The sequence below is a fragment of the Magnolia sinica genome, chromosome 14 (assembly GCF_029962835.1).
Source record: "Magnolia sinica isolate HGM2019 chromosome 14, MsV1, whole genome shotgun sequence".
Lineage (NCBI taxonomy): Eukaryota > Viridiplantae > Streptophyta > Magnoliopsida > Magnoliales > Magnoliaceae > Magnolia > Magnolia sinica.
Genome location: NC_080586.1, coordinates 68,691,904 through 68,763,992, shown reverse-complemented (window position 1 = coordinate 68,763,992; position 72,089 = coordinate 68,691,904). Strand labels below are relative to the sequence as shown.

General features: G+C 39.6%; 2 protein-coding genes across 5 annotated transcripts; one reads left to right on the top strand and one right to left on the bottom strand.

Moving 5' to 3' along the window:
* Positions 1 to 16,606: 16,606 nt before the first annotated feature.
* LOC131226079 (increased DNA methylation 2-like) lies at positions 16,607 to 34,780 on the top strand. Of its 4 annotated transcripts, XM_058221758.1 has the most exons (4): positions 16,624 to 16,758; positions 20,419 to 20,577; positions 31,535 to 32,574; positions 34,329 to 34,780. In XM_058221758.1, exons 3-4 carry the CDS (start codon positions 31,560 to 31,562, stop codon positions 34,577 to 34,579), a joined length of 1,266 nt encoding a protein of 421 aa, XP_058077741.1. In that variant the 5' UTR covers positions 16,624 to 16,758; positions 20,419 to 20,577; positions 31,535 to 31,559; the 3' UTR covers positions 34,580 to 34,780. The 4 variants fall into 4 exon arrangements, with proteins under 4 accessions (XP_058077739.1, XP_058077741.1, XP_058077740.1 ...); XM_058221756.1 differs by lacking the exon at positions 20,419 to 20,577 and having other exon boundaries at positions 16,607 to 16,758; XM_058221757.1 differs by lacking the exons at positions 16,624 to 16,758; positions 20,419 to 20,577 and adding an exon at positions 25,032 to 25,155.
* A 5,065-nt stretch (positions 34,781 to 39,845) lies between these two features.
* LOC131226078 (uncharacterized) lies at positions 39,846 to 66,773 on the bottom strand. The gene is made up of 4 exons (XM_058221755.1): positions 66,322 to 66,773; positions 48,922 to 49,067; positions 40,482 to 40,600; positions 39,846 to 40,376 (listed from the first exon to the last, which is right to left on the bottom strand). Exons 1-4 carry the CDS (start codon positions 66,534 to 66,536, stop codon positions 40,275 to 40,277), a joined length of 582 nt encoding a protein of 193 aa, XP_058077738.1. The 5' UTR covers positions 66,537 to 66,773; the 3' UTR covers positions 39,846 to 40,274.
* Positions 66,774 to 72,089: the final 5,316 nt, after the last annotated feature.

The window sequence follows — 72,089 nt, the reverse complement described above, 5'->3', positions numbered from 1 at the left end:
AGGCAAATCCAAAGCTCAAGTAGACCACAATATAGGAAACAGTGGGAATCGAATGCTTACCGCTAAAAACTTCCTAGGATCCTAAAAGTTTTGGATCAAGCTAATATTTTTGTTTTCCCCTTATCCGTATTGTCACCTTATAAACTAGTTAGATGATGAATAAACCTCAATGTGAGCCCGGCGAAAGAAACAACTTTCAATGGTGGACAAATTAAGACTATTATTTCCTTTCGTGTGGGCCATTTGAGTATTGGATTGGCCTCATTTTTTGACTCATGCCTTAAAATATTCTAATAAAACAATTGGACGACACGGATATATCATATACATTAAGTTGGGGTCCAAAGATTTAAATCAACACTTTGAGACCAATTTTGGAGGTGGAATTACTCACTCCTTTTCAAATTAGATGAAAAAGTAATAATTACTTGTTTACTAGAGATTTAAATGCATCATGAAAAATCAAATAAGTGTTAGATAGGATTTTGGTCCAATGTGGACCTGGCATTTGTTTTGGCCGGCGTTTATGCCCACATAACAAGTGTTAGATGGGATTTTGGTCGGCAGACTCCAACGTTGGTTTTACATGGTTTAAAAATGATAAGGAATCATCCACCTGGTGCAATGATTCACATGTGTCCATCCTATAAACTGTGGGCTCCAACATATATTTTTAAAATCAAATGGATCAAACAATCTTAACCAACTAATTAATAAATATTAAACCAATGAGTAAAATAGTAAGTAGCCCAAATTCAAACGGATAAAATTAATAGTTAATATTTATCATCTTAATATGTTCTTATTAGTTATCTTCCCATCACAATTGAGTTGTGAATTTAGACATTAGGTTATATTCAATGTGAGCGGTCAAATAATTTTAACCATTTTTTAAGTTAATCAAATCTTCATAATTTGTCCAGCCCATTTAAAGTAATTTATAAAAATGATAAAAACTTTAATACTCTTATAGAGTGCAATAAATGATACATGGACACTCAAAAATTTACATTCTTGAAATATATTTAGTTAAAAGATGGTCCACATGCATCACCTACACACATACATATGATAAATGGATGAGATCAAGTGGGACATTAAATGGAAAACGATTCCCATTAATTAAATTATTTTCAGATAAAAAAATTCAAATGCATGTTGCATGCTATCATGATTTGCTCTATATGGAGTTTTAAGAGAAAGGGCTGTGGTGGACCAGGTGTGGGTTAGCCCGAGTCTGACAGGATTATCAATCGGACCTTAGGCTGATTCCAGCACGTTTGTAAATTGGGCCTTTGATTTTAGGCCCAATCCTAGCCATCAATATCATAAACGGGTCTCTCATGGGCCTGATCCTAGTAATGGAAGCCATGGATAGAGTTGGGCATCAGTCCAGATCGGATCGAATTGGGTCCAACTCGACCTGATCCGAAGCCTTAATGGCCTGAACCGAACTCGATCCGATCTGGGACCGAGTCCCGGTCACCTGACTCGGACCGATCCGATACATGGTTGGCCTGACCCGAAACGAGTTCGACTAAGTCAGGGAATCGAGTCGGATCGGGTTCGATAGCATTCAAATCCTATGAATTTAATCCAACCGTTTCATGTGGTGTGGTCGACTTCAGCCTTTAATATACCACCTTTTTGTGCTCAAGGCTTAAAATGATATGTCAAAATGGATTAACGGCTTAGATAAAACATATACATCAAAGTGGGCCCCACATGGCTTTGAAAGAACTCTCCGTTACGGTGTATATGCTTTTACCGGACATGTATTAACATGCACCACACAAAAGTACAGTGAGTGCTTTAAACGCAAGTGACTTGTTGTAACGACATTAGCAAGTTCTGTGGGTCTGATCATGGTGTATGTGTTATATCCAAACCGTCCATCCATTTGCGAGCTCGTCACAAGGGTTGAGAGGAAAAATAAGACAGATCTAACTATCAAGTGGACCACACAACATGTTTAACGGTGAAAATCATTCTCTGCTGCTATTTGTGGTGTGGTCCAAATGATCTTTGGATATTATTCATTTTTTGGATAATGCTCTACAATGATCTCTAAAAATATATGAACGGTGTAGATATAATAAATACATCACTGTTGGGCCCATATAACTTTGATCTCCTTTGAACCGTTCGTACAACTCGGAGCTCAAGGAGCGTCAGTCTCGTCTTCGCACGCCACCTTCCAGCTAACTGGCCTAGGCCCTAGGCTACGGAAGCGGATTGCGTACTGAGTAAACTCTGTGGAGTCTACCGTGATTTGCATATTTTATCTACTCCATCCATCCATTTTAACAGATAATTTTATGATTTCATCCCAAAAATGAGATATATCCAAATCTCAAGTGGACCTCACCACGAGAAATAGTGTGAATTGAAATTCTACCGTTGAAAATTTCTTAGGGCCCACAGAAGTTTTGGATCAAGCTGATATTTGTTTTTTTACCTTCATCCATGTCTGCATAATCTTATGAACAAGTTGGATGACAAATAAAAATCACTGTGGGCCCTAGCAAGGTTTCAACGGTGGAAGTCATTATTCGCATTGTTTCTTATAGTGTGGTCCACTTGAGCTTTGGGAATACTTCTATTTTAGACTCAACCACTAAATGATCTCGAAAAATGGATAGACGGTGTGGATAACCCACATACATTCATGGTAGGCCCAATTGAATTTACTCAGTACATAAAAGCATACTAAATAACTCAATACGCAATCCTATTTCCTAGGGGAGGCTACAACAGTAGCTGGTGTGTGGTACTGACGCACGAAAACGAATTAGCTACTCCTGTGTTCGGTGATGTGTGGGCCCCACCATGATGTATGTATTTCATCGATGCCGTTCATCCATTTTTACAGATCATTTTAAGGCTTGATACAAAATAATCTCAGGTGGACCACACCACAGGAAAACAATAATGATTGGATATCCTCCATTAAAATCCTCCTAAGGCTCCGGATCGGGTCGGATCTGATCGGATCGGATCCATTCGGATCACCAATCCAAGCCGTCCGTTCGATTAGGATCGGGTTGGATCGGGTCGGATCCACCGGATCGGACCTATTTTGCCCAGCTCTAACCATGGAGTAGGCACACGAGTACTACGTGACTCAAACGAGCGGGGATTGTGTCCTACCCCAGCCGGTCTCTAGGCCCGAATGGGCAATTCTGTGGGTGGGGCCCACCGTGATGTATCTGTTTATCCTCACCATCCATCCCTTCTCTGAGATCATTTTAAGATACATGCACAAAAATAAGGAAGATCTAATGCTCAAGTTGACCACACCAAATAATAAGCTTAGGCTGCATTAAATGCACAAAGTTTTAAATGCAAGAGTCATCTTTGGTATGATCCACTTGAACATTGGATCTACCTCATTTTTGTGATCATACCTTAAAATGATCTGATAGAAGGGATGGACGATGTAGATGAATAGATACATCACGGTGGGCCCACCCACAGAATTGCTTGTTCATGGCTAGATGGGTGGGGTAGGATGCAATTGGGGGTGTACACTGCGTTGGCTAGGCCACTAGCTGACCCTAGCTTGAACTCGGCTCGGCTCGGTCCTTGAGCCTAACAGGCTCGGCTCGATTCGGTCAGCAGCTCGGGCTAGTTCGAGCCGAGTTCAAGCCAAAAACGAGCCTATGCAATATTTTCACAAACACATGCAGTGCATTTTCAATTTCTCACTGTATGTAAAACAGTAGTAGATGTTTACAAGTATTTCATCAAACACCCTATAGGCAACATCAAAATAAAATAAAATTGGTATTTATTTCATGTACATACCTTCCTTGCCACTAGCCGACACTTCCTTGAGTCATTTCATCAAATACTTGGTGAGCAACATCAATATCAAAGTAATCAAATCACCAAATTAGTTCGATCTGAGTTCGATTTGAGTTGGGGTTCAATTCGAAAATTTTTGAAGCGCAAAAAATCAGCCCCATTCGGCTTGAACTCAGCTTCAAACCGAGTCGAATCGCGTTTTTCAAGTCGAGTCGAGTTGAGCGAACTAACCGAGCTAACTCAGTTCGTGTACACCCCTGGACGCAATCGGCGTTCGACTCAAACTAGGAAAGCTTGCTGGACCACCAGAGTAGGGAGGTGAATTGAATCCAGCTCAGGTGTGGCCCCAAAAATGAGGCAGATCCAAGACTCAGGTCAGCCATAGCTTCAGAAACAGTGGAATTGAACGCCCACCATTGAAATTTTGTTAGGCCCCACCGTAATGTCTATATTCCATCTAACCCGTTCATAACGTGATTCTCATCAGGATGAAGGGAAAACATACATATCATGTTGATCCAAGGCCTTACGACCCCGATTCTTTAATAACCGTCGTTTCTCATGGTGCGACCCACCTAATTTTTAGATCTGCCTGATTTTTGGAATTATCTTTGAGCCGGCGAAACTGATGTACGGAGTGGATGTTAGACGTACACGTAGGTAGGCCTCACAAAGTTCTGTGATGGACGGGCTGCATTCAGTAGGTCACTGGACGGAATTGGTGTCCGTAGAATGGGCTAATTTCTCCGATTTTGACGGTCGAGAAAGGTTAATATGCATGGGCCTACATAAAAGTTTGTACGGAATTCCTTCCTTACTGTACACGTGGCAAACAGTTATCCACTGACCGTGATTGTTTATACGTTGGATAAAGGGTGGATAGGTGATAGGCCGAAAATCATATGATTGGACGATTTTGATCGTTCCGTTTGCTGGCCGTTTATCAAATCATTACAACAGTCCAACCAATATTTCATTTTGAAACATCGACAATCCGTGTGGTGGCCCACTAGAAGAGCAGTTCTGTTCACTAGATCTGTTTGACACGTGTTCGGGGGAGGAAAATTCATAGAACTTTTATGGGGCGACCTGCACGCTAGCTTTCCTCTTCGGGTAATTTTTTACTGTAGACACCACCTTTTATCCACTTTACCTTTTTTCAACCGACCCTAAACTTTCGTAGCCAAACTAGACATCTACTGTACGGAAAAACCCATTTCGAACGAAAATAACACTAACTTTTTCACCTGCTTCCACCTTAACAGGAGGGGTATTTTCACCTATTTGTACCCTAAAAATTTAGTTTGGTGTTCAAACCTTGCGGCCGTCGAAATTTAAAAAAAAAACCTTAAAAGCTAAGTGTCTACGGTGCTAATTTTTTGTTCCTCTTTCGCTGAAGAGAAATTACCAAATGTAAACCCCTTTCCAAATGCTAGGATACTTTACTTTTCAAAACTAAACCATTTTACATTGACACACTATTTTTAAATGAAAATACCCTTACAGTCATCGTTCCGTAGACATATGGCTACGGATTGTTACCATAATTATTAATAGCATAGCCAGCTATTAGCTCTATGGCTATGGATCCAAACTGTAACCATTAGTTCTGTAGCGAAAACCGTATGCGACTATGGATAATTGAGCGAGCCTATCGTGAAATTGAACGAGCTTAACATGAAATTCAACGAGCCTAACATGCTTAACATGAAATTCAACAATCCTAACATGAAATTAAGCGAGCCTAATAAGAAATTCAACGAGCCAAACATGCCTAACATAAAATTCAATGAGCCTTAAAGAAAATTGAGTGAGGCAAACTCGAAATTGAGCGAGACAAACATGTAATTCAACAAGGCTCAAAGGAAATTAAGCGAAGCAAACATGTAATTCAATGAGGCAAATAGGAAACTGAGCGAGGCAAACTCGAAATTAAGGTAAACTGGAAATTGAGCGAGCAAACATAAAATTGATCGGGCTAACATGAAATTGAGTAAGGCAAAGAGGAAATTGAGCGAGATAAACTGAAAATTGAGCGAGACAAACATGAAATTGAGCAAGGCAAACTAGAAATTGTGTGAGGCAAACTAGAAATTGAACGAGGCAAACATGAAATTAAGCGACGCATACTGAAAATTGAGCGAGATAAACTAAAAATTGAGCGAGGCAAACATGAAATTCAATGTGACTCAAAGAAAATTGATCGAGGCAAACACAAAATTTAACGAGGCTCAAAGAAAATTGAGCGAAACAAACATGAAATTCAACGAGGCGAATAGGAAATTGAACGAGTGTAACATCCTGGATTTTCACTATTTTGGATTTCCAAAAATCCGTGAAATTATTATTATTATTAATTAACTTATAATATTACTTAATGACCATTGCACTTAATATTAGTTTATACAGTAGTGGTACCAGTAAAGAACCGCACAAGTCCGATTAATCAGCCGTAGGAAACCAACGAATTCGCCCGATCACTTGAACATCAGGTGTATCCCCATGATTTACTCGCATAAGACCCAAATATAACCGACCCATCGCTAACTAATCAAGACAAGCATAACTAAATTAAAGATCTAACCAAAGCCGAGTCAGATAAGGTCCGGATCTTAGCTAATTGACCAAATTAACCCCGTTGCTCTTTTAGCCTAAAACCGACGGTTTAGAGTAATCATGACCAAATCTCCACTTTCACTAGTTAGAAATAGGCCACATTATGAATATAGCTAATCCAAAACCTAATCATTACCCACGAGAAATCTCACTACCAAATTCATTCCAGAAATGCCCTGATTTTTCGAACAAGCTCTATACCGCTCGTTGGTGGGCCACTAGTTTCAAAACTATAAAGAAATGTCCGTCTTACTGGGCTCGACGTCCATCGCGGAAGTTGGACCTAAGTGCTATCTAGAACCGCTCAACTTGAGCTAAAGGACGAGTGCATGAGAAGTGCAAATACCCTAAAAGAATTAATTGAAACCTAAGTGAATTCGGTCGTTCACTCTTATGCAAAGTTGAGGATTTTGGACCGTCGATTTACGACCAAACTTTACCGATGGAGTAAGGATATTTTCCTGCTCATATCCGTATAGCCGCGGCCTCGATTGACTATCGGTGACCGTTGAATAGACTTCTAATCATATCTATCGATCGACACATCCAAATGGTGGGGCAATCATATACATACGTAAATCATCATTAGAGCCAACTATCCAACGGTGGGTGTCGACTCCTATGCCCCATAGTGGGCCCTAGAGGCTAGAAAAATCCTCCCATAGGGTTAGTATAGTAAAAACCTAACACTTGGGGCCATTGACACCAAATCTGGCATTATAAAAGGGCCTCATTTGGGGTACCCCTCTTCCCACAAGATTTTTCATTTTCAAAGGGGAGAAAGAGAGAAGGAAGGAGAGAGTAAAGAGAAAAGAGAGAGAGCAAGGAGCGAAAGAGAGAGTGAAGGTGAGCAAGGTGGACCCTAGATCGAGGTGGGGCCCAAGGAAATCAAACCCTACAACTCCCCACCTCTTCTCCAAGAAGAAACCCTCCTCCGCGACCGCCCATTCATTCCGTTGATCATTTAGGTAAGATCCATCACCCTTTTTTCCTGAAACCTTTGAGATGAGAGGAATTTACATGGGATTCTAACATACAAATGTGTGCTCTAGGGATTCTGGCCGTTCGACCCCAAAAATCCACGCTTCTAAGTCATTTTTCAAGTCTTCAACGATCCGAAGGTGCGGACTATTATCCTTAGGTGGCCTAGCACCAATTCTATTACGAGTCTAATGATTTTGATTACTTAGATACTATATTTGGAGAATCTAGAGGAACCCAAAGATTTGGATGTTTGCTTGAGGATTATATGGGATTATTTGTTTGTTTAGTTCTCATGTGATATTGTTCGTGCTTCTCACATGATTCGGCTACCATGGATGATTACATGTTTTTGTCTTGCTTGATCTCTCATATGATGTGTCCCATAGCATGTAAGATTCTTTGATTCTTGTGCATTTTGGTTCTAAGGGATGTAAGAAGTGCTTAACTTCCTCACCAACCCACACAACACACACACACTTTGTTCATGATATTGCTAGCTTTGTTTGCAAGGAGAATCTGAATTTTATGTTGAGAAGTATGAGAACATGATGTTGTGTATGTTAGATGATTCATTGATAGTTGGCAGGTTATGAGTTACCACCCCACCCTTGGGTTGGTCAGGAATACGAGGAGAGCGAAGGCGGCCCTTTTGGTAGGACTGTCTCGAGGCTAAACCCATGGATTTGGGCGAGTGCGTGTAAGCGACAGTAGTTAGGCTACATGGGTCGCTTGCACCCGATGCCGTTCCGCCACGTACTTGCCTGGACTTGTGCGGTCTAGTCTACTAGCTGACCAACCTTGTTTGTTAACCTTGTTTGCTTACATATGTATGGAACCCGGAACACCCTACAACCATTATAGCCCACCGATAACTAAATTGAAATCGATCCACCATCTCGTGAGCCAAGCATGGTGGAATGGGACACTGTACCCGAGCTGTCGGCCTGCGCTAGGGTGACGTGTCTTCCCGTAGTGACCGCGAGCGATCCCTTTCTCTCGGCACTCCCCATGTGTTTGAAGTTGGGGATGGGGAACCCGACGGTATCAAAGATCGCGAGGTCTCGGCCTCACACATTGGGGGGCCTTGGCCTCGCAACCAGTTCAGGGTATTGATACATGGGGTGTATCAGTTTTCCTAACCTACTGGATGAATGGAATTAATTAAGAACTTGGCTAACATTATCATCGCATCGCACTAGCTAGGTTGACGACTCGGCAGTCGAGGTCGCTCTGAGGAAGTGTTGGGAGTCGCTCGAGGGAGTGTTATGGCGAGGGAATGCATCATATCATCTATCATGCATATGCATTAACAAGATTAGTTAGGTGTTCCTGAATGATTATCTTTCATTAAATTTATAATATAATTAATATTTGTTACGACTTAAGACTAATAACACCCACTGAGTTGATCATTCACTCCCACTCTAGGACGGTATTTTAAAACACTAATCAGACTCTCCTGTAATTGCAGGTGATGAGGAGTATGAGGAGCCTAGCAGCACGAGCTTAGACGAGGAGGAGGAGCTGTCTAACTTCTAGTTGATGGGTGGTTCTCCATCAGCTTGATAGGCAAGATTTGGATCGCTGAGCAGTGGCCTCAGCTTTATTCTTTTGAACGTATTATTCTTTTGCAGTTTTTGGTTGGGCAATACCTTGTGCGACCCATTTATGTTTTGGACCTGTATATATATACTAGACCTCTTCATTTTCAGTAGACTTGTGTAGTTGTGCTTCATGTTCCAGAAAATTGCAGGCTGCGCATTTAAACTTGATTTAAGCGCATATTAACAAAACCGGTTATAAGTGACCCCGGGAACTCGGGAGTCGAGTGTATGCACGACCCCCAATTTTCAGGGTGTTACAACGAGGCAAACATAAAATTTAACGAGACTCAAAGGAATTTGAGCGAGGCAAATATGAAATTCAACGAGGCAAACAGGAAATTAAGCGAGACAAACATGAAATTCAACGAGGCTCAAAGGAAATTGAGCGTGGCAAACATGAAATTCAACGAGACTCAAAGGAAATTGAGCGAGGCACATGAAATTCAATGAGACTTAAAGGAAGTTGAGCGGGGCAAACATGAAATTCAACGAGGCAAACAGGAAATTAAGCGAGGTAATCATGAATTGAGCGAGGCAAACATGAAATTGAGGCTTGTTAAATTTCATGTTTGCCTAACATAATTTCATGTTTTCCTCGCTCAATTTCACGTTAGCCTCACTCGATTTCATGTTAGCCTTGCTTAATTTCACGTTAGCATCGCTCAATTTTCAGTTTGCGTTGCTCAATTTTCAGTTTTCCTGGCTCAATTTTATGTTTGCCTTGCTCAATTTCCTGTTTGCCTAGCTGAATTTCTAGTTTGCCTCGCTGAATTTCTAGTTTGCCTCGCTCAATTTTCAGTTTGCATTGCTCAATTTCATGTTTGCCTTGCTCAATTTCCAGTTTTCCAATCTCAATTTCATGTTCGCCTCGTTTAATTTCTAGTTTGCCTTACTTAATTTCATGTTCGCCTTGCTCAATTTCTAGTTTGTCTCGCTCAATTTCCTATTTGTCTCGCTCAATTTCATGTTTACCTCACTCAATTTTCAGTTTGCCTCGTGTTGAGATGTAGAGCCACATCTGGACAGTGCTGCTTGACCAGTCGAGGGTTCTCTCGACTCAAAGTCCAGCGAGCAAAAGTTATTTTTGGTCCAAAGTGCTCGACCGATTGAGGCTCATGTTCGACCAGTTGAGTAGCCTGCTCGACCAGTCGAGGACCTTTCTCGACTAGTCGAGGTTATGCAGATTTTGCGCGGATTTGGTGCGGACTGCGTAAATTTGAGGCGATTTTACAAGAGTGCGGAAGGGAAGTTGCCTAAACTATAAATAAAGGTCTCTGGGGCTTTTCTAAGGTATTTTAAGGTGTATGAAAATGGTTTTTTCTATACATCCAAGGGGAAGAGGTTAGTATATTACTTGTAATCTCGTTTTTCTTCATAGTGGAAGTTTGCACTCGTGGTTTTTTACCCTTGTTGGGGTTTTTTCACGTATATTCTATCTTGTGGTTTGTTGGAATACTTTGATTTTATTTCTAGATTATATTTCTTCTTGTTTATCGTTTATGGGTGAGACCGGAGATTGGATCTCGATTCATTAGAGTTGTTGGCTTGCTGCGCAACACCTCGCTTAATTTCATGTTTGCTTCACTAAATTTCACGTTTGTCCCACTGAATTTCTAGTTTACCTCGTTGAATTTCATGTTAGCCTCGCTCAATTTCATGTTTGCCTCGCTAAATTTCACGTTTGTCTCGCTGAATTTCTAGTTTACCTCGCTGAATTTCATGTTAGCCTCGCTCAATTTCATGTTTGCCTTGCTAAATTTCCAGTTTGCCTCGCTCAATTTCATGTTTGCCTTGTTGAATATCCAGTTTACCTCGCTCAATTTCATGTTTGCCTCGCTAAATTTTCAGTTTACCTTGCTGAATTTTTAGCTTCGTGAATTCAAAATAGTTATCCCATTGAGGAAGACGGGTTTAGGGAATGAGGGAATCGAGTTTGAAATGAAGAGTTTTGATAAATAGAGCGCTTATAGATGAAGAGGATTTAGGGAAATGGGGTTTGGTGGGGAGGATTGGATATAGGGAATGGGCTTCGAGGGAGGTTTTTAGGTTTCGAGAGAGAGTGATTAGGAAAATTTCGAAATAGGGGTGTTTGGGAAAAAAAAAAGAGGCTAAAAAGGCTAAAAGGGGCCCCACACATGTGTAGAGGGCCACACAGATCAGCGAGATTGTGCCAAACTGGCATTGGCCTCGCCTGACTCTATTTGGATTAATGGGGTCATGCCGAATTGGCGGTGGCCCTGCCGTCCCCAATAGCTATGTTACTAATGGCTATGGTTATAATCAGTAGCCATAGGTCTACGGAATGGATGATACTGTACAAAATGGTTTAATTTTGGAAAGTAAAGTTTGAGAGGGGCTGAAAAGGACAGCGGCTAAAAGGTGGGTTCACGGTCGTAATTTTCTCTCGATTGATTTGAAGTTTTTTTTTCTCTTCTTTTTAATTTCTGGAGGAATTATCGTACTCCCGGTAGTACGGTAGATTATACACATACGCACTCCTTCTACCATGTGAAAAACTTTTATATGAATCCAGACCGTCCGAGCATGGTCTAAAGTGTAATGTGACCAAAACTCAGCATCAAACCTAGTGGACCCTTAAACACAATCCAGATTATACTTTTCCACGACGTGCATACTTTTATACCGTTCATTTCTTGATCACATATCAGATGCTAAGCACTCTCTGACGAGCTATACTTTTGGATTACACTGCACTCGATATGGACCCTTGATTTGAGATGGTCATCTGAACTGATGTACATGTATGCCTACCTTTGATATGTAAGCGAGTATTGTCTCTGGATTCCATCAGAGTATCTTAAGTATCCTTTTGTTTTCTTTTTTTAGCAAAATCAAACCGTCCGTGTGGTCTCTGGTCAGCTGCTTTAAATCCAAGGACTTTTCATGCAAAGTCCCGTACACCTTATCTTCCACATTACGTGTAGGGGGCCATGACAGATCTGGACCACCCATCTAATGGTCTCTATTATGGATGGCTCAGATCCGGAGGACCAGTCCCAACCCAACCCAACTAGGCAACTACAGTGGTTCGAACGTTAGGCCATCATAGATGGACCACTAGATGAACGGTGCCAAACCAATATAGCCTTGCCACGTACAGAGAGCACTTGCGAGGGTGTACAGAGGTTCAGTACAGAAGAATCTACCGAATCATTTTCCGCTCTCTTCCAAGCTCCAAGTGAAATGAACCGAATCATCCTATCCTCAGCATACATCTGTATGAACTTAATACAGAACAGACAAACGGGCGTATCCGGCGTGGGGAGTTATTCGATGCTCTGGCCTAGTAGGACGCTTGATACACTGGCACTCGTAGATTGTACACGTGGATACTCAAATTACGCCACTATTCTAAGCGACATTCACAAATCGAATTTTTTGAACACTCCTATTGTCTGATTCTTGGACACTTTTTAGTTGAAATAGGACCAATGAATTTTTTTCATTCCTAACCGTCCAATACATGTCCGTCAATCTGATTGTCAGATGTTTCAAGTAAGCTTATTTTCTGTTTCATTATGCATCTAAACGGGGTCGCAAAAATTTGGACAGTTTATTTTGAATTATTTACATACAACGTATGTAATTCATAAGTACATGTGCAAATGCCTGCGCATCATCTTTAATACTCTTGCAGAGTATAAAAACTTTTCAAAATCGGAGCTGCTTCCTTACCGTCTGTTACACGTTTTCAATAGAGCAGGCTACGTGGCCACACTTTGTGGTGGCACGCATGCCCGGCAATCTTCAGAATCGTGTGCCTGATGGAGCCCAAAGAGAATGCAATCTGGCAATCCTGACCGTCCACGATCGCAATCCAATGGTGACTTTGGGACAAAAAAATAAAAATAAAACAAAAGGCCTGCCATTTTGTCAGATTTCCAATTGGTACAACTGAGCTAATGAATCAGCCACACCAACCGTTGATATGATGGAGCCCAGCTGGGACTCCTCATAAATTAAAAGAACTTCAACATTGGAAAACGTTGGCTCATGGATTATTGGTGGATGGTCCATCAACAGCTGTCTCATGGTAACATCATTTTGGATCATTAAACGTAGTATGTACTGCGCGGAAGCAACTAAAGTTAAAATCAAATAGTATGGAATCAAATAAATTAAATACATAGAAGATACAAGGTTGTACGTATTAAAAAAAATAAAAAATAAAATTTCGTGGAAAAAAATCATGTCACAAGGCAACAACGAATTCACCGTGAAAATTAATGTTATACCATATGTAAGAGCCTACCATCCCAAAATACACCTCCGATGCCATGAAACCCTAACTTTGAACTTTTTTTTGCTCACCAAAATTCATAAGCATGGTTTCTACGCCCTAGTCCCTTATTACAAACACTTGAAAATGATTAACTGAATTAAGAAACAAAATCTGTAATTTCATAAAGCTGTGCAAGTTAATTGACTGGAGCTTCGAAAATATCGAGTGTCATTGACGACCAATTGATGGAATCGAAGCCACATTCGATCAGATCAATTCGGACCCGAAAACTATATAGTAAGCAAATGCAAGAATACAGGATTTTCTTGATGGGATCGACAACTGCTCGATGGGATTGACAATTCCTTAATGGGATCAAATGGTTTGTTAATATTATCAACATACCTAATTGCAAACAAATTAAAAACATCTAACAATATGCACTTAGACAAATCAGAATCTGACAAAATCATAAATCTTCTTTAGGAAGCAATGCGATCATCCACACATGAGGAAAGAGTCACTACACGTGGTAAATGTGCATGATATGCCCCAATTCAAACTAATAAAAACAATGGGGCCCACCATAGATAAGCCACCGTCCAAAGATCATGTTATATTAACCACTCTATCATATTAGTGGCAACAAGTGGATGGCGGCCACAAGAAGTTCCCATGGTCTGAAGTTACATGGAGCCCACCGACATGTCTTTGAGAAATCACCATGTCCATCAATTTCTACCGCTCATGAATCTCAAAAGCGAGGCAGGTTAAAAACTCAAGTGAACCATGCATGAAACGATGGGGGTAGAAAATGCCCACAAGTCAAACCATCCCAAGGCCCACCGTGATGTTTATATGGCATCCAAACCATTCATAAAGTCATTCTAACTAAAACGACTAAAAACCCCCAAAATTAGCCTGATCCCATAAGGTTTTGATGGTGGGTATTCCATATACATTGTTTCCTTTTAGTGTGTTCCACTTAAGTTTTGGATCTGTCTCAGTTTTAAGGTCATGTTCTAGGAAATTCATGGACAGGCTATGTTTCTCATGGACATCTTACGCCCACATAGCTTCTGATTATGTGGGCGCGACACAAGTAGGGTTATACATGGAGCTAAGTCGAGTCAAGGTTGGCCAACTTTGGTTGACTCGTTCCCTGAGCTCTCTCACCCTCGAGTTTACCATTGGAGTTTTTCTTATTTGTCAAACCTTTCAAAGTGAGCTAGTAGATCAAGTCGAGACGAGCTTACCTCAAGTTAGTCAAGGCGAGCTTGCTTTGACCCAACTGACCTAACCCAACTCAACCCAACCTTAACTCGATCCACACCCGATCTAACCCAACTCAACCGGCACCCAACTGACCCACATTGGACCCAACCCTAGCCCTAACTTGAACCACACTCGACCCAACTGACTCAACCCTAGCCCTAACTTGAACCACGCTCGACCCAACTGCCCAACCCAACCACACCCGACCCAACTCAGCCCTAACTCGACTCAAACCCACCCCAACCTGACCTTTAAGCCTTTCAAACTCCAAATCTCAATTTTGGAATTTGAAAATTTCTTATTTTTAAATAATTATAGAAATAAAAAATTAAAAATTAAATTTAGATGTACCTTGTTGTTGAGAGAGAGAGAGGAGCTCTGATGAGTGCAACAAATTAGGTTTGTAATGGGAAAAAAATGATGAATAGATTAGGACTTTTAATGTTTTTTTTTAAATTTTTCTGGTTTTACATACATACATATATATATATATATATATATATATATATATATGAGAAATGGTACTATGCGCTCGACCTCACAAGTCCGTCCCATGAGGTCGAGCTGTGTGGGCCCCATCGTGATGCGTTTCAAAAATCTACCCCATCAGTCAGATGCACTATTCCATCGTGGGCCTAGGTCTCAAAATTCAAGTTAATTCGTGACTTGTGTGGGCCACACCACATACAGAAGTGGGGAGGGGCCATGCACCATTAAAACATTCATAATTAGTTTTTTGGGCCCACCGAGATGTGGTTTGCAAATCCAGCCCATCCATTATGGGTGTCCCACTTGGATGAGGGTTCAGACTAAGTTTCAGCAGCATTAAAAACTCAGGTAGGCCCCACCAAGTGCTTTTATATGTTTTAATGGTGTCTTCACATGATTTTAGATGGTATGGCCCACCTGAGTTCCGTATACGGCTAATTTTTGAGATATCTCATAACTTAGAGGGGACCCATCAAATGCATGGTGTTGATGGTCGACACGCATTACGATGGGGCCCACACAGCTCTACCTCACGGGAGCTAATAGTGAGGTAGAGCATATAGTACCTTTTCCCTATATATATATATATATATATATATATATATATGGGAAAAGGCACTATGCGCTCGAGGTGATGGGACCATCCCATGAGGTCGAGCTGTGTGGGCCCCACTGTGATGCGTTTCGAACATCTACCCCATCAGTCAGATGCATCATTCCATCGTCGCCCTAGGTCTCAAAAATCAAGTCAATCCATGACTTGTGTGGGCCACACCACATATAGAAGTAGGGAGGGGTTGTGCACCATTAAAACATTCATAATCATTTTTTGCGCCCACCGAGATGTGGTTTGCAAATCCAGCCCATCCATTATGTATGTCCCACTTGGATGAGGGTTCAGACCAAGTTTCAGCAGCATTCAAAACTCAGGTGGGCCCCACCAAGTGCTTCTATATGTTTTTAGCATGTCTTCACATGATTTAGATGGTATGGCCCACCTGAGTTCCGCATACGGCTGATTTTTGGGATATCCCATAATTTAGAGGGGACCCATCAAATGCATGGTGTTGATGGTTGACACGCATCACGGTGGGGCCCACACAGCTCGACCTCATGGGAGCTTATGGTGAGGTCGAGCGCATAGTACCTTTTCTATATATATATATATATATATATATATATATATATATATATATATATATATATATATATATATATATATATATATATATATATATATATATATTGAGCTTAGTTATATAGAACTTGACACACCTAAGTCTCCGTTTAAATCGAGTCAAACCGTGCCAGATCGAGAGAAGCCAACATAGCTTTTCAAGCGAGCTAAGATCCAGGCGCAGGCAAGTCCCATGCGAACCAAAATCACCATACAGAATGCCGATTGAAGAGAACATCAGCCGTCCACAAAGTGGCCCACGAATTGGACGGTTCGGATCGTGGTAAACACCTGCTACGTGTACCGCGGCAGCGTACCAGAGCACGAATGGTCATACACTTTCCTTACAAACTAGACGGTCCTGATTCGCTGCATGTGCCACGTGTTTCTCATATAACTAATCTACCCATTCCCAACTTTAAGAAAAGATTATAACCGGCGTTAGCTGTCAGGATTTCTTCGGAAGCGTCGAAAACTCCTCTCCCTCTCTCCCTCTCTCTCTGACTCAGAGACTCTCAGAAGAAAACAAAGCCACTCTCTCTGTCTATCCCAATCCTCTGACTGTAAGCTTCCTATTTCAGTAGTGATTGTAATACTTATAGAATTTAATCCTTGTATGAATCTCTTGCATGCATAGATCACCTTCTTCTATGTTCCAAAGATTTCAGATATTTGCTTTGGTTGGAGATTGGTTTTTTCTATTTCTTTCTTTTCTATTTTTTTTTTTTTTTTTCTAACCAATGATGTTTCTTATGTTATTATGAGGATTTTGATTCCTGGATGGAATCTGGAAAAGAATATGAAAGACCCATTTCTTTATTTTCCCTTTTTCTTTTATTATTTTTTGGTTTGGATTGTTATTTGGGAACTCAGTGAGTTGACTCAGGAATCTTCCGAGTCGAATCGGGTTAGTCCAAGACCAGATTGTTTCGTGGCGTGGTTCAGTCCATACAATAATGGCCTGAGTTTCAGATTGATTTGGTGGATTTATCGAGTCGCGAGACTCGGGTGGCTTTCTATTTTTGCTTAATGTTTGGGAAAATGAATCCGCCGAGGTGAGTCTTTGCCAAAGGGAGAAGGTTGAATTTTGGGTCATCGATGAATTACCTTGTAATATATAGATGATTAAAATGGTATGCAAGGAATTGATTTAGATATGAAAACAAACATGCTACCCATGTTGAGTCTGATCGCCATCGCTTGCATGCAGCATGATTTGAATATTGATTTAGTGACTGGCCTCAGATGGGCCACACTTCAGAATTTGTGAGGGGCAAAATGATCCCAACCAACCATCCGGTGGGTGTTCCTTTTTCCAATTGAATTTGGGTCATTGCTTATAGATCTCTAGCCCGCTAATCAGATGACTAAGGTAATGTGGTTGGTTGTTGAATTAGCTGTGGGAAACTCCAAATTATCATACCCATGTTCTGGTTGAATGGCAGAGATGAGAATATGTCTCATCAAACTCCATAAAAGAACCCAACTTACATTAATCTAGCATGTTTCTCTTTTGTTTTTTATTTTTAAATAAAATCTGTGATATCCTTCAAAAAGTAATCTAACATTTTTGTTAATTTAAGAAAGAGTCCTTAAATCATTATCTACTTGTGATGAGGCGGCATTGTATCCCATATATACTGATAAGTCATCACCAAAGTGTTCTGTATCTATCGAATACACCCAAAAAGGCCGATATGTATAGGTAACGGCTATGACCGTTACATGATACGGGGGTGAAATGGGGCAGTTGGTTTTTTGGGACCATATTGGCCGTTACATGGCATAACGACCGTTACCTTGCAACGGATGAAAAACAACAACTTTTTTACTTTTATCTAAATCTTTTTACTTCTATTTAAATCAAAATTTCTCTCTCCCTTTTTTTTTTTTTTTCCACTTTTCTCATACCAAAAAGTCAAAAACTCTCCTAGATCATTTTATAATAAATTTCGACCACTCTTATTATAGTTTTTAAAATTAAAATCGTAAATTGAAGTGATTCGAGTGAATAGAAGCTTCGATGACCTTTTTAAAAAAAATAAAAATAAAATGAAAAAGTAGTATTTATGGCTCTTTTTTTTCTTTTTTTAAAAAATGATTTCTAGTTCTAATGCTTGATTGTGATGTGTAGACATATAATCATGTTTATAAATTCACTAGACAACTCGATACAACACTCTCACCAAAGAGTGGACTGTTACGCTACCATAAAAATATCCAAAACAAAAAATGAATATATATTTGAAATATTTACATTATTCTGTATTTTCTAGATATTTTTAAAGAGCTTTTCGGCCAAAAGAAAATTTTCAACCGTTATGGGGGTCATAACAGTCGTTACGCCTCCGTATTGGCTGTTACTGCCGATACCTGTATTAGTAATGGTGGTGACCGTTATGGCCACCATTTTTGATACGGAATACCTTGGTCATCACTAATCTTTGTTAATCTCCATTTTTTTAAAAAATAAAAATTTAATGGCTTTTAAGATCTTTTAGTTTTTATGATACACATATTTACTTTTTGAGGCTGAGTTCCTGTTCCTGATGAACAGGGTCAGTACATGTGGGGCCCTTGTCTGATGGCCCCTGTAACGGGTGAACTTTTCCATCGTTGGCATATAATTATCTGGTTATGAAGAAATGCACCAACAGTCCACATTCAATGGAGAAAAGACAAGATTCGATGGTTATGATCTTCCAATTTGGGAGATTTTTTCAGCATTGTCCATCCATGATTGGGGGCCATTTGATTAATGTTTTAGATAAACCAACTATGGCTCTCTCATGTACTAACTCCGCAGACAACAGGGGAGTTCCCTGTTCGACACAAGCAGGAAACTCGATCTCTTACTCTTTTTTTTTCCTAGCATGTCATATATTTTATACTTTTATATCAGATTTGGGCATACTGTGAAAATTTAAGAAACTCGCCCTATTCAACATATCAACTCACCCAATTCAAATCTTTTGTCTGACCAAGCCAAATTCCACTTGAGTTTTCTAACAATGGATGGGACAAACCAGTAAAAGTTGATGGTTGTGTCATTGTTTGGAAATTTCTACTTTACAGTCATCCCAAGTTGGGTTTCTATCAATGTTATCAAGACATACCATGTTGGGTTTGGCTAGAGCAGGACACCTAAGCAGTCCAGCTTCATGCAAAACTGCTGATGACTACGAACCCATCTAAACTGGTCGTGCTAGCTGGTTAATCTGGTTTTCTAATCGCACGTCCCAGTGACGAATGGTTATTTTTATGTCATTATTTTCTCCTTCAACTATAAAAGCTTTTACTATCCATTGATTTCTATTTATTTTTTATATTTATTGTACCTACTCTTTAGTTATTATTTTTCTCTTGATTTTTCTTTGTTCCTCCCTTTCTGTACACTATTTTACACTATTTTATTTACTTTGTATTTAAATAATAACCATCATCTAGTTTGACCAACCCAGACTGGCTCTTTGACTACATAAGCCAGACTGACAGCTTTTCTTGTTTATGCCATTATGAATGAACAATCTCTCTCGACCTGGCCATCTCAATCCTTAGAAAGATTATGGGCCTGTTTGGGAGCCACTTAAAAAAATGAGTTAATTTCATTTTAGTTAATAATAATTATGTATTAAAGATTATAATTTATTTACATTGTTGGTTATTGGGTTTATTTCTAATACCCATCCCCTGCAAGAAAAAAAGAAGATATCTAGTAAATAATTTCTATTGACTAAAACGAGGTGAATTCATTTATAAGTAGCACCCAAACAGGCCCTATGATTTCAATGATAAAGAAAAAAGAAAAAAACTTACCAAGTGATCCTTTAGCTGTTGAACTACCGCCACAATATCATCCGCTTACACTACAAGAGCTGTAACTGCTTATCCCATTAACGGTTGGGTCTGCTCAACGCTAATTTCAACATTCATCATCGTTCCATGGAAGCTGTGGAACCAAGCTCTTGGAGACTGCTTGAGGCACTCTTTTGCAGACTGCTTTGAGTTTGGAATCTCAGACTATATACATATAAATCACTTCATGGAGGCCCCCATGGAGAGAACCTTCTTCAAATCAAGCTTATGTAGGAAACTGGAACGGTTAGTGACTAGTTGACATAAAACTACACCTGAAAATAAAACTACAGGTTCAGTTTTTAGTCTGAGATTGATATAGATGGTTACCTTTGAATCACATATTCGAATCTGGAAGTAATCTGCAGATTGCAGTGACTGTCTTAGCACATCGGATCTCCAACATTACATATGCAGTAAGAACAGTGGAGAAACAGCAAAGAAGAGAAGAAATATGGACATCGATGCTACTTGTGGAGTCCCACCATAGAAAATCTAGAAGAATCATACTTCTGGGATCTTTTCAAGTAGAAGAAAGAAAAAACATCGATTTTGGTTCATATTCCTATCTCTATTTCAGTATTCTTCATATATATAGATATACATAGCTGTCTATCAACTAAACAAGATTCTAGTCCAACAAGGACTTCTAATAACAAAAGGAAACTAGCTAATAATGAGATTCTAGTCCAACAAGGACTTCTAATAAGAAAAGGAAACTAGCTAATGACAAGAAACTTGTCTGAACAAGCTAGTTTCTGTCCAGATGCAAATAAAAGAATACATAAATAAAGAAACAAAATAATATGTGCCTTTTAACTGAACTATATTAGCTTTAGAGGTCTGTGGTTTGGCCTAGATTTAATTTCACGTGTGCGTGTTCACATGTAGGGCCCACTGGGTAATCTAAACTCTGTTTGGGCCATCCGATTTCAAACATGGGGCCCACAAGGTGATCAAGCCTGATGTTTGGGGACCCCAGACAGATTTGATGGCATGATCTATCAATAGTGCAGGCTGTGGACTTCAAAAAGAGGTGGGGACACCCTGTGTCTTCAAAAAAAAAAAAGTGCAGGCTCTGGGATTCACTTGGGCCCTATTTTAATGGTCCAATTTGCACTTGCATCATTAGTGAAAGGAATGCCTTATAAATTATTTTATGCATTGGCATGCATGCCCTATCTGAGGCTAGCCAGCTTGTCCCCATTTGAGGATATTTCCATTAGCCATGTGCTACTTGGCCTTGGGTAATGGAGTGGTGTGAAGAAGGAAGGTCCTTATGGTTGACATTTGCTGAAAAGGAAGATGATAATCATCGAGGGGTGCATTTTGTGCTTGCAGAGCGAGGAGTCAATCGACCTCCTCTTTATTCATTGTCCTTTTGCGAGAGAGTTTTGGGATCGTTTGGCATTGCTTGGGTGATGCAGAAGTCGATTGAGGGTTTTATGCTTGCTTGGCATTGGGCCAGGATGGAGAGTAGAGGGAGGAAGGTGTGGAGATGGGTGTTGTTGGAAGGTCTCTGGGCATTGTCGGGGGAAAGAAATAACATGTGTTTTTGTAACCTCAACGGGGTACTGGCATATGTCGTAAGTTAGACTAAGTTAGACATTGTGGATTGGGCTTTCACCTCCCAAAGTCATGGAAGACTAATCTCTTTCTTTTGCATCTTGTGCTGATTTGTCATTATTTTGGCCTTCTCAGCCTTTCATCAATAAAACCGTAACCTTTCAAAAAGAAAAAAAAGAAAAAAAAAGAAAAAAAGAGAACATTTCCTTACAATCTTCCTTATCTACACATCTAGGTGATTCCTTTCACGACAAAGTTTTGGGTAGTAGCAACGAAAGAAAATTATCAAGAGAAGGATCAAAATAAATATCTAGTTTTTTTAGAGGGTTTTGATCTCCATGCATGGATAGAAATCTCTAGTGTGTCTCTCTTCTTTTTGGAGCTTACAAAACTTCTAGAGGAATGAAGTCACTAAAGAACCCAAAACTTTTTCCTTCCCCTGAAGAAAGATTGGGAATGGAATGGCAGTTACTTGCTAATAGGAGAAAAAGGGATGGACTTGAACAAGTAACATCCATATAGACAATGTCTTTTGTTAGATTGAATTCCTTATGTAGTTGCAGATTCACAACCCAATTTGATTTTGGCAAGGGCTGCAATTTGTAAATTGTGGATTTCTGATGTAGAGCAGGCCACGGATGCATTCTTAGGACAATTGGACAAAAAGAAGCCTGAATGAAAGCAGTAGTCCATTAGAACTGGGCCCAGTCTTACACAGGGCATGACGTAACCAGGCCCCAAGTGTGTCCAGTTTGAAGAGATTCATTTTAGACATGGAGAAATTGTTGGTCGAAGTGTTGACCGTAAAACAACTGTAACTTTTGATCCGTGCATCATCACGAAACGCACGACCTATCAATCTTTTACGTAACGGTGCCTCTGGGGTCAACCGACCCGCTATGCTAGTTGAGGACGTTTGTTTTGTGAGAAAACACACGTCTCGGTGTCAAGAGTGAGACTTTAGGAAAATTTTAGTACTTTTGGTAATTTCCATTTTCGTCGTATTTCCCTATTCTTTTGAGATTTAGGATTTTTGTCTTTTTTAGAAGTCGCTGGTAATAATGTCGGGAATGCTCCGATAAGGTTTTATTGTTGTTTCTATTTTTGACAAATTTAGCCAACTAGGGAGATTTTGCTATTTCGGGTAATTTCTAAACGAATTAGGGTTTTGGATCCTCCATATAACTGATGTAATGGAGCAATCTTAGATTATTATTCAATAAAAATACGCGAATTTTCTCTCTTTCTTTTTGTGGATTCAACAACTCACCTTGTAGATTTAAGGTCTCGATTACATGAGGAAGACAATGATCTTCTTCTTACTGTTTCATGCTCTTCCCTGTGTCAGTTTCCTAGTAAATCCAACTCCTGGTTCAAAGTACCATCAATTCCTCCAATACGTGAAATGAGTTCACCAAATTTTGTGTCCTCTGCTCCACCTTACTGGCAAATCCTCCTCCATCCTTGATGTAAGTCTTCAACCAATCTTCTCGATATCCTATTTCACCACATTTGGCAAGTTCTAAATTTTTGTTGAATATGACAGTTAAGGATATTTGAATGTTGATAGCTTTTAAGTGGAAAAGACATAATGACTTTGGGTGAATTAAGAAATGAGTCTGGGCATGTTTGGAGTTGCTAGTTGCAAATTGAATATGCTAAACTTGTGGAAAACGGCTGATTTAATTGCAAAAGATGGGAATAAGCAAAATGACTGATTTAATTGCAAAAAATGGGAATCAACAATGTGTTTGGTTCATAGCACACCAAACCATTTCAACAAATTTCATTACTATATTAGCACATCCAAGAGTTTCATACTTTTATGGTGTCAACATTTAATTTTCCTTTATCAAGACCAAGAACATATGAAAAAGAAATGAAATAGAAGGGTCTAAGATAAACAGGAAATATGGAAGCATCAAGCTTAATAGGTATAGTAGAGTATTTATGTCCAAGAAACATGATCTGCCATCCAATTAATTAAACAAGAAGAAGATACGACAATTGCCAACCTAGAAGCTTTTGAACGTTTATTCTAAGAAGCAGGCTACCTTGATTAGGGGGCAATTTCAGCTAGTTGGTTTTTTTGTGGAATGTAAGACTCTGTGTGGGCGTGTGCGTGTGTGTGGTGTGTGTGCGTGTGTGGGCGTGGGTGGCTGGACAAATCAAAGGACATGTCAAGACATTTTAAATGAAATCGGGGGTATTTGGGAATTGGAGAATGTGGCTATTGTCTGGAGAATGTGGATATTGTCTTGTGTACAGTTTGGATTTGTGGACAAATCAAAGGACATGGCAAGGCATTTTAAATGAAATCAGGGGTATTTGGGAACTAGAGAATGTGGTTTGGATTTCACCTATAAAAAGCCTTTAGCGGCTTACATTTTACCCACATATTTTCAGTTCTTTGATGTGAGTAACCCACTTGAACTTCTCTTTGCATGTGTAGCCCATACAGAGCATAGTAATAGGGAGACCATGTAATAAAGGCTCTGGGAAGCCCATTGCGATGATTGTGTGAAATCCATATTGTACATCTATTGCGCCAGCTCATGTTAGGATGTTAGCCCCAAAACAAGGTAGATCTGAAGCTCAAGTGTGCCACAACACGAGAATGTGGAGATGGGTTACCTATGTTCGAACCATGAGCGCCCATCTCTCTCTCCGCATGTATCTCGCAGCTTTTCTACAATTTTGAAAGATACGTCCAAGAATCTCTTCATCAATCACTGCCCAAAACAAAATTAACAAAGGACATCAACAGGCTCAAATAATAGAATGTACAATAAAGAAAGGAGAATTATTTGACGTCAACAAGGGAAGAGTCATGTTGCAGCATCTTTTCAAAAAAAAAAAAACACAGACTCACTACTGCCTGGATGAGTGGAACAGTACTAGACAATGTCCATTGGATTAGAGTTTCTTACAAAAAAATTGTTGGCTCTCCTTTATTGCTAGCAAGGACTATCCTACTTGCAGAGACTTGAGTACATCTCTAAGAATTCAGAGGGTCATGGTTTAGTTTGTCATGACATTTGATGTGCAGTGAGTTAGTGAAAAAAAGGGGGGGAAAGGAAGATAGGGATGCTTTCTTGCATCTGCCGTTTTCTACATCTCTACTTCCAGCTCTGTACTTTTACCATGCATCTTACATCTTTGTTTCTAGAACATTTGTCAATTTGATTGATGAACTCTAGAAAGTGATGTGGATAATGATCTGCTTCGTTTAACTTCGCACTTCATCTCTCAGTTTGCATTCATGTCCCGTTCTTATTTCTATTTTGGTCATTCAGTCTGTTGTATCTTCAAGTGTTAGTAACTGTCGGAAACTGGTCCCATTGGAGTTTCTTGACACTCGTGGAGATTCTTTTTCAAGCATTGGAGCTCCCCGGTATGCATTCCATGTTGACCGTAATTATCTTTGCATGAAGCAATTTCAAAGATCTAAAGGCAACTTCCAGAAGATCTGCTTGTGCTGAGACCAGAAGATCCATTTGTGTCGAGACAAGCATTCTTTGCTTGATTGAACAAGTGAGGTATTTCTAGTAGTTAGGATTACAAAAATCTCAATTATCATTTTACTTTGTTTTTCAAGAAACATAAAGGGTATCTTATGTTTCTATAACTGATTTTGTAACATCGGTGTGCTTGTATTACCAAAACAACCATTTCTTTTCTAGTGCAAATTTTAAATAAAAATTTCCAAAGATTTTGTACAAGAGCCAAGCAATTTTGATACATCCCTTATGATACATACCTAAGCTTTGCTCTAATTATGGAAAATAATTATAATGACCTGATTGGTAGTTGCTACTGCCTCAATGTTTTTTTTTTTAATGGTGCAAATTTTATTAGGCCAGAGCCAACAGAAAAACAAGAAAAGAGAAGGACAAAAGGAACAGAAAAAAAAAAGAAAAAGACTAAACACAACAAAACCTAAAAACACAACAACAGCGACCCCCTGGGCTATGCAGGAACCCAAATAGGCCTAAGGAAAAGCCCGACTCATGGAGCCCAATCGCTAAACAGCAGGACCGCTTAGTTAAACACCCCTATGGCCAAGAGGCTTTTGTTACTGAAGCACCTATTGTCTCTCTCCCCAAATAGCCAAAAAGTTGTGAGAAGAATGAGCCTCCATCTCTTTCTGCCCAAATTCCCTCCATCCGCTGCATGCCAAGCGCACAGGAGCTCTCTGATAGAAGCGGGCATGGTACAACTGACGTTGGCTAGTGAAACCAACTCGGACCGGATTGCTGTCATGAAATGGCAATGAAGGAATAGACGATTGACTGTTTCTGCATCTTGCTTGCATAAGAGGCACATGTTCAGAAGAATTAACCCCTACCTTCAAAGATTATTGATAGTTAGAACACGACCTCTTACCACTAGCCACCCAAACACCATGATCTTCGGGGGAGCCCCATATTCCCACAGAAAACTTGAAGGATTGGGAGAAGCTGGAATCAGCAGCTTGGAGAGGATCGTTGAAGGATCTAACTGAGAATGTTCCCAACACTTTAAGCTTCCAGATTAGGTTATCTTCCTCCTTTGGCGAAACTAGGGATCCCTGCTAAAAGGAGGAAGCCAAAGCCCCTCCGAACCTCTCCCCGAATAGCACAGGGCCACTGGAACATTGATATCTATGGAGACCGAGGCCAGATCTGGAAAATCCAAAAATGAGGGGTTGCTCGCACAACCGGGGATCCAGCCAAAACCTCACCCTCTTACCATTAGCCACCACAAAACCCACTACTTGTAAGACCGAGGGGACTCCACATTGCTTGAGCATTTCAGTATTATGAATATGTATACCCGCGTTTGATGCATATTGTGTTTGTACAGAACCTTTGAAAAAATACACAATCGATATTAGTTAGATATAAGGGAAAGCAGCTATGGCATAGAAGATTTGGACACTTGAATTTTCAAGTTCTAAAATGGCTGCCTCAAAAAACTATGGTGAATATGGTCTGCCAGACGACTCCGCCCAGATATATCACCTCTGGTCATGTCTAACACTGGGAGGGAGTGGAAGACCTCTCTGTCTCTCTCTAACAACAAACACCTCCAACTCCATGGCGATTCGAATGCCATACTATTCCTGAGTGCAATAGAAATCCCTGTCTGATCCAACTAAAGAGTTCCCCAGAGTTGGGATCAAGTGTCTGATACTGCAGTTAAGGCTGTTCATGTTTTACAGCTCAAAGTGAGGTAATAATCCTGTAGCTCTGGCTCTGCAGATAACTCATTTTGTTTGTACAGCACCTTTGGAAAAATAGGCAATCGTTAGTGGTTGAATATAAGGAAAAGCTACATGAGGAATATTAATTGTAATCGCCCATGTGAGATAGGGTCTTCACAATGCATGCACACCTGTGTGAAATCAAAAGGCATTCATTTGATAGGGCTCACAATGTGTAGCCTGCCCCAAAAGTCAAGCCAGTCACTCATCAAGTAGGTGACACATGCATGCTGAATATGGATTGTTGGGTCATCTTTTTTCTAACTGTCCATTTTCCTGATACAAGTATGGCCTATCTGATAAGTGGACAAATCTGAATTTGATCCAGTGCATGCTCTTGGTGCTTCCCACCCAATTCATGAACATGATACTGCAGACATGCGCCGCCAACCTCCTTGTCCATCTCATGTGAGCTGTATACAAATTAAATACTTGGTATCTCCAAGATATAGGATGGATTTTTTAATGGATGCCTTTTGGTTGCTCCAATGTCAACACACAACCTAAGTTTTGGTCATCTTTCTTTTTATGAATTTGGCTTGTGCCAAGTCATCAATTTATCTGAGCGACCCACCAGATCCAGCGGTTTGAAATGACATGGGACCTCAAGAAAGGGACTCTCTCAAACTCTAGTTTCATCTTTCATGTTCTTGTTTGCTTCCTTATGTATTCCTTAAGATTATCGTGTACTTTTTCATACAAGCTCTTGAAAGTATCAAACCTTAATAGCAAGGAATTTCTAGAAACAGAAAATTCACCTCCGCATATAGCAGACATTAGCTTCTTACTTTTCAACTATTCGACTTCATAGGTAATTTCTACAAGATTTTATAATGCATAAAACATCAATGCAATAAAATTAAAGGTTTGTGTTAACTTGTGATTTTTTGACAAAAATGTATTTCTTTTCAAAAGGTGAAAGCTTTGATACTCTGGCAGAGTGTGGTGCTCCATACACACACGCAGAAACTGTTGGGGTAGCGTGCATATGCCCCAACTTTTGAACAGTGCAAGTCGCTGGTCCCATTACAGATGGTTCGTGACCAAAAAATTGATCTGAACATATGATCCTAACTGGATGATTTCAGGACATTTAAAGGACTGTTAAAATGTAAAACAGTGTCCAGATTCAACAAACAAATATCTATTAACAAAGGTCAGGATATTCTAGTCAGTCTGATTTTTCACCTATGTCCCATCTGCGGTGGATACCCACTCTTTTGGCAGTTTAATTGGAGGACACATACACCACATGTGCAACTTGTGTGTGCATGTTCATGTAGCATAACACTTGGTCAGTGTTCAAACAAAATCTTTCTCAAAAAATGGGAGGGAGGGAGGGAAAAGATGACTATAGGAAAGTATATCCTGGGAGGGAGGGAGGGAGGGAGGGAAAATATAACTATAGGAACGTATATCTCCAGGATTAAAGCAACATATACAGAAAGGATTAGCCCTTTGCATAGGTATTGCACCCTTTTTCTTGAAGAATATGCCCCCTTGATCTTTATCTTCATACGAAAAACATTTGCCCTTTTGTTTTATAATGATTTATACATGTAATTTTTACTATTTTAATTTCACATATATAATAATCGATGAGTTACCAGTATGGCAAGGGATTGGGTTTGGTGGATCCTTAAAAATCAAAATTCTTAGGATACAAGCATGGAATTTTATTTTATTTTTAGTTATTCCTCATAAGTAATGTTTGAATTCTTAACATTATAACAAATTCAATTTGCTTCCCAGTTGGTTTTGTTCACTATAAATTCTAAATAACTAACAACCCTAGACTTCAAGAAATGTGATGTCTACTCAACCTGTATGTGCCAATGCGGCAAATGTGTGGACTGGGGTCGTATATCTAGTGGGCCTCACCGTTCATGCAATGTCCCAAAGAAATGTATGATAAAAATTTAACCAGCAGTCCACATTTAATGCACATGTAGAGCAATTGATGACTGGATTGGCACAATTTCAGGTCACAATTCACATAAAATGTGGCTCCACCTAACAGATGACTATGATCTTGTGCAAGTGCAGATGCCATGTTAGCACATGTTGATAGATTGAGATTTGGGTCTCACAAGTAGATATTTGATGACATGTAACTAATAAACATAAATGGTGTTATGGGCTTCTTTAAATTGGTTCTAAGCATTGAAGGTGATATTGGTGTTTTAATTGGCAAAGGTGTGTGGTGAGGCATCACAACTCCTGACAGCTGAGGCATAATCATCTTGATATGCCTTCCTAGTTTCCTTCTTACTTGCGAATCTGGAAAATAATGGAAAGTATAAAAATTAAATAAAAACTACAATGCGGAAAATATAGAAAAGATCTGGATAATAGTAAAAGCGTGGCTCAATATACCTTAATGTTTCATACAGTCGCTTGTTATATTTAGCTTTGTTTTCAATCCTCTTACATGAGGATACATGGGTCAAGACATTTTGGGATCACTCATTTAGGTAATTCTGTGCTGCCCTTCGAACATTGATGAATACTAAGTGCTTCTTGATCTGAACACAGCTTACGAATTCTAAAAAAACAGAAGGTCTAGAACGAATTTGAGGAACCTTTCATTATAATATAAATCCCTCTTCCGTAATGGAAAATAAGAAGTACAGCTCTTGATTAAATTCCCTTAAATGTTTTTTGAGTTCCAGTATCTTTACTTGTAGTTCCAAATTAAGCAACCTATTTCCGAAACAACTGTTATGTGCTTATAGAAGTCTAACAATTGCTAGTTGTTTAGAGAAAACATCATACTGAAAGAGATAGAGGACACGAATATAAGATACTTGAAAAAAATATACATATTGGTGGCTTGCCCAATTTGGACAACTGGCTGTGTAAATGGTTCCAACCAGGCAACTATTGCTCCAAAAATCTGGTAAAAAAAACCTAAAAAGCAGCAACCAAACAATCAGCAACCCATCACAAAATTTGAAGTAGCCGCAAGTTCCCTACCAAAATCAGGTCACATTGCTAAGTGGGCAGCAACTGACGATTTTATTTATTTATTTATTCTCTCTGTTTGGGCTTAGGTATCATTTAGAAGTACCGAAAATTGGCTCTTGGTCGAACCTGTCAGTGTGTGCCTTGTTTTGAACTAACCAAGTTTTTGGAGTGGTGAAGAAAAAAATTACCGAATGAACAGGTTAACATTAATCTGCCTTTCTGCCCTCGAAATAGTATTCTGCTTATTACGAATGAAACCCAAATGAACGGGTTATCGTTTTTCTGCTTTTCTACCCTCGAAATAGTATTCTGCTCATTAAAAATGAAACCCAAATGGACGGGTTATCTTTTTTCTGCCTTTCTGCCCTCGAAATAGTATTTTGCTCCTTAAAAAACGAAACCCAAATGAATGGGTTGTCGCTTTTCTGCCCTTCTGCCCTCCAAATAGCATTCTGCTCGTTTCAAGTATTTTTTGAAATGAAAAAATGTTATTTGGGCAGAAAGCATTCTGCCTAATACTTCTAGATGTATCTAGAGCTATGATGAAAAAATAGCAAAAGCACTGGTTGCAATTATTGCCATGTTTTATGGAAAATAGGAATGATGTTGGTACGGACAGATGCATGTCCAAAACATGCAACCACAGAGTTCTTTGAATGCTTCATGTTCTAGTGCTATGTTCTGATTGCAGAAACATGCTTTTTGTTGTTATTCCTGTATTGAGCAGTTTAAATCGACCGTTACAACCCCCGTAATGGTTTAAAAAAGGAAATTTGCCCGAAAAATTCTGGAAAATTTATTATAATGTATTCCAAATCTGTATTCATTTTTTTTGTTATGAATATGTTTATGGTAGCAAGACGGTCCATTCTTTGGTGGGAATGTTGTATTGGGTTGTCTGGTGAATTTATGAATATGGTTATGTGTCTCTAACATTTGATCATCACAATCAAGCATTAGAATTAGAAATCGGGAAAAAATGCATATATACCACTTTTCTTTTCTATTTTGAAAAAAATGGTTCTTGGAGCTTTTATTCACCCAAAGCGCTTCAATCTACCATAGTACGAGTGGTTGAAATATGTTTTAGAATGTAAGAAAGTTTTTGGAATAAGAAAACTGAAAAAAATTGAGGGAAAAATGGATTTACATAGAAAAAAGAAATGGCCATTTTTCGACCTTTTTGGGGTTAACGGTCGTTATGCCCCGTAACAGCCAATACAGTCCCAAAAAACCAATTGCCCTATTTCACCCTCGTATCGCGTAATGGTCATGGTTGTTACCTATACGTGTCGGCCTTTACGGCCGTATCATAACGGATATGGAACACCTTGGACTTGACTCAAAACTTGGCCAAGTCAACTCGACTCAGCCAGAAATTGAACTGAGTCACTATGAAAATATGATCCGCAGTTGGTGGAATTCAACTCACAACCTCAAGCACTAAAGCAACAATGTCTACCAGCAGGCCAAGCACTGCTTTGTCTGTTATACTTGCCTATTTTTATATTTTAAATACCTATTATTAGTATTTTTTTTTAAAAAAAACCCTTTTGTAATTTAATAATTATATATTGAGTCAAGCTGAATTGATCGTCGGTCGACCCGACTAGACTGGATATCAAGTCAAGTTTTTGAGTTTTTAAACTACGTTTTAAATGCTTTTTGCTGCTTTCCATCTTCTAAAGCCTTTCGACATTTTACAGCTCAAGCAGCATATATTATTACAAAATGGACAGCTTGTATGAGGCTGCGGAGTCTATCACTCCTTTGTCGTCGGTGCCCGCTTCTGTACCCAATTGGATGGTGACAACCGATGACCAACGGTTCCTCTTGCTTTTCATCATGGGTACCTACTTTGGCCCGGATCTGAAGGCTGAGAAGCCTAAAAAATCTGCTCTACAGCGAATTGCCGAGGATCTCCCACCATACACTTCTGATCAACTGGCAGGGTCGCAAATGAAAACAGTAGAGGCCGAGAGAGTGTACTATTATGTGCTTAGAAAGGCAGACCAATCTGTCATAGTCAAGCTACCGTTGTTGCACCAGTTCTTCCAATGTACTCTCTTTTCTCCACCAGATGATTCTGTTGTTGACCACCGACAGTTCCCAGATCTCTTCCCGATGCAATTGCATCCACAGAGCCGATTCAGAAACCGATACAAAATCATCGAGAACATTGTCTTTATCAACAACCCAGAAATCTCTTACATAAAACCAGAAGACGTTGAGAGGTTTAAGAGGCTTACCAGGCTCGAGGATCTGTTGCTGGATAGAGATGCTGCAAGGTTATACAGTGGTGTCGGAATCTGTGGGCTTGCAGATAATGCGGAAGAGGAGTTATCCGATGGAAAGCGACATGCGAAACCTTTGCGGAGGTCACGGAAAAAACGACGAGTAAATGACTGCATGGAAGCAGAAGCTCGGGAGCCTTTGGCACATATTCATGCGGAACCTGTCAATGCTATACCATGCAGTAGTGTACCGTATTGTAGCTCAGTGCCATCGCCAGCAGAAGCGGAAGGCAGTCCAGTGGAGAGGGTTGGGCCTGCGATGATCTTTCTTCCTTCGCATCCAACTGTTGAGGAGTGGAGTAACATTGTGAAGGCTGCGAAGAATGGAATTGCATTAACGGGGAGTGTGGCAGAAAGACAAGCTGGCCCATTGATTGGATTGGTAGACGTTGGGGTGTGCGAGGATGCCTATCTTTTCCGTATATCATTGCCTGGCGTAAGGAAGGATGAAAGTAAGTTCCGTTGATGTCCGCTTTCTGCGTTCATAGGAATGACTCCAATAATTTGATTAGAGAGAATGCTATATTACTTTTGTACACACACAAGGGTTTTGCCAACTTCCCCACCTCTATGAGGATCAAGGTGTTCCAAAACGGTAATGACGGTGCCATTACCGTTATGATATGGGCCATAACGGGCGTTACGCCCCCCATATCTGGCTGTTACGACCCTTTTTTTTTTGTTGAAAAAACTGTTACAGGACTGTTACAGGGCAATTAGGAGACCATTACGGCCTGTTTTTTGTGTAATGGCCGTTATGGCCGTTTTGACCCTGTAACGCATAACGGTTATGACTGTTATTGTTATGTAACGGCCGTAACATAACCGATTTTGAATACCTTGATGAGGATGTTAGTAACATCCCCAAACCTTTTGAATGAAATGTGGAACGCCCAATCATCAATTGAGATGGTCCGTTCAATGGTACCATTGGGAGCAAGTCATGGGGACTGGGATTCGGTAGTGACCCTTCCAGTAGTGAGGTCGCTATTGGTCAGTGCTGGCAGGTGCTGTGTAGCCCCACCATGATGCATGTGTTTTATCCACGCCAGCCAACCATTTTGCCAGCTCATTCTAGGTCATGAGACCAAAAGTGAGGCAGATCCAAATCTCAGGTGGACCATACCACTGGAAATAGTGGCGATTGAATGCTCACCATTAAAAACTTCTTGGGCCCATTAAAGTTTTGGATCAAGCTGATATTTGTGTTTTTCCTTCATCTAGGTTTGTGTGACCTAATCAACAGTTTGGATGACAATTAAACATTACAGTGGGCCTTATGAAGTTTTCAATGGTGGGTGTTGAATCACCACTATTTCTTGTGGTGTGGTCCACCTAAGATTCGAATATGCCTCAATTTTGGGCTCGTGCCCTAAAATGAGCTGGAAAATGGATGGACGGTGTGGATAAAACACATGCATCATGGTGGGGATCACAGAGCACCGACCAATACCGATCTCAATATTGAGGGGTCACTACGGAATCCGAATCCAAGCCATGGTGCAAGAATCACGGTGATCGAATGATCCTAACACTTCGAATGTGGCTAATTTGTCACAGATGTCTTGTGTAAGTGCCATAAATCACATGGTTCGAATCATCAAACCAAAGTGCTACTTTGGAATCATAAGCAATACAAAGATCTATTCCTACAAAGGGGATCTATGAAATGGGTGTTTTAAGATGGTGATTGGACCTATTTTATTTCTCCGTTCAATCTTGACCATCCCTTTTCCATGCTATTGATAGGATGTTTAGGATCATTTGAATGGCATGATTTTTCCACCGTGGTTTGCTCCTAGTTGTATAAATGAATGATCAGTTAAAATCAATGATAGGTCATCACATGTGCAATTTTAGAAGCAACATCCACATGAAGGTGGGGACGTGACACACCACACACATGTATATAGGTAGGTAGGTTGGTAGGTAGGGGGAGAGAGAGGGAGGGAGCTCAAACAACCATATAATCATATAAGCATCAGACCATGTTGCACCTGATGGGCTGCCCCACACCACACCATTTTCGCCGCATGCACAGGAGTAGGTGAGCATGGGCTTAGCAAGATGTGATTTGGTTATACATTCATGTGATTCACCTGGTCACTCGGATGAAACCGGGTTGCACTTGTGTTGTGTTCTAATCTGTATTGTTACAACTACTCCGACAAACCCGTCGCTAAGATGGTTTCTTTTATGATGACAGGGGAATTCAGCTGTGAAGTTGAGACAGACGGGCGGGTGCATATAAAGGGTGTGACGACTACGGGCCAGAGGCTGATATTCAAGAAGTCACAGGTATTTGAAATGCAAACACAATACCTTTGCCAGCCAGGACAGTTCTCCGTCTCGTTTCAGCTGCCGGGACCTGTGGAGCCTCGAGAGTTCTCAGGTAATTTTGGGTCTGATGGGATTCTTGAGGGTGTTGTGATGAAGGAGAGAGTGAGACTACACTGATATAATCACACACTAACTCGGATTCTGTGGCGTTAGAATTATACACAGAATCAAGAAATTTTGGAATGCTTAAAGCACACCACAAAAACAACACTGTAAATAGAAATCGACTCCACGTCTGAACTGAGTCCGGGTTTGCAAACTATGATGTGAACGGCTCCGTGTATGAGATCTGGGCCATCATGAAGCTTTCTTTTTTAACATTCTGTGGCCTGCCTGTTGTTTGTCACCAAATGATGGAAGATGAAATACACAAAAGCTCAGACCAAACAAAACAGCTAATTTGTGCCTGCTGTGATCCAGGCTACTCATTTGTGGAGCCCATGGTGAATGGGCTATGAGCCATAAATACCCCATTAAAGATCATAACCAGCCAATTAGTGAATTTTTATTTATTTATTATTTTTGTTACTTTGAAAATGGACAGTTGACTAAACTGTCCATTTGCAGTACCACTAGTTCCACAATTAAGATTATCACATGGAGAAGGCTTTTGGGGCATTGACCATACAAAATAAGGCCACTAGATGAGTGGTTTGGATCACCAAACATGGAACCATTGATTAGTTGAGTTGAGCTTCAATGAATACCTTTGAATAGAAAGACCCAAGAGCCTCTTTAGGGCCCGTTTGGATGCACCCTCAATAAAGAGGGTTTTTGACGGTATTTGGCTGTTTTGAGCAACTCCATTTTTCCTTACAACATTTGGATGCACTTTCATAAACCTCCATCTGTTACCTAATGACATTAAATAGCCCATTCGGCAGTTTTCAGTGAATTTGAGAAAATCTGATCCAATTGAAGTTCGAGTCGACTCGAGTTTTCAGGTCTTTAAACTATAGTAATGGACTGAACCCACTCAAACTGCAAGTGGGATAATAGCGATCGCTGTCACACTTGTTATGACAACGCCAAGTGCAGGGCTGCGATGTAGTAATAATTTGGTGAGATCCAGGTTGTATTCACATGGACTTACTTTTGTGTGATTTCTATAATATGTTAGAACTAGAACTAGAATCTAAACTAACTATTAAAATTAGATTTAAAGAGTAATTGTGGAAGAAACTAGGGGTGCATATCGAACCGTGGAATCGGACTGGAACCGACCAAATTGTACGGTTTGTTCTGATTCTAAAGTGCACCGGTTCCAGTTTTGAAAATCAAAGAACTGATTACTTCGGTTCGGTTCTCGGTTTGGAGGTATGTAGAACCGAACTGTGAACCAAACCGTAGATCCGAACCGTGGATTCGGACCGTGAAGCAAACCATAACCAAACCGAAGTTATCCATAAATAGACAGTCAATATTGTTCATGATAAAAGAAGTCTCATCAACAATTTGAGCCATCTAACTGTTTGGCCCCATCATGGATTGATTATGGTTCCAAAGAATCAGTTTTTATGAGAGAATACCAACCATAAATTCATGGATTGGATAACGAAGGGCTATAAAAAGAAAGCAACTAATGGATGGATAAGATCATCGAATCAATGTGATTTTTATACTGTAGCCTATGAAAGATATGCTATACCTAATGGTCAGTGTAGATGGAATGATTAGCCTGTCCACGTGTACCTATGCAACTAGGAACACTATAACCTATGGTGCTCTAGGACTAGGGTTGTCGATGGGCTGGGCCGAGCTCTGTCCAAGCACGGCATACAATTCTGAACCTAAGGCCAGATCCAGCTCGAGCCCATGACGGGCTGAAATAGTTCAGCCCAAGTCTGGCGTGGGACATTTACACAAAGCCTGACCCGAGTCCACCCAAGCCCGAGCCATGAATATTTCGGTAGATAAATGATATTTTGGTGTGCCTCTCATGTGTGAGGGAGAGGGAGAGAATGTTATAAAATTTGAAAAAAAAAAAGCGGGGGGGAAAACACCTATCAGGCCAGCCTGGGTTTATGGGCTTTTAAGATGCTAAGCCCAAGTCTGCCCGATTTACAATCTGGCTCTTGATTTAAGCCCGAGCCTGACCATCCGGCCTGATACATAGGGGGGTACACAAACCGAGTTAGCTTGGTTCGCTCGCTCGACTTGACTCAAAAAAGCTCGATTTGACTCAGTTCGAAGCTGAGCCGAGCTGATTTTTTGAGCTTGAAAAAAAATTTGAACCGAGTTCGAGCTTGCCCAAGCTCGACTTGACTTGGATTGAACCCCAACTCGAATCAAACTCGGATCAAACTCGGATCAAACTAGTTCAGTGACTCGGTTACATTGATATTGATGTTGCTCACCAAGTGTTTAATGAAATGACTCAACGAAGTGTTGGCTAGTGGCAAGAAAGGTATGTATATAAAACAAATACCATTTTTCCTTGATTTTGATGTTGCTTCTAAGGTGTTTGATGAAATACTAATAAACAATTGCTACTGTTTTACCTACAATGAGAAATTGAAAGTACATTGCATGTGTTTGTGAAAATGCCGCATAGGCTCGATTTTGGCTTCTAACTCTGCTTGAATTGGCCTGAGTTGCTGACCGAACCAAGCCGAGCTGGCCAATAAGGCTTGAGGACCGAGCCGAGCCGAGTCAAGCTGAGGCCAGCGAGACTCGGTTTGACGCGGTGTACACCCTTACTGATACACCACTCCAATCTCGACCCAATACGGACCAAGCCCGAAGGCCCGTATGGACCCGTCCCATTGACAGCTCCTACTTGGGACTCTAGAAATGGGATCAGGTTATTAAATTAAAAAAAAAAAAAAAAACCTAACTCTTTCATGTAAAAGGAATCATTCAAAGCATTTGGATCAACAGGCGTTGGACTGTCTATCCAATCCAGACTGCAGGAAAGGTTTGAACCGGTTTGTACCTAACCACCCACAACAGCAAGTTGGGGTCCTGACCGGGTTTTGAAAGTCTGTAGATGTTATGAAGCATCACAAATAAGACAGAGAAGAAGCCCTGTTCTTTTCCACATCTAAACGTTGAAAAGTTGGTCCCACCTCAAAGATCGTTGATCACAAAAATCAGGTTCATCTATTCTAGTGGGCCACTTAATAAAACCATATAAAATAATGCTAAGGGATTGGATACTTGTACAAATGTGCCCTTGATAATGGATCAGCTAGATAAAGATAAAAGCACCCAAAAAAAGAAAAAAAAGAAAAAAGAAACTAATACTGCCACTAATTACCCCAGATAATAAAAGAGACATACTGCAATGCTATAACTTTAGCCTTTGAATATGGGTCATCTTAAAACGATCCAGACCATTTATATGACAGGTATCACTAGAGCTGTACATGAGCTGAACCAACCGAGTTGATCTTGGCCCAGCTCAGCTTGGATCGGCCACTAGGCTATCCCAGCTTCAACTCGGCTCGGTCAACAGCTCAAGCCAGCCTGAGTGGAGGTTGAGTTTGAGCCTACAAGCTGAGTTCGAGTTTAGGTTCTAGGGTTTTTTATATATATAAAATAATATATTAAAATATATAAATATTTACAAAATATTTATCTTAAGTGAACCCAATCTGAGTTGAATCGATTCAAACCGAGTCAAGTTCAAGTCCAGTTCCAAGCCGAGTCGAGTCAAGCTTGGACTCGGCTCGAAAATTTTTCGAGTTAAAAAAATTAGCTTGACTCAACTCAAACCCAGTTTCGAGCATAGTCGAGTCAAACTTTTCTGAGACGAGCAAGTTAACTGAGCTAACTCAGGTTTGTGTACAGCTCTAGGTATCACTTCGTACAGTGGAAAGAGTAACAAACAAAAAGTTCTCAGTTGGATTATTTCACCATTACAATAGTTTGGCTCATTTGTTCTGAACATGTACACGCTATAGTGTTCCTGGTCCCTCCATTCAAGGGTAGCCCCATCAGATGACAAAGGTCTGACAATGGGGTGAGCCTGGGCCAGGCAAAATCAATATTTTGCATAGGCCAACTAGTTCAAGATCTAAGCCCTAACCCACCCTATTGCCAGGTCTAAAATAAACAGTTTTTGGTCATTTAAAAAGTCCCACATCCAATAGCAAGAGTCGGACCGACGTCTCCTATTTTCATATGTCGGGATTGATTTGCAAACCTCAATAGTAAAAATGAAGTTTGGCAGTACTAGGGTTGGGTAATCCACCCTTTGATGGAAATTAAAAGGACCCACCCTGTGATGAGCCCTCCGAATTACATGGGTCCCAACTAAACAACCAATGAAATATGCAGACTGCCTGGTCCAAAGGACGAGAAACAGATTTCATTCCAAAAAGATCTGATTCTCTCAACCCCACCTTCCATCCAAGACCCCCAAACCACTTTTAAATAAAATAAAATAAAAAATAATAAAAAAAAAAAGCCATATAGGAGAGGGGATGGAACCAACATTTACCTATTTGGACTCCCATCTGAAGCCACCTTCTTGAAACCCCAACAGGAATCACCAACCACAGGTCATATATAGAGAGATGGAAGCTCCCTCCAAAATGGAATGAATTTAAATCTTCAAATATCTACAGCTCATTACCCATTAAATCTTTGTTGGATTCCTCGAGAACTTATCTGGCAAAATATGTCGTTATTCGACTACGTAACAAATGTGACAAATTCATCTGCCAAATATATCATTACTTGGAACTTTCCAGCAACACTGGCCCACAACATTAATGGGCCAATCTCAAGTACACTCAAATAGGCAATTTAAGAAGAAGCAGAAGAAGAAAAAAACCAATCTTCCCACACCATTCTAGGAAAGGTTATTACTAATATAATTGTCTAATAATATTGCTAAAGATTAAATAACACTACCAAATGAAGCAGCTCATCCATGAAGTGTGAATTTTCCCAATTTAATCTCATGAATTCTCACTGATGCTCAAGGCACAAGAAACTGTTATCAAACACAAGCTGACATGCAGATCCATGGACTAAAATGTTCAGTATTCCATAAACAAAATGCAACTAATATCCACAGAATCCTTTCAATTCTTTTTACTAAATAAAAAATACTGTAGAATCCAAATTTCCATTTCCAAGCTAATCCACGAAAAAAACAGTGAAATCAATGTCTCCCAAAGAAGTCGAAGATAAATCAATTCCTACCACTGAAAGGAAATAAAGCAACCATTTAACTGTCGACCTTTTTACATTTGTACATGAATCCATGGAAAACTTCATAGCAAATCAAACTTGGATTTCCCTACGGAATAAACATTTTCCGTTTCGTGTTAATTCTGTCCGTTTTCCATATAGATGAAATGGTTTACAAAAGCCAACACTCACTTAAATACCTGCTGAAAGTTTCAAGCTTCGAACGATAAAAAAAAGGGGAAACTGAAACATTGAGCTGACATCACTGAATAATGATATCACAAAGGCTTGTTTACTCACAAAGGATAGGGCCTCAGATGAGAATGATTGGCAAAACACAATTTTTGCAATGCCAACGCCCGGACACGGAATCCAATCCACACGGCTTACTGTAAGTGGCCAGTTATCCCGTCTATATGTCCAACCTGTTTATTTCTACACAGATTCAAGAACAAACATCATAATGAAATATCCCTGCAATTTCACTACTTTTGTACATCTGACTTGTTGATTGGCCATGACCAAGGCATGCCTTCACTTCAACGCTCTAAGGAAACAACTGATGCCAAGTGCCTTCTCTTAAGTTACATAACAAGAAATCAGACAACACCAGAGAATAAATTATGGATGAAATGAGAAATCATGCCTAATGAACTTAATGGTGAGATTTTCAATAGAAGGAGATGTTGTATAAGAGCTTTCGTCTGTGTTGTCTCTCGAATGCAGCGACAATGTCATCGATTGCATCCTCCCAAGACTCGGCTGCTTCAAGCTGTGCAATAGAAGGTTTAAATATGATCAACACATGTGCACACTCATACATATCATGGTTGTTAAATGAATCAGAGATACTACTAAGTAGCGACGATCCACCCACCTCCTGGCATAAATCAAGTGCAAGCCTTGCTCCCACAGCTGCCTCTTCATGGTTATCTTTTACATCCAAATTGATCGCTAATACACTTTTCATCAGCACATGCTCCCGATTGTTTAGATCTGCACATTTATTTTTTACACATTCATAAGCAAACAACTGCTTAAAAGAAGCGTAAAAATGTAAAAGAAGAGTTCTTGTGATCAGTGTTCTAAGTATCGCTAATACACTTTTCATGAGCACATGCTCCCGATTGTTTAGATCTGCACATTTATTTTTTACACATTCATAAGCAAACAACTGCTTAAAAGAAGGGTAAAAATGTAAAAGAAGAGTTCTTGTGATCAGTGATCTAAGTATCGGTATCGCTACAAGTTTTGCTAGCCAGAGATACGGAAAGAATATTGATATCGCTGAGAATATCGCTGATAACCGAAAATGCGGGGAAACATGGGGAAAGCCGTGGAATTTTTGAGTGAAACTTTAGGAGAGGTTAAAATACACATATTTGCATATTCAGGAATTTATTTTTTTATTTATGTTTTTTTATAAATTTAAAAAAAAAAAAAAAAAAAAAAAGGAGCAAAAAGAACGTACACATAATAAGTTTCTATTTAAAGGGGGCCTAAAAGCATGTGCTATCATAAGAAACCAGTCTAACCATCCATCCATCCAACCATCCCTGTGGTTTTGATATCGCCCATGTTGCAATAATGATAATCTCGTGATATGATCGATATTATCATCGACAATTTGAACACTGCATACAACCATGCGCTTGTAATTTTTTTTTGAAATGGATACAGATTTTTGGTGATTTCAATACATTGGTGATATTATCGAAATATTGCTGATACACTGGTAATAAAAGCGACACCTGGAATTTACACAATTGAAAATATTTTTGATACAAGCGATACATCGGCGACACTTAACAACACATCGCCGATACCTGGAATTTCTGAGACTATCAGTGTTATTGGTATCGCTACCTGCTATCGGTATTGCCGAACTGGAGATATAGAGCGGGGATATTTCGATAATATTGGGGATATTCCAAACAATGCTTGTGATATTCTTTTGCATTTTATTCATTTTCCTTTTTTCCAAGAGCAAATATCAATTAAGTGAATGCAAAAACAATCTGATGATTTAGTGAGACAATTGCCTTTCTGTATGCTAATCATTGCTCAGTAAATTCCCATCAGCGGAATGCTATTGTTGGCCTTGCGTCAAAGTGCACCAGACAAACGCCTCACATGCACCGTAAAGTCTCAGCTAAGGTGGATGGGTGTGGTAGTTGAATGTTGCCAAGCCTAAAATCAAGCTGACAATCATCAAGCAATCAAGATTGTCATGAATGTCAACCATTGGCTATCCTTTTTCCTAGCCATCCATTCACACATACACATGTAGCCCAGCTGCTGATTGGACCAGCAGAACTTGGGCCAAGGAAAATTCAAAGAATCACCATGGGCCCTGCTAGATGAGTGTCCGGGATCTCACATGCAGGTGCTATGTCAGTACATTAGTGTGCTTGTGTTGGAACATGCAAATGCATGGCTGCAAAGTGACATTCCACTTCCTAGAATGGTTCATGACATGGTTCATAGGGTTCATTCCTATAGCCCAGTTTCACCCTCAGCAAGCATGACTGTACATAGACTATAAACATAAAAATCATGTGTAGGGACTACAGTACCCTTCGAACAGTTTTAACCAAAGAACATTTTAAGAATAACAATATCATAGAATAAACACAAGATTACTGATTGCAATTTATTGCACCAGCATTCAAGTTGGCAAATTGCTGTCTAACATCCAACTTGCTGAACAGATGTCGCTCCCGTGAATCTTGCATGCACGATTGGTATTGATTAGCTATTTTATGGTACTTCATTAATGAAGAAGGGGTGAAACAATGCCACCTACAAGATTATCACTGAAGTTTTGGCAACTCAGATGAACAGGGTGCTTATCAATTATTTCTCCATTTCAAACAGCATCTATCATGGGAAATTTATTGCTGATGGCCTGTTCATCACCCAAGAACTCAAAACTGACATAGATGACTCTTTCAAGTGTCGACTGGCCTCTTCTTTTTCTTCGTTTTTTGAGAAGTAATGATAAGCTTTTGTGAAAAGGAATGATCACCCCAATCATGCTTCTGAATATCAGTATAGAGGGTTGTATTGGCCTGGATGAAAAACAATATGATATAGGCATCGCATGTCAGTATCCAGCTCATATTTAAAACTGCATTGGGCTGTATCGGTCAACTTTTTTATGCTCAAGTATTAGGGAAAATATTAGAAAAGGGGAAAATTGATATATTCAAGAATGTATCTTTCATTTCTTTTGTATTTTGGACATGTGCATAATGGAGTATCTTACCATTCATTGATAATAATGTTATTTGTTGGCTTCGCCTGTTGTAAGTCAACCAAATGGTCCCCAATTGAACACAAATCAAGCATGATTTGGTGAATATTTAGAGCCCATTTTTTTTGAAACTATGATGATATTTCATTAACAAGCCGAAGCCAAAATATACAAATTTACAAAAATACAGATGAAAGTGACCAAAAAAATCAGCCAAATATGCATTCTACTCTTCCACCCATTCCTTTACATTGAGAATAGCCCTTCTAAAGACTTCTATTGCTCCTCTCTTTTTATCCCTGAAGCATCGTTCATTTCTTTCCCACCATAGAGCCCATATAATCACTAACAAGCTTAATCTCCACATCCTTTGCCCAACTTTCCCTATCTCCCCACCATGCCAAGATAGTAGGAATTTGTCTACCGATTTGGGGAGACCCATAGAACCTGGAACAATTGAAGTAGATGACCCCACACCTCCCTTGAAATAGACAGTGAATAAACATGTGATCCACAGTTTCTGCATCTATTAAGCACATCAGATATATGTTTGGAAGGACCATCTTCTTTTTGCATAGATTGCCGATAGTAAGCACTTTATTCCTCCCAACCAACCTACCAAAAGCCGCCACCTTCAAAGGAGTTCCATAGCGCCAAAGAGAGGTCGTTGCGTAAACCCCTTCGCTTCTCTCATTTTCAGCCAAAAGCCGACAGAGAGATCTAACTGAGAAAGAACCAGACTTATCTTTTAATCACTTTATGGAATCTGAGTTTGAGAACACAGGGGAGACCTTTCCTAAAAGTTGAAGTAATTGCACCAATTCTTCAATCTCCTCTTCGCCAAGATTTCTTCTAAAGGTAGGAGCCCATATTATTTCCTTACCCCTGACTGCAAAATAATAGCTCACCTTCACCCCCTCTTCCCTTGCTAACCCTCCTAAAGATGGAAACCTATCCCTCAACTTTGTGTTTCCAACCCATCTATCCTCCCAAAACTTTATTCTATTAGCAATCCCCAAAGAGAAACCTATACCCTCCCATACTCTCCTTCATGGATGCCACCGATTTCCACAAAAAAAAAAAAAGAAGATGATCTATACAAAGAGGATGCCTTAGTCCACCACCCCCTTCCTCTACCCCGTACTTTCTTGCTATGACCTCTCTCCACTTAGCTTCCCTCTCCTCCAAGCCCATTTCCTTAGTGGCACTACATTCATCTCCTCTAGCTGCCTAAACCCTGCACTTTCTCTCTGCATATTGGACATGTGTATAATGGTGTATGAGACCATTTGTTGATAATAATGTTGTTTGCCACTTTGGCCTACTGAAAGTCAACCAAATGGGCCCTAATTGAACACATATCAAGCATCACTTTGTGACTGTTTAGAGTTTATTATATTGAAGTACATCAAAAAGAAAATGAAAACTGGAAAGAAAAAAGAGACAGTTTATCTTCTTTTTCTTTTTTCTGATTTTTCTCATTGTCCATTCCACATCCTCAAATCTTTTGTTTTGATCCTCAAAATAGGCTTAGAGATCTAGTATAAAATGACTTTCTAAGCTTCCTCTATGGATGAAATGAAAAAGAAAAGGAAAATAAGAGAAAATTGGAAAAAAAAATAAAAAATCATAAATGTGCCTTTATGGCCATATTTCCCTGTATCGGTGCGTATAGAGCCCCGGCATGGGCCAATACAACCCATTTATTTTAGGGCTGGCCATTTCAGCCTTGTATTGCTTATCATGTCAGGCCAATATGGATATGATATAGCTGCATCGTCCAATACAATACCAATATTCAAACATAGTCCCAATGCAAAAGACTAGACAGCCCAGGCACCGTTATCCAAACAATGACATCCAAAAGATTTAGGCTATGAAACCAAGGACAACTTGACTCTCTCAAACACCTCTTCAAGGCTACTTCATAGATTGAGGAAGGATCTATTATTCCGTTCTGCCCATATCGACTATTAAGTCCACAAAAAGCGAAAGATGCCACAAAACCTTGCCTTAAGATCACGATAGCCTTCATGCCAGGCCAGAAAAAAAGTTTCAAAGAGGCATCCCCCAAGAGGCAAATCGTGGAAAGGAAACAGCAGTCTCATTAGCTGTGTATTTGTTTAAAAATTTTCTCAAAGCAAGCTATTTCAGATGCGCAGTTCTTGAATATGGCAAGTTGGGCATCAAAGAAATGGAAGGCGGGCATTTCCATTGGGTACCAAGACATTGGGGAGGCATGAATACTCCTGGCTAGCGGCACAGACACAGAATACACTAAATGGGGGAAAAATCATGTTTTAGGAGAGTGATAAATTGAATTCAGGAACAAACATATCTGCGGTGCCTGGAAGATTGATTTAGTGGGATGCTGAGGCAGTAAAAATTACAAGAAAGCCAGGGGATGTCCACGTTCCAAATCAATGTTGTTGTTTGTAGGGATGCAGCGGATATTATTGTTGTGAACCAAGGAACAAAAGGGAGCTCATGGAATAGGCCGTAATTCTAGGCAGTGGAAGAATTGATGGGAGTGGGCTTGGGACGCTTCCCACACAGGATGAAGGGTAGAAATATGGAAATGACAGATTACAAACCTCTCTTTACCCATCAATTATGAGAGAAGTGTGGAGGGAGAAGCACAGGTTGGAAATGAAGTAAAAGTGTTGACGTAGGGAGGGGCGTGATGAGGTCAATCACCGTCTTCCTTAGGGGATATCTACTCCAAATCTACGGAGCACTCTAGACTCCTCACAGAGCTTCCTCGAATCCACGAGGGATAAAAGTAGAAATAATTTCTAATAAATTCGAAATAAATTGATTGATAATTGTCTAATGTGTATGTGTCCCCGTTACACCATTAATAAAGAAAAAAAAAAACACTATACCAAAATTTGCAATTACCAAAAATAGCAAAATTCTAACTCTAATAAAAATCCTAATTCTAGTAAAGCTCTTCCAAAGCCTAATTTCTAAAAATAAAAATTCCAAATAAACTTTTGCTAGAAGAGTCCTAGCATGATTACAAGTCATTTCTAAAAAAGAACTAAATCTAAAACTCTAAAAATAAGGAAATATTTTTAAAAAATCGGAATTACTAAAATGAGTAATTTTTCCTTAAAATTTCGTTTTTGAGTTGAGAGCATGCATTTTCTGGCGAAACGGGCAGACGTGACCCACCTTGTGGGTCGGTTCACCCCAGATGGCCCGTTACAGTACAAATTGATAGGTTGTGCACACCGTAATGATACCCAGATCAAAAGTTATGGCCAATTTATGGTTTCACCTTCTTTTGGTCCAACCATGCTAGGAATGTATCTATGCCACGTCCCACATTAAGTGCTCAACAAAGAATGTTTCTTTGCAAATCAGAGGTTGGAGTAGACCGAAAACAGGGGCTATATTAGGCAGAAGGAAAAAAAAGAAGATCTTATTAATCAAAGAAACTGAGTGTGAATGAGGCCTGTGTGAGATACTTATGGGGCATGAAGGAATGTGGCTGATCTTCGAATCCATTCAGAGGTAGGTGAGTGGGGCTACAGATAATTTGGAATGAGAACTTGCTTATTGGAGAAGTTGGGGTGAGGGGGGCTTATACTTTGTCATTTCAGTTTGCTAAGACCGAAAACAGGGGCTATATTAGGCAGAAGGAAAAAACAAGATCTTATTAATCAAAGAAATTGAGTGTGAACGAGGCCTGTGTGAGATACTTATGGGGCATGAAGGAATGTGGCTGATCTTCAAATCCATTTAGAGGTAAGTGAGTGGGGCTGCTGGTAATTTGGAATGAGAACTTGCTTATTGGAGAAGTTGGGGTGAGGGGTGCTTATACTTTGTCATTTCAGTTTGCCATTGAGGAATGGCAGCTTCAAATGGATGCTTTCAAATACTTATGCGCCTAATCGTAACTGCAATTGGGGGGGGGGGGGGCGGCGCTGATGGTGGCTCCAATGTTATACAGTATCCTATGGCAAAATCTAGAGGACCGAGGATTACATTGTGTATGCATTGATTTTCGTGAGTGATTGGTAGGCCTGATTTACTCGCTTTTATTTGGGAGGAGCTTCTTATGCTTGACCGAGCAATTGGGAGAATCTGGTTACGTGTCGATTGGATAGATTTCTGATTTCTAAAGGTTGGGAGATGTGAGCTGATGGCATGTTTGTGAGGTCCTTGCCAGTTCAAGATCGAAAACACGTGGTTAGGCAATTCTAATTTTCATAGCAAAGAAGGCATCTTGTGGAAATCACAATAAGTTAATGGTTAGGCCTGCTCCAAATTCCTTCACCAACTCCAATGCGTAACATTAAAATTCAAACAGTGGAACAAGGAATGCTTCAGAACCATCAAAGAGAAGTGATCTGAAACCCAAAATGAAATCGAGATAACCTTCGAGCCACTAAGAGGTTAGACTTGAAAAGGGTGTTCAAGGAGGTGTTAACAGCATTGCCCTGGAGACGAAAGTAAAGGGTGCTGAAGGAGAGGGATAAATGTACTGCTCTTTCCCAAGTGTGTCTAATGCAATAATATCTAATGAGATAAATAAGACGGCATAGGAGGAGAGCTATATAAAAATCTAGAAGAAATCAAGAAAGCTGAATTCGAATTCTATAGAAAGCTCAACTCCAAAGCAATGTTGCATCATTCAAATTTAGATGGTCTTTGCTTCAATTCAACTTGTTCCAAAAAAGCTTAATGGATGGAGAGGGAGTTTGCAAAAGTGGAAGTCTAGAAGGTCATGCTCGAAAGCTCGGTTAGGATGGGCTCCCCTTCGCTTTTTATCAGGAAAACTGGAGCTTGATTAAAGAAGACCTTACAGAAGCCATGAGAGAGTTTCATGCTAGCATGATACTTAGCAAGGGATGAATTTGACATTCATTACTCTGATTCCAAAGAGAGACGATACTTCCGATTTGAAGGACTTCCAACCAATACCTTTACAAGATTGTTACTAAAATGTTAGTGAATAGGTTTTGAAGTTGCTAACCTTGGCTCATTTCTCCATTTCAAGGGACCCTCATCAAGGATGGGAAAAATCTCTATGGAGATTTTTTATTATTTTTATTTTTTCTGTTGCTGAGAAAGTAATGGAAATTTTTATTAACAACAGAGATTAAACCAAGGGCATGTAATTCATGATATGAAAAGCTGAAAGACCCACAATAGCTGAGACCAAGACTGTCGGAATGATTCCCAACCCAGACTCTCCCTACCGTAGGCAATACATGCTAAAACTCAGGAAAAACTCCAATTATTATTCCAAAGATATCATAATGGGCTGTTACAACTTACAAGCAAGGGTGCATTTATATAGACCTTTGACAGCGAAAAGAAAAAACTAATATAATAGGAAATGACTAAAATACCAGTGAATCCCATATACAAACCTTATGTAAATTGACCATAATTTACTCAAACAGTAGCGAAATTGCATAATCTTGGGCTCGTTTGAAAGCTAAATCCATGGGCTTTCAAAGGGGACTAATCCCATGTCATCTTAACATTGTTTGATGCCCCACAAGTGTCCCACTAAACAAGTGACGACACGAAAGAAAGCTTATTGAACAAGACATGACTCAATCTAACCTTAACAACTAATTGACATAAATAAATCCTATGGACTTGACAACCATTCAATTGATTACATTGGACTCACAGTGTAATCTGACCATTTATCGTAACAGACTATGATTAGACCATAGATTTGGTCTAAAACATTTTTTTGAGAGGTTAACTGGAATTTTAGTAAGGAGCCGCCAAAAGGCGGAAAAGAATCATCAATCAAGACAATCTGAAAAGTTGGATTGGTTAGATCTTTGATCAGCCAGATGGTATGGACTTTTGGTTGCATCAATGGACTTATAACAATATATGGTCCACCCACAAAAAGGTTAATGGTTTGATCAACATCACAGTTTCCTGCAGCAGCACAAGTTATAGAAAGAATGCAACCATATAGTTGGCTATTCAATGGAACATAAATACTAGAATATATTATAAAAATAAAACTATCCAACAAAAAATGGGAAAACATATATACTGATGAAACTGTACGCATATTAACCTTCAATGACCATGTCAAAAACCTTTTCTTCAAATGAAAACACCACGTCAAAGGCACCATCAGAAGCATTATCTTGCCATCGCTGAGGTGCAGTTTTGACAGTTGAATTCCTTTTAAGCATTGGCAAAATGCCATTGCGTCTATATCTGTTCTAGTGCTAAGGACGCACTCTGCTTATAATCCCAGAATGTGGTAAAAATGCAATACCGATCACCAATCGAACAATTGCCAAACAAAAACATGGCTCACAGTATTATAGAAATCTGACAAGATGTAATAAAAGAAATAAACATATCAAAGAGACTGCTAAGAGATGGCTATCTTCTTAGCGAATATCATTCACAATGATCCAATACAAGTTAGGCAGCCTCTAATAAACAACAGAAAAGGCCATGGTAGGAGGCCCACAGTTGTATCCTAGTAATCCTTAGATTACAATCTTAAAAAGCAATAACGCGTTTGCTTTGTTTCTAATGGAATTTATTGATCCCGCCAAAAAAATAATGCAAAGGAATATCATTTCCAACCATTAATATGTCCCTAGCCAGTTTTGAATGCTAAGGTTTCTACCTGTACAGTGAATTTGCCAATTTTCCTACACGTACAGTGAATTCACCACTCCTTCCATCCTTCTTTCTCTATTAAATAGAGCACCAGTTGCATAAATTACATTAATCAAGTTAGATAGGACATGTGGACATGACACAATGCATGTGTATGTAAAAACAAACACTTCTGACATGTCCCAATAACCTTCCATGAGAAACAATATGGTAGCCATATGACACTATTTGAGAACTTTCACTTTCACAGGTAATGTTTGTTAGAGTTTTGTATTATTCCAAATTGAGGAAGTTATCAAAGGAGAAGAAAGCAAACAATATATTTACAGCATCCATACGTTTTACAAGGAACAAATAAAGTTTTCAGTTTCTTTATTCCTTTGATCTGCAATGGGTTTGACTTTAGGGCTGTGATCCTCACTTTATTAGACATGCAACTCTTCTAATTTGGTGGTGAGACTCCACCATTTATCCCTTTCATCTTCTTCTTCCTACATTTCTTCTTGTTCATTCTCTGCTGTTCTCCATCTTATGAAAATTATTTCCGATTGTGCGGACAGTATCTGAAAAGAACTAAACTCTATTTTCAAATTCTATTACAACCATTCCACTTCATCTATTGTTTGCAAGGTCAAACAAATGTCACTACAGGTCTCTGTCACATGGCAAGTGTGCATAAGGCAAAGCTATGCACTTTTAATGTTGCATCCAGATGGTGGATGGTTCGTCCCAGGCACGAGTGCACAGTAGAACCCACATGTGATGAGTTCTTTTGTGCATCATTCGTCACCTATTGCTTACCCAAATATGCAAGTTATTCAAAATTAAGCACAAGTATGGCAAACATGATTTACTTCAGTTGACAAGAAATGTTAATACCTGTTAGTGGTAGACTGTTTTCATTTATAGTTTTAGCTTTCCATAAAAGATATTAAGCCACAGATACTAAGCAATCTGATGAGTTAGATCAATGAGAAAGACTGCTCTAGGGATAGGAAGAGAGGTTAGAGATCTCTGAGGAAGATGATCTACAAAGACCAGACAATTGTCCATCAAAACTGAGTCAAACATAAAAATAGATCAACTCAATGTTGCAAACTTCTTTACTTCCACCACAAATGAAACCCTTAATTTGACCGAGACTGAAACTCAAATGAGCAAGATCTTGCCATTCTTTTGTGACATATATCCAAGATCACGGATTGTTATCTTTTGGTTTAAAATAAGATAACGGATAATTCATTTATGAAACATATGGTAATGGAATTTTTTAGATGAAGGTAGTTTATCATACCCTGTGTTTTAAACAGTGCCCATAGCACAGCAACAACGCTACATGGCGCACCAAAATAGCATAACACCATGTAGCGCATGCTATTTTGGGTGTAGCGTACGCTATACACTGTAGCTTATGGCATAGGTAGCATATGCTACCATGAAAGAGTGTTTTATACCTAAAAACTTAGAAGGTTTTATGTTGCAACCAATGTTTCAAATAGCACCTGTAGTGTACGCCACGTAGTGTAGCGTGGCCGTAGCGCTACGTAGCGTCCCAAATAGCGTAACACTAAACCTACATAGCGCGTAGCGTAAGCTACAATGTATTTTTTTACTATTTTAGTTTTTTATTATTTTTTCATGTTTTCTTTGTTTCTAATGTTAAGGAATGTGACACTTGTATTGTACTTGATACTTTTAACCCATGGGATTTTTATTTCTTTTCATAATTGTGACTCGTGGTTTCAATTAGACATTATTAATTAAAGTGGTTGGCTTAGAAAGTTGTTGATGTGATAATTATTTGATTTGGCTTAGATATGTGGATTGGCTTTTGATAAATGATAACTAATAACTTTTTGAACATGCTTATAATTGATAAAATGAATCATCTTTTAGGCATTTTTACATTTTTTCCCTTTTTTTCACTATTTATTATATTTGTCCTATTTTTAAATTAGGAAATAGAAGTATTGTGTAGCTTACGCTACACGCTACGTATTTACGCTACACGCTATAGAGGGTTGAGCGCTACGCATCACGCTACCGTTATTTAAAACACTGGTTGCAACTTGAAAACTGGTGGTAATGGAAAATTCATTTACGAAATATATGGCAATGGATTCTTTTAGATGAAGGTAGTTTACCATATCGTGTTTTAGATAGCCCCCGTAGCACGGCTACAACGCTATGTGGCGCACCAAAATAGCATAACACCTTGTAGCACATGCTATTGTGGGTGTAGCATACACTATACACTATGTAGCTTATGATGTAGGTAGCATATGCTACCGTGGAAGTGTGCTTTAAACCTTAAAACTTGGAAGGTTTTATGTTGTAATACTTTTATGTTAGTTAAGCACAATTTGAAAAATGGTGCTGACTCATTCTCCTCACACATGGCATTGATGTACAACTCTGCAGATTGCAGAGCATCCACAATGGGGTCCCTATTGGGGATGGAACGTATCTCTACAATCATACGTATCAAGCAATCGTAAGAACTCCACCAAGTGTACAATTGAAGAGTTGCAACTAATTTTAAACGGTGTAAAACTAAAATAGATGTCTCATTTGCAGTTTGCAGATGATACTATTTTGTTTTGCAAAGCTAAAGATTCTATGGTGGCCAATTTGAGGGCCTTTGCCTGCTGGTGTGAGATGGTCATTGGGCTGAATATCAATCTTTCCAAGTCTGAGATTCTTGGGATTCACACCTCTCAAGAAGAGTTTTCCTCCCTTGTTGAGATTTTTGGTAGCAAGACGTGGGCCTTTCCTTCCTCTTATCTTGGTTTGCTATTATATTTAGGCAAACCTAGGGTCATTTATGGGATAAAATTGTGGAGAGGATGGAACGGAAGCTTAGCCCCTAGAAGAGTAGATTACTCTCTTTAATGGGTAGGCTCACCCTTATCAAATCTTCTCAATCCAATTTGCCTCTCTAATCCATGTCCTTATTTAGATGCCCTAAGGCGGTGCTCGAGTGTATTGATAGGCTTAGGTGAGATTTTCTTTGGCAAGGTGGAACCTCCAATTGTAAATTTCGTCTCCTAAATTGGAAAGATAATTTTCGTTCGTTTAATGAAGGGGGAGTTGGGATCAAGAGGCTTGATCTTGTTAACTTTGCTCTTTTGGGCAAATGCATGGTGTGTTGTAGAGGCCATTACGTAAAGGTAACGGTGGTATCTGTTACACGTCACGTGATGCAGACACCAGACCATTCAAAGTATATCAACGTTAAAGGCATGCGTTACTCGTGTCAATGTGATTAGATGATGGGTACGGGTCGGGTCTCTAGAGGTTGAAGACCTTACACGTGTATTCATGACATGTGTAAGCTGCTTGAAGAAGATATTTGGACCGTTGGATTGAGACAATGGTATTATCGGACCGTTGCATTATGACGATGGTGTAAGCGTACCGTTGGATTGTGAGGATGGCGTAATCAAATTGTTGGATCGCCACCGCCCACTTTCATTGTGTTATCATTGGACATCTTGAATTTGAGTTTATCTTATGAATATTTTATTTATTTGAATTTTAAGACAGTGTGAGCACAATTTTTTTAAACTTTTTTAGTGGGGGTATTTTGGTCATTTAGTGTAATTACGAATTTATAAGGGTATTTTGCCCTAAACCTAAGAATGTTATGTTATATTTATAAAAAGAAAGAGAGCTTTTGCTTCTCTAAGACCAGACGATTCCGTCTTCGACTTCCAGTAATTAGAAGAGGGTGTGAAGTCCAAGGAAGTGATTTCTCATCTTCTCTTTTCTCAAGGTATTCTCTACTTTAAACCTCTTTTCTTCTAAATTCTTTGGATCTAGAAGTCGATCCTCTTTTTCTTTTTTCTTTTTCTTCTCAATTCAAATCATTAAATCTTGGAAGATTTTCAGCTCCACATTTACATATTTTGATCTCCTTCAGATCCCATCACCCAAGGCCTTAGATTTGAAGAACTATCAATTTTTCTGAATTTTCGAGATTTTCCAATCGAGAAAATTCTTATTTCCTGGATTAGAAAATCCACTTGGATTAGAATTTTCTGAATTGGGAAATCTAGAAAATTAAGAAAAATTGATGGTTCTTCAAATCTAAGGCCTCGGGTGATGGGATTTGAAGAAAACCAGAATATGTAAATGTGGAGCTGAAAATTTTCCAAGATCTAATGATTTGGATTGAGAAGAAAAAAAAAAAAAGAGGATGGACTTCTAAATCTAAAGAATTTAGAAGAAGAGATTTAAAGAAGAGAATACCTTGAGAAAAGAAAGAATGAGAGAGAAGGAGAAGATGAGAAATCACTTCTCTGGGCCTCACGCCCTCTTTTAATCACTGGAAGTCGAAGACAGAATCGTCCGGTCTTGAAGAAACAAAAGCTCATTTTCTTTTCATAAACATAACATATCATTCTTAAGTTTATAGCAAAATACCCTTATAAATTTATAATTACATTAAACAACAAAAATATCTCCACTAAAAAAAGTTTCAAAAAAAAAATTGCACAAAAATTTATGCGTAGTCTCAAAACTCAAATAAATAAAATATTCATAAGCTAAACTCAAATCTAAGATGCACAATGAGCCCCAATTATAGTGCAATGAAAGTGGGTTGCGACAATCGAACGGTCCGATCATACCAACGTCGCAATCCAATGGTCCAAATATCTCCTTCAAGCAACTTACACATGTTGCGAACACATGTGTAAGGTCTTCAACCTCTAAAGACTCGACCCGTACCCATCATCTAACCACATTAACATGGGTAACGCACGCCTCCTGCGTTGATATATTTTGAATGGTCTAATGTCCGCATCAACTCCTCTCGGCTGAGAGGAGCTCGACTCTGATGAGATAAAACTCCTATGCCTTTTTAACAAATCTGGATCTAGCCCTTGCAACTCCACTTCTGTCAACCATGTACAGTCGGATGATGGTCTGTTCTTCCACTTCACCAAGTACCTCTGAAATCTATCGTCTCGAGTGGAAACAATTTGCTCATCCACGATTCCTTCAATTTCTTCTCTTTTCTCAGGTATAGTAGGCATAGGTGGTGTAGGTTAGGAAGAAAATTCAGAAATTGGCCAATGATTTGGAGCAAAATTAGGGTATATGGGATGGGTACAAGGCATTAGGTCCTCCATATTGAATGTTGAACTAATCCCTATGCGAGGTGGAAGATCTATCACATACGCATTGGATCCAATCATTTTTAGAATCTTAAATGGTCTAGCACTGCGTGTTTCTAACTTCTTAACGGTACCTTACGGGAACCGTTCTGGGCTTATCTTAACCATTACATAATCATCCTCATTAAACTCTTGAATTCTACAATGTAAGTCAGCTAAAATTTTGTATTGTTCATTACTAGCGTTTATCCGCCTCCTAATCTCTGCATGCAACTCATGAATGTGATGAAAAAATGCATCGGCTGACTCTGAGAGCCTTTGGTGACTGATATAGGTAACAAATCTGTGGGCAATATAGGTTTGAAACCACTAACAATCTCGAATGGACTCATCCCCGTAGACCTATTAACTGAATTGTTATATGCAAACTCGGCGACATGCAGGACTAAGTCTCAAGTTTTAATGTATTCACCCACTAAACATCGTACTATATTTCCGAGACTTCGATTCACAACCTCGGTTTGGCCATCAGTTTGAGAATGGTAGGCAGATGAGAATTGGAGTGTCGTGCCCATCATGTGCCATAATGTCTTCCAAAAATAACTAGTAAACTGGACATCCCTGTCAGATACTATGGTCTTAGGTAAACCATGTAATTGAACCACCCCCTCAAAGAAAATCTTAACTATGTTAGACGCATCTGAGGTTTTTGAACACGGAAGAGAGTGGGCCATTTTTTAGAAAGTCCACGACCACAAAAATGGAATTATGCTTTTTAATTGTCTTGGGAAGCCCAAGCATGAAATCCATACTGATGTCTTGCCACAGTGCACGGGGCACTGGCAATGCGTGTACAATCCAGTATTGTGCTTCTTCTGTTTTGCCAGTTGACATGTTCAACATTGCCCTAAAATTTTGGCTACGTCTTGCTTGAGACTTGGCCAATAAAATCAATCTTCCACTAGCACGATGGTCTTATCTCGAATAAAATGGTCAGCTATGCCTCCGGCATGAAGCTCCTAAACGAGGAAATCCCGGAGGGAAGTGCGAGGAATACAAAGTCAGTCTCCTTTAAAAAGGAAGCCATCTTTGAGCACGAACTCACCCGAACTATGCTTGTCACTTAAGAGTGACGCGTATGTTCCCCTAAAATCTAGACACATAGGATACTCGTCTTTCAATTGCTCAAACCCGACAACCTCTACACTTAAGGAGTTGAGCAATGTCACTCTCCTACTAAGGGCATCAGCTGGTTTGTTCTCGATCCTAACTTTATGTTTCAGGACAAATGAATATTCTTGAAGAAACGCTACCCACTTAGCATGCCTTGCGTAGAGCTTTTTTTGGGAATTTAAATATCTAAAAACCTCGGGATTAGAAAACAAGACAAATTCTTGCGGTAAAAGATAATGACGCTAATGACGTAGCGACTGCACTACTGCATAAAACTCTTTATCATAAGTGGAATACCTTTATTTCACCTCATTTAGTTTCTCACTGAAATAGGCAACTGGATAACACCATTTTGGCTTAGTACTCCTATACTTACGCCTGAAGCATCACATGCTACTTAAAAGACTTTAGAAAAATATGGAAGACGCATGACGGGAGTCTCTATCATCTTGCCCTTAATACCTTTGAACACCTAAACTGCGGCCTTAGACTATATGAACTCTCCCGTTTAAATGCAATCAATAATGGAAGCCATAATAATGCTAAATCCTCAAATGAACCGATGATAAAATGTGGCTAAGCCATGAAAGCTTCTCACATTATGTATGTTCCGCGGTTCAGGCCAGTCAACTATGGCCTTGACTTTTTCTGGATTCGCTCACATCCCTATAGACGACACTATGAACCCTAAGAAGACAATCCCTTTAGACATGAACAAACATTTCTTAAGGTTCACACATAACCTCTTTGCCCTAAAGACACTACAGACCTGCCTGAAGTAGTCGAGATGCAGCTCTTTAGTGGTACTATATATGTGTGTCATCAAAATAAACTACTAAGAACTTCCCTATAAAGGGTCCCAAAACCTGGGTTATCACAGGCACAAAAGTACTGGGTGCATTAGTCAAGCCAAAGGACATGACCAACCACTCGTACAACCTATCCTTCGTCTTGAGAATTGTCTTCCACTCATCTCCTGGGCGTACGCGTACCTAGTGATACCCGCTCTTGAGGTATATCTTGGAAAAAATGGACGACCTGGCCATCATGTCTAACATATCATTAAGCCTCGGTATCGGAAACATATACTTGATCATGATTTTATAAATGGCCCTACTGTCCACACACATCCACCATGTACCATCTTTCTTAGGTGTTAATAGTGCTGGTACGACACACAGACTCGTGCTCTCCCAGATGAAACCCTTTCGCAGGAGCTCATCTACCTGTCTCTTCAACTCTACATGCTTTGCAAGGTTCATCCTGTAACGAGGAAGTTTTGGTAAAGTAGACCCCGAGACGAGATCAATGGCATGTTGGATATCCGCATAGGTGGAAGCTCATCTGGTAAATCCTCAGGGAATACATCGTTGTACTCCTCTAGAACCAGGGTCACCTCAGGGGGTAACTCTACATAAACCTCAGGTGTAAGTTCACTAGCAATTAGGGCGTACATCATCGAATCATTCTCAGCCTCCTTCTCAAACTCTTTTGCATTTATGATATGTAGAGACTTCGGATTGGATTTCATCTCTTCTTTTCTTGACTCACTCATCTTCACATCCCTAGCCTTGCCTGTGGGGCTCTTGGGTGGCAACAGATTAATCTTGATTTTCTTGCCCTCATGCTTGAATGCACACACATTCAAGCGACCAAAAATCATGATATCTCTATCATATAACCACGGCCTCCCGAGAATGATGTGGGCTACATCCATAGGCGGAACATCACACCACAACATGTCTTTATATGAACCGATCTGGATGGGGACTAAACACTGTTAGGACATGGGCATAGAAGATGTGTCAACCCAAGAAACCTTATAGGGTTGAAGGTGTGGGACGGGCTTCAAACCCAAATGAGTGACCGTGGTAGTTGAGACCACGTTGGTGCAACTACCACTATCCATGATGACTTTGCAATTTTTGTCACCGCTTTTGATAAACATGTAGAAAATTGTGCCTTTACGCCAATCATCTCTCATTGGCCTGCGTTAAAGCACATCTAACTATGGCTAGTGGTGCAGCCTCTGGTTCTTCTTCTTCATAATTTCTAGCACCTATCTCTGGGTGATATTCCTCAACTTCATAATCACCCATGTCATCCACATTTTCATTTGACTCATCTATGACTAATGCTTTCCCGCGAGTCTTTGTCGTGCATTGGTATGCGAAATGACATGTATCTCCACACTCATAACATCTCAAGTGACTACCACTGCCAGGATTGACAACAAGGACACCTTTGCCCTTACCATCCTTAGGCAGTGCACTAGCCTGCGCCCCAGGTTGACTTCCAACATTAGGTTGGTTCCTTGAAAACCGGATTTAACATCAGAGTCTCAGGACTCAAAGCATCTTGTGACAGGAGACTTTAGGTAATGCTCTAACTCTTGTACAACTTGGTATGCCTGATCCAAGTCACTCACTGTATGGGTCATAAGCTCACACTGCAGATCCATGCGAAGACCCACCTTGAAACACGCCAACGTCATTAAGGGATCCTCCTGAATATCACATCGCATCATGTACTCCTCAAATTTTACGGTGTAATTTGCAACCGACATAGATCCTTGGCGCAATGCTCACTACTAGTGTAGGAGCTTTTGACGATAAGAGAGGAAGATATTATTCCCTTAATAGCTCCTTCGTCTCTACCCAATGCGCAACCAGGACACGTCTTAATCTCTCGATCCTACACTCCGTATTTGTACAAAACAATTTAGATTGACTCACAAGCTTCATCTTTGCAAACCACACTAGTCAGTTCTCAGACATCTCATACCATTCGAAATAATGGTCCATGTTCGCTAACCAATTAAGGAATACTTTTGGGTCCAGGCGCCCATCAAAACTAGGAGCATCTACTTTAACACTCTTTAAGATCCTCTCATCAGCATCATAACGGTCTTGATACTCAACTGCAGGTTACGGATTTCGCGCTCCTCTACAGCCTACCCCTTGGCCACGTGCTCCACGACCTCTACCACGATTTCCTACTCGTTCCTTGACTACTCCTAACTGAGATTGTTCATCCGCTCCAATGTTGGAGATTTCTCTTAGGGACGCTTCTATTTGATCCATACGGGTATTCGTGTTCCTAGATTGCGCCTCAATGACAGCCAAATGTCGGTTAATTACGTTCATTCATCATCTCAGTCAACTGCTCCATGTTCAAGATTGGGTGTAGACCAAACCCTTTACCAGTCTAAGTGGGCATACACTATAAGACTCAACTTAGGTTTCCTAAAACAGACTCTAGGAGACTATTTTGACACAAGACTATCGACACCGATGATCCTAACCTTTAGAATGATGCAAATGTGAAAATTTTCAGATTTGGACTCTAAATATGATGCAAATATAAAAATTTTATATCTAGATCTATATGATATGCATGAAATACTAGAAAAATAAAAATACAGACCCTAGATAACTCGATCTAAGACGACCCAATGCAAGAACCTAGTCTTTCATATAAAAAATTGGTGTAGGACGGCTTAATCCAACCTTAAATGAATGTGATATCTGAAAGTGGCAAATTTATGCAAAAAATAAATTAAAAAAAATGAAGGTGGTATTTGAAAGGGGCAGATTTATGCAAGCATTGACAATAAAATTCAGCGTTATACATCATAAACCAAAAAGGAAATAAGGAGCATTAAGCAATGATCATGGCCATCCATCACAAACATGTTGTATTGAATCTTAAAATCTGAATATAGTCGGATCCGGCGAAAGATAGGACTTTCGTCTTGCAATGGGTCAGTCTAACGATCAAAGTGGATTTTTTAATCAAGGAAATATGAATTTTTTGGATTGGAAAATCTGGAAAATTCAGAAAAATTGACGGTTCTTCAAATCTAAGGCCTTGGGTGATGGGATTTGAAGAAGATCAAAATATGCAAATGTGGGGGCCGAAAATCTTCCAAGATCTAATGATTTGGATTGAGAAGAAAAAGGATCGGCTTCTAGATCTAGAGAATTTAGAAGAACAGGAACAAAAAATGTTTGAAGAAGAGAATACCTTGAAAAAGAAAGAAGGAGAGAGAGGGAGAAGATGAGAAATCACTTCCCTGGGCCTCACATCATCTTCCAATCACTGGCAGTCGAAGACGGAATTGTCCAATCTTGAAGAAGAAAAAACTTTCTCTCTTTTCATAAACATAACATAGCATTCTTAGGTTTAGGGCAAAATACCCTTATAAATTCTTAATTACACTAAATGACCAAAATACTCCTACTAAGATAATTGTGCACGTACTGTCTCAAAACTCAAATAAATAAAATATTTATAAGATAAACTCAAATCCAAGATTACCAATGGGCCCCAATGATAACGCAATAAAAGTGGGTTGCGACGATCTAACGATCCGATCACACCATCGTCGCAATCCAACAGTCTAAATATCTCCTTCAAGCAACTCACACATGTCACGAACACATGTGTAAGGTCTTCAACCTCTAGAGACCTAACCCGTATCCGTTGTCTAACCACATTGACACGGGTAATGCACACCTCCTACGTTGATGTACTTTGATTGGTTTGGTGTCCGCATCAATGACTATTCTTCTCATGTATCTTATGGTACTCTACCGAAAGTTGCTACTTTCGCCTGGTTAGTTGGGAGAAAAAGGATGTTGACAATCAACAATCTCCAAAAAAGGGCAACGGTGCTCCCAAATACTTGCATCCTATGCCTCAGTGCAGAAGAGTTGGTGGAACATCTTTTTATTCATTGCTCCTTTTCAAGGATCGTGACCTATTCCAACCTTCGGGTGTTATGCCTAAGTTGATCACAGTGTTGTCATGTGCGATCGCATATGCGAATATGTGATCGCATATGCACATATTTGAGGGGTGATCGCATATGCGGCAGTGGCATATGCGATCCCTGCACATATGCGATCGCATATGCCACATGTGGCAGCATATGCGATGTATGCGATCGCATACTGCATATGCGATCACATAATGGCCAACAGTCAGATTTCTGACCGTTTTTTAACCCTTTTTTTTGTAATTCGGATTTTTTCTCTATAAATATGCATTCTGAGCATTCCTACATGCAAAAAAAGCTCAAACTCTCTCTCTCTCTATTCTCTATTTCTCTTACTAAATCCTCTCTTACATATTTCTAATTCCAACTTCTAAGTACTCTACAATACAATCTACATTCTACATCCACTCCTCTCCATCCATATCCTATTTCCATATTTCTTTTCTTCTTTCTTTTTTTTTCAACTTTCAAGAATCAAGGAAGGGTACAAGAATCAAGAATCCAAGATACATCATACATCATACCATCCATATTCAAGAATCAAGATTCAAGAGTCAAGAGACTCCTCAATCCTCTCCAATCTCCATCCACTAAGTTTTTTGAGTTCTAACTTCTAAGTTTCTAATTCTAACAACTTCTTTCTACCATTTTATTTTTTTTTTGTTAATTGATTTGTTACTTTGTTAGTTGTTCGTTGTTAGTTGTTACAACTTACAACTTACAAGTTACAAGTTTGAAGTTACAACTTACAAGTGACAAGTTACTTACATCTTCCAAGTTACAACTTACAAGTTACAAGTACAAGTTACAACAAGAATTCAAGAATCAAGAATCAATCAATACTCAAGTGAAGGGGCAAAGGTGAAGAGAAGAGAAGTAGACAACTTAGACAAGAATTTGGAAGTTGAAAGTTGGAAGTTGGGAACCTCTTTTAGATTTGTAATTTTAATTTTATTTGTATGTAAATCTCTCTCTCTCTCTCTCTCTCTCTCTCTACAAGTGTAACTCAACTCTCTTTTTCTCATTTTCTTTTCCCTCTTCTTCTCCCTTTCTACAAGTCTAAGTGTGTAACTCAACTCTCTCTCTCCCTCTTCTTCTCCCTTTCTAGTTTCTACAAGTGTAAGTGTGTAAGTGTGTGTGTGTAAGTGTAACTCTCTCTCTCTCTCTCTCTCTCTCTCTCTCTCTCTCTCTCCCCCCCCCCCCCCCCATCTCTTTAGGCTCTTTAGTCTTTACTCTTACTTACTCTCTTAGATCTACTTCTTTCTTACTTAGTTCTTCTTCTTAGTCTCTTACTTTACTTTAAGTTTTCTTTTTATTTGTAGTTTACTTTCTAGTTTCTAGTTAGTAGCTAGCTAGTTACTTTTTAGTGCTAATACATACACCACCATCTATCATCATAATGTCTTCTTCCCAATCTTCCTCTTTGAAGCCTAAGTCAAATGACCCGGGTTGGAAGTATGGGCACTACCGTAGTGCTACCAAAAAGACTCACATAGTATGTGAGTTATGTGGGTGTGTGAGTTTCGGTAGCATTGCAAGGCACAAGCAACACCTTGCACATTTACCGGGGTCAAATGCAAAAGCATGCGACAAAATTACTCCAGAAATCCGAAAGGAGATCGTGAAGTATATGGAAAAACAATCAAGAAAGAAATGCGATAGTGTCCTACGTCAGGAGGAATATATGGAACAAAATATATATGAAGATATAAATGTACTTAATGTAGATGAAGCTAGTCCCACTACCCCTACTTCGACAGGCCGGTCTAGACCACAAGCACAACCATCAAAAAGAGCCCGAGGGCATGGGCCCATAGATAGATGGTGTAGACCACACCCCGAGGATGTGGGCGACCAAAGGGGTAGAGGGAAAGGGCCGGCTCAAACAACTTTAGAGAACCGATATAAACAAAAAGATAGGAAAACCACAATTCAATATATTGCTAAGTGGTTTTACCAAAGCTTCAAAGTAATGATTGAGGCTATAGGTCAATTTGGACCTGGGCTTAAACCTCCTTCATATCATAAAATGAGGGAGACATGCCTAAAAACTAAAGTTGAATATACACAATCCTTCATAACTAAATATAGGGAATTATGGAAAATATATAGTTGTTCACTAATGGTCGATGGATGGACTGATAGATCCGGTCGGTCTCTCATTAACTTTTTTGTAAATTGTCCAGCTGGGACAATGTTCTTTAAGTCAGTGGATGCGTCGGGCCATTCACACACAGGAGAATATTTGTTTAACTTACTAGATAGTGTAGTTGAAGAAATAGGTGAGGACTACGTTGTACAAGTAATTACAGATAAGGCAGCCTCGTATGTAATGGCCGGTCGTCTTCTTATGGAAAAGAGGCGACGTTTAATTTGGACCCCCTGTGTGGCCCATTGTATTGATCTTATGTTAGAAGATATGGGTAGATTATTTATAAATGTGATTGCAAGGGCTAGAAGAATCACGGTCTTTATGTACAAACACGTCTTTCTTCTCAGTCGAATGAGAAAACACATTGGGGGTAACTTGCTACGTCCAGCAGTAACCCGTTTCGCTACAGCCTTTTTAACACTATAAAGGCTACATGCAAAGAAATCAGAACTTAGAAACTTTATAGTGTCGGCCGATTTTACAAGTGAGCCTTGGTCAAAGAAGGCTAAAGGAAACGGGTTCAACAAACAATTCTTTCTCAAAGTTTTTGGACTCAAGTGGTAACGGCGCTAAAATCATTTGAGCCCTTAGTCATTGTATTGCGATTGGTGGATGGGGATGAAAAGCCCGCAATGGGCTACATATATGATGCGATGGAGAGGGCGAAAAATAAGATCATGGACCATTTTAACTATAGAGACCATGATTACAAGCCAATTTTAAATATTATAGATAGAAGATGGGGCAGCCAAATGTCATCCCCATTGTATTCGGCTGCTTACATCCTTAACCCAGCTTATTTATTCGCTTCTGCTGATCCAACTGAAGCATTAACTATGCATATAGTTGGATTTATTGATGTCTTGGAAAGAATGATTCCAGTTAGAGGAGAATAGGACAAGATCTCAACTTTGTTGGACTTCTACACAAAAAGTAAAGGGATATTCTCAAGGGATATCGTAATAAGACATTGGACAATGAAATTACCCAATAAGTACTTCTATGAATGAATATTAGTGTACTGTCAACTGTGTACTGAACTCTTACAAAAAGTTTTTCTACAAAGTGTCTTTAAGAGACTAAGACTAACCTATACTTAAACTCTTTTTCTCAGCTGACTGGTGGGCTGCCTATGGAGTGGACCTAAACACGAAGGATCCAACTCTAAAGAAGCTGGCTATAAAGATTCTTGGACTCACGTATTTTGTTAGTGGTTGCGAGTGCAATTGAAGCACGTTCGAGGCAGTAAGTTTAGACCATTTAGTAATTGTTTTATTTTTTTGTAAACTTTAATTTTTTATTGGCCTAAGGCCCTAAGCTAAATTAATTACCTAAATAGCTAATGTCAAATGCACTTTCTTTCTTGCAGATTCATACCCAAAAAAGGAATCGCCTTCAGCAAAAAAATCTCAACGACTTGGTTTTCGTTCAATACAATAAAAAATTGCGAGAACAATTCCAAAGTAGGAAAGAAAAGCCCGATTTCTTTGACCCTATCTGCTGAGATGAGTTGGATGCAGATAACGAGTGACTCGTAGAGACGGAAGACCAGACCCAGTATTTGCTGGAGAGGAGCTAACATGGGCACAAGTTGAAGATGCCGCATATGGATCGACACCTGGTGAAGGTAGTAGTACCACTCGAAGGCAAAGGACGGGGGGAGCCGAGGGGCGAGTAGTAGCCGTCAACCCGTTGATGAGATTGAGGAGATTGAAGAAGGAGAAGGTGATAATGATGATCAAGCTGAAGATCATCCACCATTGGATGTTGATGAAGTATTAGTACGTACAAATGATGAAGAAACGGAAGAAGAAGAAGTGTATGTGGAAGAAGGAGATGACTCGAATGATGATGGTGGTGGTGGTGGTGGTGGTGGTGGATCTGGTGGTGATGTGCCACAATGGATACTAGATCAATGTATATGATTAATGATTACTGATTAGATAAATAAAATAATAAATACATAACTTCTTAATTTTGTTTAATGCTTGTCTCATAAGTCATAAGTCTAAGTGTGTTGATGTTGATGTTGTTGATTGTTGATACTTGATAACTTGATATATTATGTATTGTATCATGTACATGAATGTTGAATATGGATATTTGATATTTGATATTTCATATTTGTTATTGTTAAATGTAAAATGTTAATTGTTAAGATTTAAGAAGTTAACTATATTGTAATTTGTAAATGTATCATTATCAATTATCATAATTCATATGTATGTAATTGGTTGGTTTTATTTTATTTTTTTTACTTAAATTAAATGTATTTCATGACTCGATGACATATAATAATTTATTTTGATTTTTCTGATTTTTTTTTTGAATTTTTTCTGATTTTTTTGATTTTTTTAAATTTTTTGAAAAAACGCGAAAAAAATAAAAAAAATATGTGACCGCATATGCGATTGTGCGATCGCATATGCGCACACGCATATGCAATTGCACAGGATCGCATATGCTATTTGACAACATTGGTTGATCATTGCTCTGTTTTGGTCACGGCATCGCGATTTAGGTGGTTGCTTCTCCTCCCGAAAATGGATGCTTGCACTTTTGGCTTCAGTTTGGTCACTGCAGTTGGAGAGAAAAGCCATGTTCTCTAGAATTAGTGCAGTCCTTCGAGTGAGGTGATCAATGGGGTGTTTGCATTGATATTTGAGTGGACTCATTGGTATTGTGTGGAGTTCGGGTTTAGGGCTTTGTACTTTTCCTTCCTTTGGTTGTTTGTTTCTTTGGGTTTTTTTTTTTCCCTTTTGCCTTGAATAATCTTCTTTTCTTTCCTAGCCTTTGGCCCTAATAAATTGTTTCATCTTTAAAAACAAAATTATAAAGATAAAAAATAAAAAAAAACTAAAACTAAAAGTATGATAACACATAAAAGCAAAGACCTTTTGACTTCCCTCTTTCAAAAGCAATATTCCCTCTATCACTGAAAACCCTATTCCTCTTTCTAAAGCCGTCTTTCAATTCTTTCAATCCACAGAATCATAGAAGACAAAAATTTAGGGAATCAATTGGCACGATGAGAATCTCTTCGCTAAATTTTGAGGAGCATTGGAGCCCAAACAAAGAAGAAGATCGATTTCCCCCTTTAACATTAGTATGGTAGTGGAGGAGCTCAAGTTTTTCATTTTTTAAATAAATTGATTTAAAGCTAAAGAGATGTAAGTTCTTCCCTTAATCTTCAATAATGAATTTCACACACACATTAAGAAAAAAAATTGGGCCACACACACACATACACATATAAAGAAAAAAAGAAAAGAAATTGGGCCCTTTTCTTGTGCACGTGTGTGGAGTGTGCACGCGTGGGATGGGATGCAATTGCATCACCCCCATGAAGATCACCTAGTACGGAAAATTGGGCAGGTCTAAGTCATCAGACGGCCCACATTATCCAAAAAACAGGAGAAAGGCTATATAAAACCTGCCAAAAGCCCAATTCAGCATAGTCATGTCGCCCGCAAGATGATCAGACCAGCCTCATCTTTTGTGATAGGTGAATTCACAGTAGAGCCCACCTTCTGCACGGGCAGGATGACGTGACACGTGAGCGATGCTTGAATCACGAAGAAGAGGAAAGTGAGGAGAAGGAGAGGAGGATACAGTTCGGGGTCCTTGCGGCGGAGATCGTCCAACATCTGTTTGTAAGGAGTGCCGAAATCGTAGACGTTGGGCTCTCGGAGAGACGGGCCAGGGAGCTTGACGTGGGCCCCAGTGCCGTAGGAGGAGACATCGAAGCCGTGGCGTTTGAGGAGGGAATGTGCTTCCATGCTTCGGTTCTGGTTGGATGAACAGACCATCGCATGCCGCAATTTCATCCTTCTTCTTTCTTCTACTAAATCCAACGGTGGAGATTTGAGAATGCTATCTTCTATATATCAATGCAAGAACCAAAAAAGGGAGAGAGAGAAAAAAAACCCTAATTCAGATATAGTGTAGGTTTTGAAAAGATAGGAAGATTAGGGAGAGAACAAAAAAAAAAAAGCCCTAATTCAGATATAGTATGGGGTTTTGAAAAGACTGGAAGATTTCTTCGATTCTCTCTGGAGAAGGACGATGAATGAAGATGGGTTTTGTCAGGGTTTTCGAAGAAGGCAATTATTTGATACTCTGGCGGGTTGTAATGGTTGATGAGCGGGCAATCACAGCTAATCTTAATTTTGGGATCCACCTCTGATTCACGGACGCTTGTTGCGGTCGGCCGTGATCAAGTTTTTGCTGTAAACTTTCCCTATTATCTGTAAAGTGAGGTCACCATTTGGACGATTTAGTTCGAATTAGTTTTATGTGGCATATACAATTTATCAGCGCCTGTGTATCAACCATCACACTCTGCCAGAGTATCATGAGGTGGGCTAAGACCGGCCCGCCCGGTCAAGCTGCGTTGGGTTCAGGTTGGGGTTGAGCCTCCAGGCCCATGGGCTCGAATCCAACCTAATTTCCAAGCCAGCTATTTAAATGGGTCCCACCTGTGGCCATGTTTGCCTGAATGGTGAACAAGTGGGTCCACCCTGGCATGAGTCGTTTAACATTGGTGGGTAGAGTATGTGGATGGTGGTCTGGCCACAATAGGACCTGATTATGGGCCCTCATCTCATGGGCTGGACTTGGATATGCTTCATCACCCGGCAATATATATATATATATATATATATATATTTATATATATATATATATATATATATTTAGTCATGCTCACTTACGCACGTGCGCACCTTTGCACACGTGCCATGGGTGTCTAATCTGAACGGTCCATGTGATGCGGAATCCCATGAAACCACATGTGACAAATTTTCACTCCGATCCAAAATTATGGTAGGCCATAGCAAAGAGAAATGCAAATCAAAGGAGGAAACTGTTTTCATTTTCCATGGCCCATCTAAGTTTTAGATCAAAGTAAAACTTGGGCCTGGGGAGTTTCACGAGGTGCTTCTTTACATGAACGGTTCAGATTTTGGATCCACATCACGTATGATGGATTCTCAAAAAAGTTTATATGTAGTACATACGAACTAGTTCGCGGTGAGTGTTTAGTGTGTGTGTGTGTGTGTGTGTGTATATATACATACATACATATATATATATATATATATATATAGAGAGAGAGAGAGAGAGAGAGAGAGAGAGAGAGAGAGGAATGCAAGGCTATGCACCGGTTTGCACATGCGAACCTTCCTATCAACCGTCAGATAAGGTAAACGGTACGGATGAAGGCGCTCTTAGCCCGAGCTTGAAAGAGCGAGTTTCCTTCTCTCGCACACCTCTTCACCCTGTTCTCTAACTCTACAAAGGATACAGCCCAAGCCTTTTCACATAAAATTATTTTGTTGGGATGCTAAGTGGGTCCCACCAAGATATTAGTGATAAATCCAAGTTGTCCATACATTTTTTAAAATAATTTTATGGTATAAACCCAAAACTGAGGTAGATCAAATTCTCAAGTGGGCCACACAGTGTTGATTGAACTCTCACCATTAAAAACTTCCTGGGGCTACCAAATTTTTGGATCAAGCCGATATTTGTTTTTTTCCACCATCCAAGTCTGTATGACCTAATCTACAAGTTGGATGTCAAATAAATATCATGGTGGGCCCTTAAAAAATATTTAACGGTGAGAATCATTATCACCGCTGCTTCTTATGGTGTGGTCCACTTGAGATTTGGATCTGCCTCAGTTTTGGGATAAAGCCCCGAAATGATAAGGAAAAATGGATGGACGGGGTAGATTTCTCAAAAACATCATGGTGGGCCTCACCTAGATTTCCAGCGAAGTTTGCAAACGGCCTGCGTCATTAGTCGAATTTGATTTCCTGCCAAAGTCTTTCGCAGGAAGTTCCTGCGCAAGGATGCTGGGTGGGGCCCACCACCATGTTTATGAGAAATATACTCTGTTCATCTGTTTGTCGAGCTCATTTTAGGAAAATCGACCAAAAACAAGGTGGATCCAAAACTAAAGCGGGCCACACGAGAGGGAAAATTGGGGAAAGAAATACCTACCGTTGAAACATTTCTGGGCTTCACCTTGATGTTTATATGCCATAAAAACCATTTATAAGGTCATTAACACAGGGATGAAGTGAAAATACCAAAATAAAAAAATAAAAAAAATAAAAAATAATAATTCTATCCTAAAAAAAGCTTTTATGGTCATAAAAATGTTTCAATGGTTCTCACTGAATCCCTACTGTTTCCTCTCGTGTGGCCCAGTTGAGTCTTGGATCCACCTCATCTTTTGTCACTTGTCCTAAAATTAGCTTGCGAAACGGATGAACGGAGTATATTTTCTAAAAAACATGGTGGTGGGTCCCACCCAACATCCTAGCACAGGAACTTCCTGCCAAAGGCTTTCGTAGGAAATCCGCGTCCCAACATAGGTTGAGTAGCTGACACGAATTGGATACTAATAGAGGTTGAGTAGCCAGAGTCACTATTGAAGTGATGTCACCAAGTTCTGTGTCATGATGTATGTGTTGTATCCCCACTGTCAATACATCCAGAGAGATCATTATAGGATATGGTCCAAAGAACGAGGTAGATCCAAGGTTAGGGTGGACCCACAATAAAAAATAGTGGTAAGAGTGACGCCACCGTTGAAACCTTCAAAAGGTCCACCATAATTTTTATTTGAGATCCAATATGTTCATGTGTTAACGGAGACATGAAAGAAAGGAAAACACAAATATTAGCTTGATCGAGAACTTTTGTGGCCCTTATAACTTTTTAATGGTGGGCGTCACTCTCCACCTTATTTTATGCGGTGGGGTCCACTAGATCTTTGGATCGGACTCATTCTTTGGATCATGCCCTAATATGATCTCTCCAAATGGATGGGCAGTGTAGATACAAAACATACATCATGGCGTGGCCCGTGTAGATGAACAGCGTAGATATAATAAATGCATCACTATGGGGCCGTGTAACTTTGATCTCCTTTGAACTGTTCGTACAACTCGGAGCTCGAGGAGCGTTAGTGCTTGTCTTCACACGACACGTACCTATAGCAGCTATATAGCTACTATGTGGTACACCAACCAATCCGTTTCCCTGCTACTCAACCTCCGTCGGGGACGCGGATTTCCTGCAGAAGCCTTTCGCAGGGAGTTCCTGTAGAACCCAGGTAGGGCCACTGTCATATTTTTGAGAAATTCTCTCCGTCCATCCATTTTTTAAGTTCATTTTCAGATATGAGGCCAAAAATGAACCGTATCCAATTCTCAAGTGGGGCGAAAACATGATAATTGAATGTCCACAGTTGAAATATTCGTGGGGTCAAAAAAATTTTGAATCATGCTATTATTTGTGTTTTCAGTTCATCCCAGTACAAAATGACGCTATTAACGGTATGGATGGCATGTAAACATCACTGGGAGGTTTCAACGGTATAAATTTTCCTAACTACCTTTTCCTTTAGTGCGGTCCACTTAAATCTTTTATCCTGATAAATTTTGGTCTTATCCCCTAAAATGATCTTAAAAAATGAATGGACGGAGAGGATTTCTAACAAATATGACAGTGGGCCCCACCTGGGTTCCTAGTGCAGGAATTTCCTGTGAAAGAAATCTACGTCCCTATGTTGGTATCCAGTCCGCGTCCCCTAATGACGCACCCAGTTTGCAAAGTTAGCTGGAAATCTAGGTGGGGCCCACCATGATGTTTTTGAGAATTCTACCCCATCCATCCATTTTTCCTTATCATTTCATGGCATTATCCCAAATTTGAGGCAGGTCCAAATCTCAAGTGGATTACACCATAGGAAGCAGCGGTGATAATGATTCTCACCATTAAATATTTTTTTAGGGCCCATCGTGATATTTATTTGACATCCAATCTGTAGATTAGGTCATACAGACCTGTATGATGGAAAAAAATAAATAAATATCAGCTTGATCCAAAAATTTGGTAGCCCTAGGAAGTTTTTAATGGTGAGAGTTCAATCAACACCATGTGGCCCACTTGAGAATTTGATCTACCTCGGTTTTGGGTTCATACCATAAAATTATTTTTAAAAATGTATGGACGACATGGATTTATCACTAACATCTTAGTGGGACCCACCTAGCATCCAAGTGGAAGAATTTTATGTGAAAAGGCTTCTGCCGCATCCTTCGGAGAGTTAGAGATTAAGGTGAAGAGGTATGCGAGAGAAGTAAACTCGCTCTTTCAAGCTCGTACTAAGAGCGCCTTCATCCAGACTGTCTACCTTATCCGACGGTTGATAAGAAGCAAACTAGTGCGTAGTTGAGCGTTCCTCTCTCTCTCTCTCTCTCTCTCTCTCTCTCTCTCTCTATATATATATATATATATATATATATAGGAAATGGTACTATGAGGTCGAGCGCATACAACCTCAACATATGTCTTCGCTAGAGCCCTTGGATGATAAAATTTCAAAATATTCCATGCAGATGATATCCAGAAAAAAAAAAGGGGCTAGAACAGGCTAAGGCTGTGTTTGTTAACGCTGAATTTTTGCACTTAACACGGAATGGGGAAAATTTTCCGTGTTTAGTGGTGTTTGTTAATGCGTTATTAACGCGGAAGACGGAAAGCGCTAAGTGGTTTTTCACTGAATTCTTTCCGTGATAGGAGTCTGGCTTAATGGTGAACGCGGAATGCGCTCCGTGATTTTTCATTAAACAAAAATTTTTTGCTTCCAAAAGTACCCCTTTTCAAGTTACTACGGAAATTTTTTCTTTTAAATTGTTTGCGCAATACAAAATCAACCTTTAACCTGTGAAACTTCTTTATGCCCCACCATGATTTATGTGTTTGATCCACACCGTCCATCAACTTTTTCAGATAATTTAAGGTGTGATCCAATAAAAGAAGCAGGTCCAATGATTAATTGGACCATAAGGTGGGGATTGAACGTCCACCGTTAAAAACTTCTTGAGAGCTGGAGAAGTTTCAGATCAAGCTGATATTTGTGTTTTCACTTCATCCATGTATACATGACCTAATGAATAGGTTGGATGGTAAAAAAACATCACAGTGGCCCTTAGAAAGGTTTCAACGATGGATGTCATTATCACTGTAGCATCCTTTGGTGCTGCTATTTTTGGTGTGGTCCACTTAAGCATTGGATCTGCATTATTTTTGTGTTCATGCCTTAAAATAATATGAGAAAAGGCATTGATGGTTTGGATGTACAGATACATCACGGTGGGCCCACCCACAGAATTGCCTGTTGGGAGCTAGGGACGGGCAGGGGCAGTACACAATCCGACGGGAACGGATTGGCTACTCCCACTGCCACCAGCCAATGGCTGGTGGTCGGTGCTCTGTGGGCCCCACTATGATGTATGTGTTTCATCCATGCCGTCCATCTATTTTTATATATCATTTTATGGTATAAAAGAAAAAATGAACTA

Coding starts and splice junctions, on each gene's coding strand:
- LOC131226079 (XM_058221756.1), top strand. CDS start 31,560: ATGGACAGCTTGTATGAGGCTGCGGAGTCTATCACTCCTTTGTCGTCG. Junction 32,575..34,328: donor TGGCGTAAGGAAGGATGAAA/GTAAGTTCCGTT, acceptor TTATGATGACAG/GGGAATTCAGCTGTGAAGTT.
- LOC131226078 (XM_058221755.1), bottom strand. CDS start 66,536: ATGAAATTGCGGCATGCGATGGTCTGTTCATCCAACCAGAACCGAAGC. Junction 49,068..66,321: donor CGCCGCAAGGACCCCGAACT/GTATCCTCCTCT, acceptor GCACTAGAACAG/ATATAGACGCAATGGCATTT. Junction 40,601..48,921: donor TTTTGACATGGTCATTGAAG/GTTAATATGCGT, acceptor ATAAATGTGCAG/ATCTAAACAATCGGGAGCAT.